Below are 72089 nucleotides of genomic sequence, written 5' to 3' on the forward strand. Positions count from 1 at the left end.
AGGCAATATAGGCATCTACTACTGTTATAGGCCAACTAAACCTTATAGTGTTCAGTATTTCCTGATTTTACCTCTTATTTCATTAGGATGGCTCTGGATGGATCCTAAAATGGAGCACCACCATTCACTGCAGCTTGAGCCTCCTTCTCTACCATGCTCTTAGCTCCTCCCTTTCCTCTCTCAGGGTGACAACACTTCTGATTGTGTTTCTTAAAGTTCTTAAAGACACACATTTTAAAGGTGTATTCTCAATTCACCACCTGGCTACACACATGAAACATTTTATTCTTCTTTTAAGCTAATACAAAACTATTAAGTTGTTTTCTTAAAAAAATCATTTAAAAGTTATTCATGTGTACAGTATACATTTAAGCATTTTCTTACAAGTATTGCGATTATAGCTCAAATAATAGAACAATTTATATAAAAAAAAATTATAATAAGTTTTATAAAGTTTTATAAATAATTTATAAAAAGCATAATGCTATAGAACAAATATTACCTCCAGAAATATATATTTTTTTAATTGCAAGAATTTTATAGAAATCTCAGAAACTGATGGACTTTTATGGGCAACTAGTATACCTTCTGTCAGGCTTATTGTTTGTTGCACTTGCTATTATTGTCCACATGCTGTCATGAATAATATAGCAGTTAAACCAATGCATATAGAAAATAAAGGCTTTTAAATTACTGTAGTGACCACTCTGCGTGAAAGGGTTAAAAAAAAGGTGTCCATCAAAATCAGTCTGTCCAAACATAATATGTACTTTTTAAGTTTTAGGGTTTAAAAAAGAGTTAAAGTATTTCTAAGCAGCAGCATGTACTGTAATGTTCTATAATTCATAACACACTAGGCCTGTTTATCCACAGCTTCCTAAACAGAGGGTGCATCCTCTCGTTTCAGAGGAAAACACACAAGAACAGTTGGGAAGAGTTGTGAGGAAGTCATGATTTTTGATGAGAGCGTCGACCTTAACGATTTACGCTCGACTGCAGAAGCCTTTAGTCAGTTCTGATCGATGGCTGCTCTTAAATTCGTCTTATTGCACCTTTAACATCGCTCTATTCCGACTGCAGAGCGGCTTTTATTCACTCACTCGGCCTCCTTCATGCGTACGCCGCTCTGCGCTGCCGCCTGGCACCCAGTCATATTTCATGCACAGACAACATAATTTCCCTGACAAACGATTAGGAATAACTGGCTGAACTGTGCAGTCAGGCTTTACCAAACTCTGAACGAAAAAAAGAAGACAATCGACTGCCGCTGCTTACACATCAACACCAATACTTCAATCCTCGCCTCGCAAAGCACTTCCAGAATACCACAATATAAAAAATAGTTTTTTTCTCTATCATTTTTTACAGTTTTTCTTTAATAAAATGAAAATAAGTAAGACACTAACTTTATGTGATTAAAATTTGCTTTATATTTTTAACAACAGTTGATTTATTAAATTAAGACAATTGTTGCCAAAAGTCTGGAGCTCACTTAACTATCCATTCAGCTTCATTAACATTTTATTTGGCTTTATTTTAGCGTTATATAGAGTTAAATACAGGTAGACACTCTTACTAATCCCTGACTTTTTGTTTGCCTTTATATTTGCTTTTATATAGAGTGAATACAGGTTCATTCTTTTCATTTCAATTTACTGTACTGTCATATAGAGTTAATTACAGGTAGATAATGTCGGCGATAACTGAATTTCAGTTTTTCTTGTGGGGTTTATTCTAATGTTATACAGAGTTGATTACAGGTAGACACTTTCACTGACCACAATTTTTATGGGTATTTGGGTTTATTTTAATGTTATATAGACTTTATTACAGAAGGACACTTAAGGACTTTATCTTTATTTGGGTTTATATGAATGCTATATGGAGATAATTACAGTTAGACACTCTCACTGACCCCTGACTTTATGTTTAATTGGGTTTATTCCAATGGTTTATAGCGTTAAATACAGGTAGACATTCTCACTGACCACTGACTTTATGTATAATTGGGTGTATTCTTACGTTATATAGAGTTATGTACAGGTAGACACTCTCACTGACCACTGACTTTGTTAATTTGCATAAATTGTAATGTTATATAGAGTTAATTACAGGTAAACAGTCACTGACCACTGACTTTATGTTTATTTGGGTTTATATTAATGCTATATTGAGTTAATTACAGAATGACACTCTTACTGACCACTAATTCAATATTTATTTATGTTTATTCTAATGTTATATAGAGTTAATTATAGGTAGACACTTTAACTGACCAATGATTTTTTGTTTATTTGGGTTTATTTTAATGATATATAGAGTCAATTACAGTTAGACACTCTCACTGACTCACCACTGACTTTATGTTTATTTGGGTTCATATTAATTTCATACAGAGTTAATTATAGGTAGACACTCTCTCTGAACACTGACTTTATGTTTATTAAGGTTTATTCTAATGTTATTTAGAGTTAATTATATGTAGACACTCTCACTGACTTTATGTTTATTTGGGTTCATATTAATGTCATACAGAGTTAATTATAGGTAGATACTCTCACTGACTTTATGATTATTTGGGCCTATAATGATGTTATATAGACTTAATTACAGGAAGACACTTTAACTGACCACTGGCTTTATGTTTATTTGGGTTTATTCCTACATTTTACAGGTAGATACCCTCACTGCTGAGTACAGTTTTCTAAGTCGTTTGTACAGTACTGCATAATACATTTATATATATATATATATATATATATATATATATATATAAATACATATTGTAAATTATTATTTCATTTAAACCAAATTAAAATGCATCTCTTTTTTAGAGCTGTTATATACTATGCGTTTATTTATGAGCTTGTAGTAAATTTCTGCACTGCAAGACAAAACCTTAAGCATCTCTTCAGGAACTGTGGCGCCAGGTAATTGCAGAGCACAGCTGAAGCAGCTCTGAGGATATACATTATCCCTCCTAATATACAACATTATGAGGCCAGTTATCAATGACAGATTTCATACAGTAACGCTTCAATCCTCCCCGAGGTTGTTTCCCATGGGATGTAAAATAATCTGCATGTGTTTTTATATCTAAACTCCAGTTAAACTGTCTACAAGCTGCTTTCTCAGGAGCCTTCAGTGTTCGGCCGTGCACAAAATTTCATTAGTCAAACAGTTTATATAGATGTTTACCATATTTGTATGATGTTTTTTATCCACTGGCAGTACCTAAATAGTTATTGTTTATTGGAAAAAGGTTATCACGCTTTTGTTTAAAGAAGTGTCACAGTTTAATCTATATTAGCTAAGATAAATTCCCTCCTAAAGCTAGCAGAAATTAGCATTATTATAAAGTCCTGATTCAGGGGTCTGGGTCTAATTGCCACAGTTTGAAACTAATTACAATTATATCAAAATATGTCAAATGTGGAGAAGTCAGATCATCAGTCACTCAGTCCATCAGTCAGTCTGTCAGTCAGTCAGTCAGTCAGTTAGTCAAACAGGTCAAGCAATCAATCAGTCAGTTAGTCAGTCAGTTAGTTGGTCAGTCAACCAATCAATCAGTCAATCAGTTAGTTGGTCAGACAACTAATCAATTAGTCAGTTAGTCAGTCATTCGGTCAGTCAGTCAAATGGCCAGTCTGTCAGTCAATCAGCCAGTCAGGCAATCAGTCAATCGTTCAGTCAGTCAGTCAGCCCCTTAGTCAGTCAGTCAGTCATTTAATTGGCCAGTCTGTCGGTCGTTTACTTAGTTAGTTGGCCAGTCATTTATTTACTCAGTCAGTTGGGTAGTCTGTCAGTTAGTCAGCTAGCCAGTCAGTCAGTCAGTCAATCAATCAGTCAGTCAGCCGGTCAGTCAGTCAGCCAGTCAGTCAGTCAGTCAGCCAGTCAATCAATCAGTCAGTCAGCCGGTCAGTCAGTCAGTCAGCCAGTCAGTCAGTCAGTCAGCCAGTCAGTCAGTCAGTCAGTCAGTCAGTCAATCAATCAATCAGTCAGCCGGTCAGTCAGCCAGTCAGTTAGTCAGTCAGTCAGTCAATTAATCAGTCAGTCAGCCGGTCAGTCAGCCAGTCAGTCAGTCAGCCAGTCAGTCAGTCAGTCAGTCAGTCAGTCAGTCAGTCAATCAATCAATCAGTCAGCCGGTCAGTCAGCCAGTCAGTTAGTCAGTCAGTCAGTCAATTAATCAATCAGTCAGCCGGTCAGTCAGCCAGTCAGTCAGTCAGCCAGTCAGTCAGTCAGCCAGTCATTCATTTGATCAGCTAGTTAGATGGCCAGTCAGGCAATCAGTCAATTGTTCAGTCAGTCATTCAGTCAGTCATTCCCTCAGTCAGTCACTCACTCAATTGGCCAGTCAGTTAGTTAGCCAGCCAGTCAATCACTCACTTACTTACTTACTCAGTCAGTCGGCTAGTCTGTCAGTTATTTGCTTAGTCAGTTGGCCAGTCATTTAGTTACGCAGTCAGTTGGCTAGTCAGTCAGTCAGTCAGTCAGGCAGTCAGCCAGCTAGTCAGTCAGTCAATCTCTCAGTCAGTCAGTCCATGAGTCTGGAATGTTCGTGTCTTAGTAATCTATGTAGATGCAGCCATCTGATATCTTAAATGTGAATCTACTATTATCATCATAGCAGATGACATCTTCCTGCTCGGCTAAAGTAAATGTAATTTCATCCGTTTACTCTTAACATCTGTCTGTTTCTCTGCAGCAGTAATCATATATCTCTCACTCCAACCGACAGCAGCCGACTCCATGTGTGTTACTGCAGATCTCCCGCACGGACCGGAGATGCCCTAAAAGCTTTCTTATCCCATTAGAGCGGCGCAATGCACTCATTTATGGCCTGTTGCTCTCCTCCTGTCACTCCACACATTCTCTCTGATGGGGAAGACGAGGCCTGCAGCCTGTAGAGTGAAGACAGAGACACTGTACAATGTAAAGAGAAAAGAAGAAAATATTATTTTAAACCAATAACTGTATAAAGCATGAGCACAGTGCTTCTATTTCCTATTGTTTTATGTGGCCCAATAAAACCCAAATTGTTCACCATGTTGTCTAATTTTGAAATCTAGAGCTCAGAGGCAGGGCCATACTCACCTATCCATTTGGTAGATCTGTCTCTTCTTCAAACACCAGCATCTCAGACTGCCTTCCTTGAGTTTAAAGTGCATATTACGCAGCATATTCAGTTTGTTTAGTAAGTAACACAATTTTGTAAGTGTAACCCTGCCTTCTTACAATGTAGAAGAATAAGAAAAAATCAAGTCAAGTTGGCATAAACTTAAAATTTAAGCATAGAAATGAGATGAAGTAAGTCTAAATTGTATACTCAATTAAGGCTCCCTTTTAATACTTGCTGTGTGTGCAGAATTCCTTTTATGATCTTTGCCTAGCCTCTCCTTTTCGTTTATCTTCTCATAATGTTGTTTGGAAAGCTCCACATTTTCTTCAAAGGCTTGGTAGACCCTCTTTAAATGATGCATTGTTTCTTTAAATGAATCACAAAGCAGGATCCATACTTAGTTCTCCAGCACACCCACTTAAACCATGAGTCTCAGCTCCGTCCATCTGCTCATAGTAAATTTGGGTCCCAGTGAAACGTAGCAGATGAAAAAGTTCTGTATATCCAGGGAAATAAGCTGTTTAAAGCTGTGATAGTGTGGGTGTTGTAGTCGTGTTGTCCTGATTTGTTTTGTTTATCACACCTGGCTGTGGTACAATTTTCTCTTTAGAGATAATAACCTTACTGAACTCAACCGAACAGCGTTTATTCTGAAACTGAAGAGAAGAATAGCCAGCATGCTGTAGAGCCGTGTGGTAGTCCCTATCCTTTTTGCTTTGATTATCGTTGAGATCCCTCACTGATGAAATTATAATATAACTGCTGCTATATCACCTGCTAATTATAGCATACCTACTGTGAATCTCATAGGAGGGTTTTAAGAGACTATATGGACGCTTTATTTACTGTTTCTTAGAAACAATTGTCTTAAAAAACAAGTTTTTAAGTTTTTGGAGTGACTGTCTTTTCCACTGTCTTTTCAAGACAGTATCCTTGAGGCATTGCTGTGAAGGTTTGATTGCATCCAGCATTAGCAAACAACAGCATTAGTGATGTTGGACGATCAACACCCCCAATTCATCCCCGTTCCTAAAATGTATTGAATCCCAGAGAACACAGTTCCACTGCTCCACAGCTCAATGCTGGGGGTTTAAAACCCCTCTGGCCCATACCTGCATTAGGTGCTTACAGGGTGCCAATAGATTGATGTTTATCTTATCCACAGTGTCCTATTCTATTGGCAGTAGTTGTCTACAATAGCACATCTGTGTCAATACCATAGACTGTATATTGTCGCTGTCCAATGAAAAACACAGCAACTTTACAGGAGAGAGAAACAAATCTTGTAAACTTTCAATGGAAGTCAGTGTAAAAATAGTTTATTTCAAGTCATTTTGAAGAGTTTCTGTGAAATTTTGTCACAGTGTAAGACACAGTTTGTCTGTTCAAATTATGCAGTAAATTAAAATCAATCAAAAATGGAGATAACTGTGTTTTTATTGGACAGCGGCGATATGGACAGGAAAGTATGGACAGGACGTCCCCATTCACTCTCATTATGGCGTTTAGAAGCCAAAAGATGGGCGAAATGGAAGCTGCCATCTTGAGTGCGCTTGCTCAGTAGAGGCAAAGTGGAGCCAGAACAGGGGCAGCAGAGGTGGGAGGGGAGGTCGTGTCACTGCCCAAACCCCGCCCACATGTCTGAGACCCCCTCCTACCGTATTGGGGACACGCACAGCCAGCGGACCTGCTGTTCACCAAACTGCAAAGAACTTTCCTATGAGGGTCTGTTACAACAGTTTACTGCTGAACAAGACATTGCTTTACTTCAGAAATGTAATTGGAAACAGTAAAACCGAAGGCTAAAAAAAAACATCCTCGCTTGTGAGCTCTCCTCTGACTGAGCCACCTAAAGTCTATGAGACACAGCAGCGAGCGTTCATGCTGTCATGCCACCTGTCAATCAACTTGCCCACAGCTGTCAATCACCACATCTGCACACCCCTTTAAATATCGCAAAATAACTAAAAACATTGGGGGTTAATAATGTAGGAGGGAGCTTGCAGAATGTACAGACTCAACTTCCAAAAAAAAAAAATAATGGAAGTGCAATTTTAGATTACAAATTCCATAATTTCCCATTCAAATGGATAGAAACAGGCTGGCTTAAAAGTTGTACTGGAGCCACCCACCAGAGGGCGTAAGATACGTATGTAGTAGCTACACTTTTTTTAATTGCTGTCATCCTGTCCATACTTATATACAGTCTATGGTCAGTATTTGCTGTACAATGGCACATATTGGGCCCTATTTTAGCGATCTATAGGCACAATGCAGCTTAATTTAGGACGTAACATTGTGTTACTATCGTAACAACGGGAAAAGTATGCCTCCCTCTTTAAGGGACTGACAACTGAAAAGTTATTTGAACGATGCAGGAGGAAGGGATGAAAATAACCTGTTGGCGGGGAAAGAAGAAAAGGGCCATAGACATAGCAGCAATCTCTAGTCTCTGGTCTGAACTGAAGGACCAACATTTGGTGTGAAATCAAGTTTTAGATGGGCTGCCCTGTTGGACCAATTACAAGAAGTTGACTTTCATCACTGACTTAACAACTGAAGAAGAAAAAGAACTGGTGTATGATCCGATTCCCTTTTGTGTGTTGGCGTATGCACGGTTCCTGTATCTATGGGAACTATAGATTAACCCTTAGATATAAACAGAAATTTAAAAATAAAAGTAATCTGTTATGCTCATTCTGCTGAAAGAATCATTAATTTTTTTTGTAAAGGTCAGAATTCAACACAACACTTAAAAACGCTTCACGTCGCTTACTCATCGCCACATACCCTAAACCGTAGCCTACGTCCTAGCTTGACGTGCACCTCCCTGGAAATGCAACAGTTGCAGCTGTGATTGGTCCGCCAAGCTTCGCATTCCCGCCCACACATTCATGCTAGAGGTTAGATCAGGCCCAAAAGATCTGACCTGACCCGGCCCGAGCCTGTACACTTTCTGTCCAAGCCAGACCCAACCCGCCCAATAAACTGTTATTATGAACCAGAACCCGTCCCGCCCCGCTCTATAAACTGTCTGTTTTCGGGCTGTTTGAATGAGGGAAATCTGTTCAGAATGATGTTAATTAACACTATAACTTAGAAGCATAGAACTTTTATTTAATAAAAATGATTTTTTTTTTAAGAACAGCTGCACACAGCGCTGCAAGACAAACGTGGAGGAGCTCACGTGCGCCCAGAGCTGCCTGATAATAACATTCTAACTGCTGCAACTTTTTTTAGACAGTTTAATTTGTAACTTACAAGGTTATAATAGTTTTAAATTGTTCATTATAGTTTAATTTAATTTTGTTTTCACTTTTTCTCCTCCAATTCAGTTAGTTTTAATTAGTTTTTAGGGTGGGTTTGCTAGATTTATTTGTTTTTACACATCACAGAGAGCTCAATCTGAGAAAAACGTAAACAAACTCAAAAACTCAATAAACTCTACAGGTTTCACTAATTTTCAGCAAAATGATCAACTATGAGTAAGAGAGAGAGAGAGATTTATCTGTTCATCCTTCCGCTTGAGGTGTTCAGATATATGAGCTGCTCACAGGTAAAGTTGCTCACAGCTGCTTCTCAAATGGATTTATATCTGTGTGGAGTTTATTCCACATACTGGTTCTCCTGTTTCACTACAAAACTCTGCCAAACACAAAAATGAAGCGTATTCTATCTGTAATTTCAGTTTATTTTTAGTTAGTTTTATAAACACACAATACAGTTCCAGTTGGTAATGTTTTATTTCCTCTTAATTACTGTTTTTATTAGTTTCAGTTAACAAAAATGTTTTTTTTTTTTACTTTTACTTTCAGTTTTTGTTATTTCGTTTGTTTTCGTTAACAATAATAATTGGTACTTAGCTACATTGTGATTTTCACGCCAGAGCTTTATATAAAAAATAAAAATATAATTAAAAATCAGATGCCTAAATCTCAGACTGTTTTCTGGAGCAGAGTTCGGGTTGGGCTTGGGGTCGGGTTCGGGGAGAAAATCTAAACTCTAATTCCTGCCTTTGTGCTTTAATCGCAAAAGTATAAACGTAACCTGCTGTGTAGCACACTCTTGCTGGATGTGCGCAGGCTACTGCATAGGTTTGTCACAGAAGTATAAATTGGCCTTAACCCTTGTGTGGTGTTCGGGTCTGTGGGACCCGTTTTCATTTTTCATCAAATGATACTAAAAATCTTTTTTTTTCGAACTCAAACTCATTGGCATTGGCTCATTTTTTGTGAAAAACATAAATCAAAACACATTTTCGATAAACACACTGTACACCCCCCCCCCCCAACCATTTATATTACATACAGTATGTTTGACCAAGGGCTAATAAACATTGCTTCATTTGTAAATTTGAAACTAAACAAATTTTCTACTCATATCTTGAGTTTAATTCATTTTCTTTTACATTTTATTAAAAAAACTAATAAAAAAAAGAGTAGCACTTTTTAAAAGAAATGTAACATAAGAAAGGTAAAGGGCAAATATTAACCATGTAAGCTGTTTATATTGCTTGCAATTTAGGTGAAGCGAGCATGTGTGCATTTTAATGTAAAATTGCTTAATTTTGCTGAATTAAATACAAGTAACAAAAGAAACGAGTAACAAAAATATGAACACCACACAAGGGTTAAAACCAAAACTAAATGGCCTATTAGTTAAAGTACACAATGCAACAAGAACATGATCCTGAGTTCTTTATGAAACCAAAAGAAGTGGTTCTTCTACGGCATAAAGAACCATTTGTTGAGCTGTTTGAAATGATTAAGAGAGAGAGCTCTAAAACAGCAGCAGAAGTTTACTTGCTAAACTTGCTTAGCAGTCGTGTTTCTGATTGATCTAAAACTAAACAGTGCTTAACCAGCAGTGCTGTCTATTGCAGAGCGTCGGCCTGTCACCGCAGCTGACAGATCTGCTTATACAGGCTGATATAAGTAACAGTTGGAGTGTCAGGCTTTTATTACTACTATGATTCATTCCAGATACTGTCATTAAAGGCGCTGAAATGACAGAGTGATGGACTGAAATCAAAGAGAACTGGTAGCAAAGTCAGGAATTATGATTGGATTTTATTGGAGAGGCCTCCGGCAATTTTTTGGAGCTCGGGGACGCGGAGACGAGCCGGTTCAATAAGATATAATAGATTTCAATTATTTTAATCTAATCTAAGGTTCAGATACACTTTTATCTCTCATTTGTCGCAATCACACTCTGACAGTAAGCCCAAAAGCATAATTGGTTTTAAAGTATTATTATTGATACAGGTACGGTGCGTCGGCTGCTTGTGCTAATGCTGCATAGAGCTGGCAGGTTCCACTCGGCTGTGATTTCACACACAGACAGGTGAATACAGTGCTGTGTATTGAACTGGGGAAAATAACACATTAAATTAAGTAAAAGCATTGTGTGTTAAGTATGTGTATGTGTGTGGATGTGTGTTAAGTGTGTAGTCTGGCTGCTGTGTCTGTCATTGTGCTCTCTGAGAATGTGGATCAATATGAACAGGTCTCAGAACTGTATATGGACTCCACAGCTCTATGAATCCTGGAGAGAAGAAGAGCAGCTGGAAGGTCGAGAAATCAGTTCGGAAAGAGCTTCACTTGAATTACTAAATTAACAACCAGCAAATCCCAGTCAATACGCAATCACTGTCCACTAACGACCCCCATAAATATTACAAATTACTGTTTACAAAGTAGACAGTTAAATGCGTTTTAATATAGTACCTCCATTAAAAGTGTAATTTCATTCAAGATTGGTCTTAAATTGTAGCTAAAAACCGGCCACTGGGGCTGGAGGATGGTTACATGTATAGAGATCGGCCATATTATTAAAACCAGTAAATAAGTATTTATCCCCTACAGATTTTTTTTTCTTGCTTTTTTATCATACTTACGTTTATCTCATTAACAGGCACATTTTAATATCAGAAAAATATGACTTGAGTTTAAATGATACATTTCATTTATTTAAGAAAAAAAACAAATCTATTCAAATCAATCTAGCCCTGTGGGCAAAAGTATTTGCCACCTAAACCCAATAACTTGGTTGTGCCACCCTTGGCAGCAACAACTGCAATCAAGCTTTACTGATAACTGGCAGTTAATCTTTTACATTTTTGAGGAAGAATTTTGGGTTCACTCTTCTTTACAGAATTGTTGTAATTTATTGGAACATTGGAAGGTTTTTGAGCGTAAATACTCTTTTTAAGATCATCCACGGCATCTCAATCAGACTTTGACTAGGTCACTTCAAAACTTTTATTATTATTATTATTTTTTTTTTTTTATCCATTCAGATATTGGATAAAAAGGACTTGCTGTTGTGCTTCAGGTCATTGTCCTGATGCAAAACCCAAGTACGCCTGAGCTTGAGGTCAAAAAGAGATGGGCAGGCAATCTCCTTCAGGATTTTCTGGTAGACAGCAGAATTCATGGTTCCATCAGTTACTGCAAGTTACAGCTTGGTGAAGGCCAGAGACTACAGATAAAAATGAGCCCTTAGGGCTAACTCTGGCTGGTTTACAGACGTCATTCTCTGTTGTATAATGAGCACTGTCCCTGCAAATATGAACAAATAAATTAAATTAAATGAAAAAAAAAAATAGTCAATGTTTTCTATGCAGATTATTCTGTACAGATGTCTTTATTCAGTGGTTCAAAATGGAGTGTCTGGATACTTTTGTACACAGTGTCTAAGTGTCTAAACACATTTATGAGTGGAGCCGAGTTGAATTGAATGTGTCGAGCTCAGTGCAGACACCCATCTGCGCCGTACCGTGGCCCTTCAGGTGTGGACGTTTAGGACCCGGTTGTAGAGACAGCTCGTTTTTTATTAGAAGAGATGCAGGTTTTGATATCTGAAGATGAATGCACAGAGATCTGTTGTTTCTTGGCACGGCAGGGAGTCTGGGACAAGCCCAGACTGGAAGAACAGAACCGTCTTCCCTTTTATTTCATTGTATTTCGTCAGGCAGACGGCCTTTGGAGAGGTCCTCTCTGTAAACGTACCCTCACCGGCTTCCGGGTCTTTGATCTCAGCCGGCTGGCACTGAGATCAGCCGAGGAAACGCATTTTAGATCCTTTAACCAGCAGAGCGGAGTGCTAGCTTAGCTACAAGCGGCTCTGCTTCCTCACTAAAGTGTTCCCAAAAGGAGTGGACAGACAGAACAGGACCCGGGCAAGAGAGGCAAAGTTCAGATAAATTCACATAAAAGAATGCATTAATATAATTCACGCTTTTTCTCTGCAAGTAATCGCAAATATTTCATAAACTACTTATATAATACATGTGCAATGGCTATGTAAATATTAAGAACAAATGTTCAGACAATATTAAATGGTTCAATCAATGGTTTCAAATATATCTCCCAAGAAGGGAGAGAATGCAGGGTCCAGGTACTTTCAGGGCCTCTCAAAAACCTAGCCTGTGTATTAGCACAGCTGTGATTATTTACAGTTCATTTAACTGTGTGGTTACAACCCAAAAAATATACACTCAACCATACACAGGGGTTGGACAATGAAACTGAAACAACTGGTTTTAGACCACAAAAAATTATTGTCCAGAAACAGGAGAGTTTTATGTTTTTTGGATACAATCCGGGTTAGCACCCGAACATCCCTTTTAGACAGGTTCCTCTTACAGCGTCCACAGTTAATCCTGTTGGATGTGGTTCGTCCTTCTTGGTGGTACACTGACATTACCCTGGATACTGTGGCTCTTAATACAGCACAAAGACTTGCAGTCTTGGTCACAGATGCGCCAGCAAGTCGTGCACCAACAATTTGTCCTCTTTTGAACTCTGGTATGTCACCCATAATGTTGTGTGCATTGCAATATTTTGAGCAGAACTGTGCTTTTACCCTGCTAATTGAACCTTCACACTCTGCTCTTACTGTTGCAATGTGCAATTAATGAAGATTGGCCACCAGGCTAGTCCAATTCAGCCATGAAATCTCCCACACTAAAATGACAGGTGTTTCAGTTTCATTGTCCAACCCCAGTAGTATATAAGGTACACAATAACATGTTCAAAGATTTTTTATATAGATGTATATTTCATATTTTAAAGAGACAGCACAAGTCGCACATTTCAAGTCGCAAATGAAACATTGCCCTAGTGAAAATAAAGTTGATTAAAGTATGCTAAGCATTATTATAGCTTAGTACACTAAAGTGTATTAATAGCCACATTATTAATCAGTATATTTAAAGAGTGCAAAAATATATATATATATATATATATATATATATATATATATATATATATTATACTATAATTCAATAAAAATAGTACAAAAGTCTCACTTAAATAGTGCTAAATGTACTTAGCTGTGCTAAAATGGAACTATTTTAAATATACTAAAGTAACATTTAAACACAATACTACTTAATGTATGTAACCCATATATTGTAAATAAGCTTACAGTAAAATTATAATACATTTAATGAGTATTACAAGTGTATCACTATTATACACCAGCTATAGTAGAAACTGTACTAAAAATTGATGCTAAATATATTTATATTAGAGTACAAATATGCTTCCTGTTTCTGTTGTAAGTAGCACACATTTAGTACTTCTAGTTGTTGGGTACTGTACTACAATTTGTATTATTTTTAAATGTAGTAATTTAATTTACTTTCCAAAAAGTTACATGATACATTGTACTTTAAGTGAACAAGTGTAACGATTGTTTTTAACACACTTTGCTAAAAATGAACAAAAGTATATTTTGAAATAAGCATTTTATAAGTATATTGAATTACATTAAACTAAAAGTGTACTTCCAACCCAGTATCACGCCCCTGTGTGAAATACACACGTTGGTCCACTAGGGGCAGCGTATCAGTGTCACGTTTTTGTGTGCCTGAAGCGTGAAATACACACGCTGCTCAAAGCCATATAAGCTGTACTTCATAGTATACATATATATTTTTTTTAAAACACTATATTGTACTTTTTAGAAATAAAAATTGATCAAATTTTACTTACACACATTAGATGCATAATATTATTGTACTTTTAATATATGTTTACTGTACATACATCTGTTAGTATATGTACAGCACACTTAGACATTTCTCAATATGTTTTAAGTACAATATATATTTTTTTATATTTATTAACCCAAATGTAAATACTGTATTCCATTATGTATTAGCAATGCTTAGTTTAATGCCCATTTAGACAAAATGTTTTTGGAATGTGTGATCTGAGACTTTCATTAGACCAAAACGCTTCCTTTTCTCCAGCTGTTTCTCACACACAGGAAGGTGATGTATGAAAAATCACCTCTGATGAGTGATCTTCTGGGAAGTGTTTCTCAATAATGGGAATGATGTCTAAACTCTGCATCAGTAATGTAAAAAAACAAGTATTGGCAATTCCCAAACCACTTCCAGCATGGTTACCAATCACCAAACCCAAAATTAAAAAAAAAAAAAAAACTGACTATATGATTTCTAGATGAATGACATTTTAAAAATTGACTAATTAAAGAACCAAGAAGAACCAAAAAGCAGGTCTAAACTTCTGGTATGTTGGTTCAGGGTCTCCCTGGGGTGGTAGCTGGTACTGTATCCATCATAGCTTTGGTATTGGTGCTGGTTTTGTGCTGAACTGATAACCTGGTCTAATTAAGCAGTGATCTGATGAAGGATGAGATAAGATGACCCTTATCTCCCTTAGTTTTTAGCCTGCAGCGAAGCCATGCGCAGGTGAGGCCTGCAACAATAAAAAACCTGACCATCAACAGCCTCAGCAAATTCCCTTCTGAAATGCTTATCTAACTGTGTGTGTGTGTATGTGTCTGTGTGTGTGTGTGTGTGTGTGTGTGTGTGTGTGTGTGTGTGTGTGTGTGTGTGTGTGTGTGTGTGTGTGCTGTTCGTGACTCAGAATAATAATGATTTTAGATACACCCACGCCCTCCAACTAAATAAAGTAGAGTTACTGTGCAGAAATACTGCTTTGTCACAGTGACAGTACACTATTGGTATGCTGGCTAACACTTAAGCACTTCCTGTTTGAAACAACAGTGTGTGTGTGTGTGCGTGCGTGTGTGTGTCTTGATAATATTAAAGCCTGCTGACAATTGTGTAAAAGTGCTATTTGTGTAAGGGTGTGAGTGTAGTAACTGTGTTGTTTTGTGTAGAGTGTAGAGTGTGCTGTTTGGTGTATAGTGTGGTGTTAATAAAGTGTGTTGTGTAGAGTGTGTGTTGTTTTGTGTAGAGTGTAGGTGTGGTGTTAATAAAGTGTGTTGTGTAGAGTGTGTGTTGTTTTGTGTAGAGTGTGAGCGTAGTAATAATATAGTGTGCTGTGTAGAGTGTGACTGTAGTGTTAATATATTTTTTGTGTAGAGTGTAGTGTTAATATAGTGTGCTGTGTAGAGTGTGACTGTAGTGTTAATATATGTTTTTTTGTGTAGAGTGTAGTGTTAATATAGTGTGCTGTGTAGAGTGTGTGTTGTTTTGTGTAGAGTGTGAGTGTAGTAATAATATACTATATTGTATAGAGTGTAAATGTAGTGTTAATATACTTATTTGTATAGAGTGTAAGTGTAGTGTTAATATAGTGTGTTGTGTAGCTGTGTGTTGTTTTGTGTAGAGTGTAAGTGTAGTGTTAATATAGTGTGTTGTATAGAGTGTGTGTTGTTTTGTGTAGAGTGTGAATGTAGTGATAATATACTTTTTTGTGTAGAGTGTAAGTGTAGTGTTAATATAGTGTGTTGTATAGAGTGTGTGTTGTTTTGTATAGAGTGTAGGTGTAGTGTTAATATAGTGTGTTGTATAGAGTGTGTGTTGTTTTGTGTAGAGTGTAAGTGTAGTGTTAATATAGTGTGTTGTATAGAGTGTGTGTTGTTTTGTGTAGAGTGTAAGTGTAGTGTTAATATAGTGTGTTGTATAGAGTGTGTGTTGTTTTGTGTAGAGTGTAAGTGTAGTGTTAATATAGTGTGCTGTGTAGCTGTGTGTTGTTTTGTGTAGAGTGTAAATGTAGTGTTAATATACTTATTTGTATAGAGTGTAAGTGTAGTGTTAATATAGTGTGTTGTGTAGCTGTGTGTTGTTTTGTATAGAGTGTAGGTGTAGTGTTAATATAGTGTGTTGTATAGAGTGTGTGTTGTTTTGTGTAGAGTGTGAATGTAGTGATAATATACTTTTTTGTGTAGAGTGTAAGTGTAGTGTTAATATAGTGTGTTGTATAGAGTGTGTGTTGTTTTGTATAGAGTGTAGGTGTAGTGTTAATATAGTGTGTTGTATAGAGTGTGTGTTGTTTTGTGTAGAGTGTAAGTGTAGTGTTAATATAGTGTGCTGTGTAGAGTGTGTGTTGTTTTGTGTAGAGTGTAAGTGTAGTGTTAATATAGTGTGCTGTGTAGAGTGTGTGTTGTTTTGTGTACAGTGTGAGTGTAGTAATAATATACTATATTGTATAGAGTGTAAATGTAGTGTTAATATACTTATTTGTATAGAGTGTAAGTGTAGTGTTAATATAGTGTGTTGTGTAACTGTGTGTTGTTTTGTGTATAGTATGAATGTAGTAATAATTCACTGTATTGTATAGAGTGTAAGTATAGTGGTAATATAGTGTGTTGTATAGAGTGTGTGTTGTTTTGTATAGAGTGTAGGTGTAGTGTTAATATAGTGTGTTGTGTAGCTGTGTGTTGTTTTGTGTATAGTATGAATGTAGTAATAATTTACTGTATTGTATAGAGTGTAAGTATAGTGGTAATATAGTGTGTTGTATAGAGTGTGTGTTGTTTTGTATAGAGTGTAGGTGTAGTGTTAATATAGTGTGTTGTATAGAGTGTGTGTTGTTTTGTGTAGAGTGTAAGTGTAGTGATAATATACTTTTTTGTGTAGAGTGTAATAGTGTTAATATAGTGTGCTGTGTAGAGTGTGACTGTAGTGTTAATATATGTTTTGTGTAGAGTGTAGTGTTAATATAGTGTGCTGTGTAGAGTGTGACTGTAGTGTTAATATATGTTTTGTGTAGAGTGTAGTGTTAATATAGTGTGCTGTGTAGAGTGTGACTGTAGTGTTAATATATTTTTTGTGTAGAGTGTAGTGTTAATATAGTGTGCTGTGTAGAGTGTGACTGTAGTGTTAATATATTTTTTGTGTAGAGTGTAGTGTTAATATAGTGTGCTGTGTAGAGTGTGACTGTAGTGTTAATATATTTTTTTGTGTAGAGTGTAGTGTTAATATAGTGTGCTGTGTAGAGTGTGACTGTAGTGTTAATATATTTTTTGTGTAGAGTGTAGTGTTAATATAGTGTGCTGTGTAGAGTGTGACTGTAGTGTTAATATATTTTTTGTGTAGAGTGTAGTGTTAATATAGTGTGCTGTGTAGAGTGTGACTGTAGTGTTAATATATTTTTTGTGTAGAGTGTAGTGTTAATATAGTGTGCTGTGTAGAGTGTGTGTTGTTTTGTGTAGAGTGTGAGTGTAGTAATAATATACTATATTGTATAGAGTGTAAATGTAGTGTTAATATACTTATTTGTATAGAGTGTAAGTGTAGTGTTAATATAGTGTGTTGTGTAGCTGTGTGTTGTTTTGTGTATAGTATGAATGTAGTAATAATTTACTGTATTGTATAGAGTGTAAGTATAGTGGTAATATAGTGTGTTGTATAGAGTGTGTGTTGTTTTGTATAGAGTGTAGGTGTAGTGTTAATATAGTGTGTTGCATAGAGTGTGTGTTGTTTTGTATAGAGTGTAGGTGTAGTGTTAATATAGTGTGTTGTATAGAGTCTGTGTTGTTTTGTGTAGAGTGTGAATGTAGTGATAATATACTTTTTTGTGTAGAGTGTAAGTGTAGTGTTAATATAGTGTGTTGTATAGAGTGTGTGTTGTTTTGTGTAGAGTGTAAGTGTAGTGTTAATATAGTGTGTTGTATAGAGTGTGTGTTGTTTTGTGTAGAGTGTAAGTGTAGTGTTAATATAGTGTGTTGTATAGAGTGTGTGTTGTTTTGTGTAGAGTGTAGGTGTAGTGTTAATATAGTGTGTTGTATAGAGTGTGTGTTGTTTTGTGTAGAGTGTAAATGTAGTGTTAATATAGTGTGTTGTATAGAGTGTGTGTTGTTTTGTGTAGAGTGTAAGTGTAGTGTTAATATAGTGTGTTGTATAGAGTGTGTGTTGTTTTGTGTAGAGTGTAAGTGTAGTGTTAATATAGTGTGTTGTATAGAGTGTGTGTTGTTTTGTGTAGAGTGTAAGTGTAGTGTTAATATAGTGTGTTGTATAGAGTGTGTGTTGTTTTGTGTAGAGTGTAGGTGTAGTGTTAATATAGTGTGTTGTATAGAGTGTAAGTGTAGTGTTAATATAGTGTGTTGTATAGAGTGTGTGTTGTTTTGTGTAGAGTGTGAGTGTAGTGTTAATATAGTGTGTTGTATAGAGTGTAAGTGTAGTGTTAATATAGTGTGTTGTATAGAGTGTGTGTTGTTTTGTGTAGAGTGTGAGTGTAGTAATAATATACTTTTTTGTATAGAGTGTAAATGTAGTGTTAATATACTGTATTTTATAGAGTGTAAGTTTTGTGTATGGTGTAAATGTAGTGTTAATAGACTGTTTTGTGTAGCTAAGTGTGTTGTGTATAGTGTAAGTGTAGTGTTAATATAGTGTGTTGTGTAGCTGTGTGTTGTTTTGTGTAGAGTGTGAGTGTAGTGATAATATAATGTATTGTATAGAGTGTAAGTGTGGTGTTAATAGACTGTGTTGTGTAGCTGTGTGTGTTGTGTATAGAGTGTAAATGTGGTGTTATTAGACTGTGTTGTGCAACTGTGTGTGTGTTGTGTAATTGTGTATGTAAAGGTGTTGTGTAAATTTGCTGTGTGGGTTTAGAGACGGTGAGACGGTGATGCAGTCTGCTCTTTGGGGGCGGGGCTAAGGCTGATGTAACTTTGCATCACTCACATCACCTATTTCCTCAATGCTGTTCCTCCGTCAGAGCTGTACCCACACACACACACACACACACACACACACACAGGCTGAAAGTCCTTCTGTGCACTTTTATCAGTTTGACCCAGAATTGCAGATTGTGAAGGACTGTTTGTAAGAGCAGTTGGATCAGGACCGTGTCTGGTTTAGAGTCGAGGTTCTCTGTAGTTCAGAGAGAAACAAAAGAATTCACCCTCGGGCTAAACCTCACCGACTTACTAATCACAGCACATGAATGAGAGAGAGAGAGAGAGAGAGAGAGAGAGAGAGAGAGAGAGAGAGAGAGAGAGAAAGACAGAGAGAGAGAGATAATGAATGAGAACAGAAAGTTAGAGGGAAAGAAAATTAAAGAGAGAGAAAGAGTGAGGCTGAGAAAAGTCAAAAAGAGAGGGGGGATAAAAACAAAACAAGTAGAACAGAGATAGAGAGATGAAAAGAAAAATGAGTAGTAATGAGAGTGAAGTAGATAAGAGAAGCACAATACAATACTCGCTACAGTTCAGTACAGTGTGTGTAGTGTAGTATTAGCAGAGCATGAGCAGAGTTTAGTAAAGTTTGTTGTATAGAATATTTCTAGAGTCTGAGTATTGTTTATAATATTAATAAGGTTTGTTTTGTAGCTCATTACCAGAGTAGAAAAAGAGTATTCATAGATTTTTAGTGGGATGTTATTGGAGTATTATTTATAATGTTAGTAAAATGTGTTGTGTAGAGTATTTGTGGAGTATGACTAGAGTATTGGTATAATTATTAGGATGTTAGTGGATTATTGTTTATAATATTAATAAAGTATTATTGCAGTATTAGTAGAGTGTTAGTAGGATGTTAGTGGAGTATTGTTTATGATATTAGTAAAGTATTATTGGAGTATTAGTAGAGTGTTAGTGGGACGTAAGTGGAGTATTGTTTAGGATATTAGTAAAGTAGTATTTAAGTATTAGTAGAGTGTTAGTGGGATGTAAGTGGAGTATTGTTTATAATATTAATAAAGTATTATTGGAGTATTAGTAGAGTATTATTGGAGTATTAGTAGACTGTTAGTGGGATGTAAGTGAAGTATTGTTTAGGATATTAGTAAAGTAGTATTGAAGTATTAGTAGAGTGTTTGTGGGATGTTAGTAGAGTATTGTTTATAACATTAGAAAAATATTATTGGAGTATTAGTAGAGTGTTTGTGGGATGTTAGTAGAGTATTGTTTATAACATTAGAAAAATATTATTGGAGTATTAGTAGAGTTTTAGTGGGATGTTAGTGGAGTATTGTTAATAATATTAGTAACGTGTGTGTAGAATATTAGTAGAGTATCAGTCGAGTAGTAGTAGAGTTTTAGTGGCATTTTATGACATAAGTAAAGTATTATTGGAGTATTAGTAGAGTTTTGAACAGGTGAACTCTGCTGTTGCATCATGACTCAGATCTGACCGTCTGCACTTCACACTTCTTCCCACACACACACACACACACACACACACATTCACATTCACACACAGAGCGCTGATGAAAGGGCAGAGCAGAGAAGGGGAGGAACAAAACAGTAAAAAGAGAAAAAGAGGTGTGTGTGTGTGTGAGTCTGAGTGTGTATGTGAGTGTGTGTTTGAGTGTGTGTGAAAGAAAGAGAGAGAGAGAGGTTGGCTTAGAGCTGTTCAATATTCAGGAGTGAATGAGTTTGGGCGGCCCTCAGCCAATCAGAAAGTTGTGCCGGGTCTGTGGGAACACCTAGTTCCTGTCAGGTTTTTTCCCTCCTTAGAGAGAGAGACGCTCAGTGACACGCGGCTTTACGGCCTTCACTCTCAGACTATAAAAGAGTGTGTGTCAGTGTGTCAGTGTGAGTGTGTGGTGTGAGTGTGTGTCAGCGTGAGAGTGTGAGTGTGTGTGTGAGTGTATAAGAGATAGTTTGGTAAAAATGAGCAGGAGAACAGCTCAGAATGGCCATACTAAAACAGATGGGGGTGTCCAGGCTGCATGTGGCCCCCCAGGTAAAGTGGCCCTGAAGAAAAAGGTCACCCTGCTAAGAGGAATCTCCATCATCATCGGCACCATCATTGGAGCGGGAATTTTCATCTCTCCGAAGGGCATCCTGAAAAATTCCGGAAGCGTGGGAATGTCCCTGGTGGTGTGGGTGGCCTGTGGGGTCCTGTCTTTATTCGGTGAGTGGGAAAAAAAACACACACTCACAGTCATATAATAGATATTCAATATACAGCATATTCTGTACCACTTTAAAATAAGACTACCTTTATAAAGGGTTTATAAATGGTTTACAACTAGTTTTTAATGGTTTCTAATCAGGTTGTAAATGCCTTTAAAAATCATTAATAATCAGTTATAACACATACATAGAAAGGGCAACAATGACCTGTTGTTTGCCAAATAGTGATCCCACTGCCAACTATATTGTTGCCCTTTCTACGTATGTGTTATAACTGATTATTAAGGTAGTCTTGTTTTAAAGTGGTACCGCATATTCATACTTGTCATAGTTAGCATCCTTTCATCATCCTTTTCTCTTTAATGGTCAGAACTCCTCAGAACCACCAAAGAGCAGCTACCATTTGGGTAATAGCTCATTCTCAACACAGGCAGTGGCACAGCAGTGCTGCTGGAGTATTTAAACACCTTAGCACCAGTGCTAGACTGAGAGTAATCAATCAATATTGTCTTGTGGGTAGCATCCTGTAAAAAGTGTCCTCTGTCTCTGATGTTATCTACTTTATCTACAAGGTGGAGCTGCTATAGATAAAAGTGTCTAATACAGTGGAAGACAGTGAGTGAACATAGTGTTTAAAAACTCCAGCAGCACTGCTGTGTATCTGAACCAGCACTTGAACCCTGTGACCCATCCTTCAAACACAGCAATAGCTGTTCTGTGGTGGTCCTGTCTGTGGGGTCCTGATCATTGTAAAACTGGTACTATAACACTATATTTTGTAGTTATAGAGCTATTTAGAAAGTGTAGAGTAATCAGTGTAGGAAGTGGTTTTATGGGTATGTCATGTGTTGATTGTGGGGATCTGATTTCTGCCAGTTTGCCAGAAGCTGTAAGCTGTAAGCATGGACAATTCTAGCCAGACACCACCAGTTATGATCATTTTACGTACATATATACAGTATGTTCAATGTATTTTCAATATATATCCTCGCTGTCCAATGAAAAACACCTAAAAGAGAAAAAATCTTGTAAACTTTTAATGGAATCGATGTAAAAAGAGTTTATTTCAGGTCATTTTAAAGAGTTTCTATTGGTCCATTCATCAAGAAATTTTGACTGTTCAAATTATGTAGTAAACTAAAAATATACCATATGACAGTAATGGAGATAAGTGTTTTTCATTGGACAGTGCTGATATTCTGTACTCCTTATGGAATAAACATAGGAATTCAATAGTAACAAACAGAAACCCACTTTTTGCTGAGTCATGACTAATACTAAGGTACCAAGGTGTTATAACCAAGGTCTCATGTCACTTATTACCAAACACTCAGTCAGCGCTTGGCTACTACCTGCCAAACACGCTACACTCAAACCCCAACCTCACACAAGCTCCTCAGCGTGTAATTCAATCTATCATCTGTAATGAATGACAAGCAGCTGGCAGGTACAGAGCAGGATGCCGGCAGCTCCTGAAAAGCCGGACACGTGGTTTCTGTATGTGTGTGTGTGTGTGTGTGTGTGTCTCTATGTGTGTCTATTTGTGTGTGTGTGTGAACAAAACTGTCACTGCCGCTTCCGTAATGCGAGCTCGTGAGCCGAGCACAGTACATCGCGCCGCAGCGTTAGAGCAGCAGGTGCTGTAACTCAGGGCAGGAACCGCTTCTCCTCATTCGCTCCTGTGACTCAGGCCTCATTGTTTCCTGTGTTTATTTAATGCACCTCTGACACGAACAGGCCCACAGGCTGGGAAACAGTGAACGGGGGCTTGGCCTCCGTCCACCTCACTCTGCATTTCAACTAGAGAGAGGCAGCAGATCTGAAAAGATGTTTGTTTTGCTCCCTGTGGGAGTTTAACCGGTATTTACACTGATGAAGCGCAATCATTTGCATAGCCCAATCCTAATTTGACCAATTTCCAGGGTGTGACACAGTTCTGTGATCTGTGTGTTTAGTCCAAACATGGATTAAAATATGTTCTATGTGACAAAAAAAAAAAAAAAAGGTAACACTTTACTTGGATGGTCCATTTTCTGGCCTCAGCTCATATTAAACTGAATGTATATTAAATGTAACATTACTAAACATTACTACACTCATATAATACTCAATACTGCATGATACAGCAGTGTTTAAATTTGTGATTAAACCTTTGAACCCTAGGCTGTTTTGGTGTGTTTGTTTTTTTCTTCGTTTTTGTCAGTTCCTCTTTTTCAGGTCTTATAACACAGTAATTATATCAGACAGACACATGCCCTGATTTCTTTTACTCCAGAAGCCATACGGCTGCTCAAAAATATCATAATTTAAAATGTAAAAGGAAGCAGAATTGTTATATATTCCTGGAACTGGTCATGTTTTGGTCAAAATTTTACCAAGCTCCTCCAAGTTTTTTATTTTACTCATTTTTGAATGTATATACTTTAAATATATTCACACCTAAGATATCCTTTCAAAAATGATTAGACTATAGTGTAAATGAGAAGTATGAAAGTATAAGAATATTGATGATAGTTCATTACATGGTTTACATGGACTTCTTTTTCTTGATAATCACACCTCTAGGATACATGTAGATTACTAAACACCTGACACTCAGAGCAGCCTATGCCTTTTAGTATTTTGATCAGGACACACAAAAAAATTAAAATAATATGATAAATAAAATAAATAAAAATGTTTAGTGCAAAATAACTACTTAGTAAAAATGTGCAAGTAAAATAAAAACTATATAAAGTCGTGCCATATCTAGCTTTAGTTTGAGTGCAGGTAGTTTCACACTTTTTCTGTGGACATTTTGAGTCATTTTGAGTCATTTACTGATATTATTTGGTTCGAAACATCATATAAATATGTTTGAAGCAGTAAAGGTAAATAATATTGGTTGGATTGCTATTTTTAGAAAGAGTTCCACCCTTTCTAACATTATATGGATTATGTTTCTGTGTGAAGGAATTCCTGAGTAATTAAGCTGAGAACACAAGGTGAGATCCGTCCGTAGGGTTCTTAGGGTTACATTTCGTGCTCCAAGTAGTCCAGAGGACTAAGGTGCTGCCACTATGATCGGGAGATCGCTGGTTTGTTTCCCATTCATGTAGCTTGCCATCAGCTGCCTGAGCCCTGAGAGAGCACAATTGGCCTTGTTCTCTCTGGGTGGGTAGATGGCTCTCTCTCACCACATCATTCCAAAGGGTGATGTCGATCAGCACAAGGCATCTGTGAGCTGATGTATCAGAACTGAGTCGCTGCGCTTTCCTCCGAGCCGTCCTGTTGTTGAGGCATTGCTAATGATCGGGGGAGTCCTAATGAGTAAGTTGGTAATTCGTCTTGTAAATTGGGGAGAAAATGGGATACAATTTTTGGGGGGAATTCGTTTCTATGCTTGCATTTTCCCCTTTTTCATGGGGTGATGATGCATCTCTTTATGTGGTAAAATTGCCCCTATAGGCCAAGCATACTCAACTTGCTATTTCAATTTTGTTTCAGTTGTGTTCAAAAAATATTGAAAAGGAAAAAAGAGAAATCTCTGCTTTTAGAAGTAGGTGGGTAGGAATATGAATCTACTCTCCATGTATTTGTGTATTTTAAGTCAGGCTATATTTTTCATGTTAAAGTTCATAGCTCTGCTCATAGTCACGCTGTGCTTCTGGTATAAATAAATAAATGAGGCGTGGGTTGACAACAACCGCAACTCATGCAGTCGTACTTTAACAGCAGGTGCCATTGTTTGCTTTAGTTAGCTTTAATCACAGGTGGTGTTCACCTTTATTTCCATATCCATTCTGTTTGCTGTCAGTTACTCATGTTCTGTCCTCCCCCAAACAATGCCTGTCAGAGCGATTGCATTTTTTCCCAGGCTGACCTTATTCACCTTATTGTTTTGTCTATAGTCGGTCCTGCTATGAGTGCTGATTATTTAATAAAATAGAAAGAATAAGCAGCTATAATCACACTCTTAAGACATTAGGAACATGGTTATTCACACACTATATGTCCAAAAGTATTGGGACACCTGCTTATTCATTGTTTTTCTGAAATCGAGACTATAAATAAGAATTCTTCCTGACTCTGTTGTCCAGAGAAGACTTCCTATTATGTTTTTGTGCATTGCTGTAAGGATTTGATGGAGGCCAGGATGATCAATACCCCACCTCATCCCCAACTCCCCAACTCATCCCATCCAAAAGTATTGGACAGAGGTCCATCATTCCACTGCTCTACAGTTCAAAGCATGGAGCCACTAGCATGTGGACTAGTACAACACTAAGCACACATTCCTGGAGCAGTGGGCAGCAGGAGAGCAGTTTACTAAACCTGGGTATTAAACCCATATCTCTGACATCTTCCACCCAGTGCTCCAACTATGGAGCCACCACGTCCCCAGGCTCAGCATCAGTTGGGTTCAGTTAATTGGAATAAATCCATATTACTTCCAGCAGGAAAGACTGATACCCTAACATTTCCAATCATTTTTCAACTGTTTTGGTAGCAGCATATGCACGAACATTGTCCTGTTGAAATAGTACACTGGGGTGTGCATTCAGAAAAGGTAGGGCCACTGGTTGCAGGACCTCATTAATGTAACAGTGGGCTATCTAAGTGTCTGTAACAAAGATCAAAGGTGATCTGGCAGCAAAATCGCACCCCATGCCATGAGACCATTGTCTCCAATAAGACAAAAGCAAGATTTGGGCAGATTCCCATATTATACTCAGCAACTGGGGTGTTGACACCAGTATTTTAGGCTGTTTCCCATATTATACTCAGAAACCGGGGTGTAAGCATCAAGACAAAAGCAAGATTTGTCACTGAAGATGATTAGCTGACATCCCGGATCACTTCCTGACAGTCTGTCACAACTACCCACCAGGTTTCATTCCTCTCAGTTGATTCTTCCTGATTCCAACAACCGTAACTACATGTTTTAGGCTCCTGGAATGTGTTTTACAAGCAAAAATGTGCACAGTGTCTTTGCAAGTGACATTTTTGTCTGGGTCAGTTGGGTACAGTGTGTGTACTGTGTTCCTACAGTGGGTTACAATGTGTTACTGTGTTTTTTTGCTGTTGAATGGAGTTCTATGGGCTAATGGTTTTAATTAAATTGCTCCAAGCAATTAATATAAAACGATTAAAGGTTCTTAGAAGGCGTCCAGTGTAAGATCTAGATATCTAGAATGGCTTGAAGGTAACATAAGCTAAATTCACCTTTAAAAGACTCTATAATCTGTGATTGGAGGGTCTGTGCCCCAAGGCCAAACATGGAAGTGTGTGTGTGTGCATGATAGAGCTTTTGTGCATGTATGTGTATAAGTGTGTGTGTGATAGACAGAGAGAAGCAGAGAGATTTGTATTGTCTTGGTAGTTATTTTCTTAACAGAAGCAAGGCTGTGGCGGTTGATGGCTCTGTGTACGGGGCATGAATTCATTTGTGTGTCAGGGCAGTATTGTTTAAGTGTGTGTGTATTCATGTGTGTGTCAGAAGTCATTTCACACTTGTCAGCACTCTTTTGTGGGCCGCCGCCTGCATGCTTTGAAGAACAGAAGAATTTCGAGCCATAGTTTTCACTCTCGGCCCGATCTGCTACCACCATCCTTCAGAAACAACAGGGGACAGAGAGCTAAAAGACCCTAAAGGTGTTTTTAAACCTAGGTTCTTTGGTCCAGACTTTTAGTTTGGTCTGAACCAGAAGAAACCAAAGAACCAAAATTTGTTTTGACCAGAAGAGGCTTAGAGACGAGAAGAAATCGGCCCAAGCTTTGCTCAGGTATGGCAGCATCAGTTGAGTTTTGGCGTTGGCCATGCAGAACAGGGCCCAATGTGGTTTATACACAGCAATTGGAGTTACTCGGCCTGATTTCCATATTATACTCAGTAACTGAGGTTTTGGCAAATGCAACTTGGGCCAATTCCCATATTTTACTCAGCAATTGAGGTGTTGGCAAATGCAGCTTGGGCCAATTCCATATATTTTACTCAGCAATTGAGTTGTTAGTATATTCAGCCCGGGCCGATTTCCATATTATACTCAGCAATTGAAGTGTTGGTACATGCGGCTAGGGACAAATCCCATATTATATTCAGCAACTAAGGTGTTGGCACATGCAGCTTGGACCGATTCCCATATTATACTCAGCAACCAGGATGTTGGCACAAGTCAAGTACAATATTATACATAGCTACTGGGGTGTACAGATGTGACCTTAGCATTCTGATTAAAATCTGATCTAGATTCAAACTAGATTCGAACCCAAGGCAATTCAACACAGGCTCAGCATTGGCCATTCAGAGATTTTTGACATTTTGGATGGTCTTAGTCTCAACTGTCTCAAATGAACTGTGGTTTGGTTAGTTTGAAATTAAACCATTTTTTTTAAACATATGGAATTTCAAGACCAATTACAGTAAGGTTAGTGCTTATATAAAAGAACTAGACAAGTTGTGCGCATTTGTGTGTATTTCTTGGCAATAGGTGCCAGATTTGGAAGCATAGAGTATCTTACTTTATAAACCTGCATTGTTTGGATGGAGACCTTGGAGATTGTTCCAAAACTTCAGAGTTTGAACTGGACCTTTGAAGTCTGATGCAATCCTTCGAAGTTTTGTCCAAAAAGAAAAGGAACTAAAATTCGGTCTGACCAAAAGAGCTGGTCTCAGTTTGGATCATCTAAGCCATGTTCTGGTTCATTTGCAGTGTGGAAACACTAAGCAATACCCCTGTGGACACACACTCCGCTTAGGATGAAACCACTGTTCCATGCTTTTTTTGGAATAGTTAGAATTGCTGATGCCATTCATCTATGTACTTTTAAATAACTCTGCAAATAAGCTGATGAAGGAATATTTTATAGAAATTACTCCATAGAAACTGTGGTGGTGATGTAGATAGAGCCCTCCATCAGAGACAGACCGCCTCCACACATCAAATCAGATCTCTAAATGTCTTGTCTCGTGCGAGCGTCACATGCCGGTTGTGTTTCTGAGATTAAAGATTGTTTGTTCGCTGTTACAGAACATCATTTAGAACAGACAGAGGATTGTTTGTGTAATAAAATGAGCTTTGTTCATTATGGAAGTCAGGGGAAATTCTTGGAGGTCCAGAAGCTGTGTTTTTTTTCTCTTTTTTTGCCAGTTCTTCCCTAATGAAGTGATCTGAAGATCTAATTATCTAGCTGTATCACCTCATTTAACAGTGCTGAATGTGTTGTTTGGACGTGAATGGCTGGAGACTCACCAGGCTGCCAGTATTAGCTGTAAAAAAGACAGGCTCAACCAGTCTGAAGGATAGCATCCACCTTAAAGGCTGTCAAAACCACTGGGACAGACTCACCCACACACTATTTATTAAAGTAAAGTTTGCTGCAGGATTGGTATGTGTGCAGTGTTAGGACTGTGAAGGCCTCACTGTGACCCATTACTATACTGCAATCTAGCACTTCTGATAAAACTTACCAGGAACCAAAATTGATTAAACATTTAGACTGCTATAGGTGATATTTATTGAGCTAGTGTGTAACACGTGTAATTCATGTGTAATGCATGTGTTAGGTGACATGTTGGTATTTGCGGCTTGAGCTAATTCTCATATTATACTCAGCAACCAGGGTGTTGGCATACATAATGTGGGCCGATTCCTATATTATACTGAGCAACTGAGGTCTTGGTACTTGCGGCTTGAGGTAACTCCCATAATATACTCAGCAACCAGAGTGTTGGCATAAAGGATGTGGGCCAATTCCCATATTATACTCAGCAACTGAGGTGCTGGTATTTGCGGCTTGAGCTAATTTTCATATTATACTCAGCAACCAGGGTGTTGGCACAAGTGATGTGGGCCAATTCCCATAATATACTCAGCAACTGAGGTTTTGATACTTGCGGATTGAGCCGATACCAATACTATTCTTAGCAACCAGGATGTTGGCACAAGTGACTTGGGTTGATTACCATATTATACACAGAAACTGGGGTGTTGGTCCATGTAGCACTTATAATGCATGTGTCAGGTGACATGCCAGACATTTCCTCATGAAATTGTAGAGGTTCTTAATATAATTTCTTAAAATATTCTGTGGGCCGATTCCCATATTATACTCAGCAACTGAGGTGTTGGCACAAGCAATGTGGGCCAATTCCCATATTATACTCAGCAACCAGGGTGTTGGCGCAAATGGTGTGAGCTGATTCCCATATTATACTCAGCAACTGAGATCTTGGTACTTGTGGCCTGAGCCAAATTCTATATTATAGTCAGCGACCAGGATGTTGGCACATGTGACTTGGGTTGATTACCATATTATACACAGAAACTGGGGTGTTGGTCCATGTAGCACTTATAATGCACGTGTCAGGTGACATGCCAGACATTTCCTTATGAAATTGTAGAGGTTCTTAATATAATTTCTTAAAATATTCTCACACTATTCCTGCATATTTTGCAGTAGGGTTGTTGAGAGAAAACCCCACCACATTTAATCACCAGCGGTGAAATACCCAGATCTATAAATGTATATGTTAGCCTTCATTTCTGATCACCAGATCCCATTTTGCGCTTCTATCTTGTTCAAAAAATGTATCCTTTTATACTGTAGTTCAAACAGCAAAGCTATGGTAAAAAACCCACTATAACCACTATCTTTAATGAAATGTTTTATTGTTGTTTGACCCAGATGGAGACAAAATGCGCTGGGCCTTGTCTCTTTCGCAATGCACGGAACTACAAATATAACCATATAAAACTCAGTTCAGTTAAATAAACTTAAGATGAGTCAGAACATGTAAAGTAAATCAAATATTATCAAATATAAAAGACAGGTGGAGGTTCTGGTTTGCTGTTTCCATGATTTGAATGTGAAACTAATGTCAGTTCATCAGTAGCTTTATCTGTCCTAGTGTTAAATACAAGCTGGTGTGAATGGATACTGCTGAACATGTTCCAGTCTGGTTATATTCTACTGTCAGCATCTAGTGAAAGGGGCCCCCCTTGAGGGGGATTTTGATAACAGTGTAATTGTCCTTTCTTGATTTGACTGTCACATAATTTAAATGGCCCAGGCCAGCCTGTGGCCCCAAGTAATTGCTGTGTTTGCCTGTCCTGTAACAACTAGCCTGATATTGTACAAAACTGCCACCTGCACCATGACACCAGGGCTCCTGAAAATCTTACATCGAGTTACAATAAACTGTTGATCTTAGCACTTACCACCGTGTCTTCACATATGGATTCATTGGTCATCTTTAGGTCATTTTTGTTCAATTATTGAGAATTATGCTTCAAAACACTGTTATTAATCGAACGTTATACATCAAACAACATGTAATTTTCTCTAAATTCTAATTTATTTATTTTTTTTTACTATATTTATGTTATAGGGATGTAAACAGTTTCTAAATACTGAGGCACAGGGATTATTATGTGTTATATGTTATTCAGTGCTTATAAATGTATTATGAAGGTTTTATAGGTGCACTGTAAGTCATTTTTATACATTGTACAGTGTACATTGTTACTGGTTTAATGAAATGTAATTAAATTGAACTCAATAGAATAAGATCATGAGATCAGATCACAATTTCTTACCCTCTTCTTATTTACCCCCGCCCATATTTACCCCCACCCCCAGGTGCCTTGTCCTATGCTGAGCTAGGGACCTGCATTAAGAAGTCAGGTGGGCACTACACCTACATTATGGAGGCCTTCGGTCCCCAGGTGGCATTCGTCCAGCTGTGGGCGGACATCATCGCTATACGGTCAGTAAAGCTTCACTCAACAGCTAGAAAAAACACACACACAACACACACACACACACACACACACACACACACACACACACACACACACACACACACACACACACACACACACACACACACACACACACACACAGGCTCTCAGGCAGGAAGTGCTAGCCGTGTGGATGAGCTGCTAAAATGAAGAGGCTTATGTTGGGAGCACTGAAGCAAATACAGCAAATTCGGCTCCGTCCCAAACGGCGAAGAGGATTTCCTGCAGATTTCACTGCATGAACCTCTCACGCATAGGATCAGGACCAGGCTCCAAAAGCGTCCAACAACAACAGCTTCCCGAGTTTACCTTTACTGCCATTTTTAATGAGTTAGAAATCAGATTTATATGAAAAAAACTCTACTGCATACTGCATTATTAAAACTATACACTGTGCTGTATTATAGAGTACAGTTTAGACGAATCACTGCAAAGATCTCTGCTACAATACTTTAATAAGACCAGACAGATGAGCTCAGAACTGAACGCCAACTTACTTGAATGGGAAAGGAAACAGAAAGGCCAAAACAATGAGAATTTGCAGTCTCAGTTTATAATAAGTGTCTGTAATAACTATGTAGTTACACATTAACAATCAGTATAATGACAGTGTAATTACAAGTGATATACATATTGTTATAGAATGATTGCAGTTGTACAGGTTATGTAATTACTTATGTGTTTAATGGTCGGTTAGACATATACACAGAATATTTTGTCCTTTTTCTTATCTGAATGTGGAAATCTAAATAATGTATGTAGAACTAATTAAAAACACTATTACATAGAAAATTCAGACACTATTCAGATATTATGTGCAATTACATGACTTGTGTAAATGTAATAAAAATGGGTAGCACATTACTTTGCTGATCGCTAATAAGTGGGTAATATCATGGTAATATTATGGTAACAAGTTATATTTGTCCATAAATTAAATATCAATTTCCTACTCGTTAGTAATGAATCAACTTGTAATTGTGGGATATAATAGCTCTGTAACAATTGGGTAATATTTATAATACTATTAAGGTAACAAGTTGTATTTACACATGAATTAATAATTTAAAAAGTATTTGTGGAGGTAACAAATCAGTAATAAGTAAGTAATGACATGGTAATATTATGGTAACAAGTTGTAGTTATTATTAACTATTCTCTAATTTTCTAGTTGTCACTAAATAGCAAATCAGAACAAGTATGGAAACATTGTACTAACATACTTCTTACTTATTACTTCTAATTATTCATGGATAATGAGTTGCCGATCACAATCATTAATATTCACTTAGCTCACTATCTTCTGTAATTGTGTACTATCATCATCATTCAGACGTACGTATTTTGCTGTTTCATCCATACAAAGTGACTTACCAGCCAACAAAAAAACAACCAGTTATTACTCCTAGGCTTTGGGAAACTACCAAAATTAGAATCACATCCTGGTATTTGGTGTTATTTGGTACTACATTCCTAGAGGGCGCCAAAAAACACACCAGCCTGAATGCTGGCACTTTTCCATGGGAGTCCACAAACCCATTCACACAAACGGGTATTTCCAAAAATCATGATCTTTAAATTTGCAGACACCCAACCAACCACACACACACACACTAACTGAAAACACACACACACACACACACATACTGAACACACAGACACAAAATTCTATCAAAACTAAGATAAAGGCAAATATCAAAGCCCACCCGAACCATCAGAACTGTTACAGAAGATCCTTATCTGTAGAAATATAATACAATCACAGTAAAACACTAATAAGTCAATTACATTCATAATTTAAAACAATATTACAAACAATATATTTAACTGTGTAACTGTGATTACATTTGAATTAAAATGAATTAAACCAAAGTGATTATTTTATCATCATTCAAATTCTAAGACAAATCACAGAAACATTTTTACATATATATTTAATGATTAATGTATAATTGTACCATATCTCGTCACATAATTAGTGATGTGAGTTGTTAAATATTCCATACAAAATATTAATTTAATTTGGTATCAAGCATATTCAACAGCATCCTTACCTGTAGGGATATAATATAATAATACACTATTATTATATTATAAACACTATTAAGCCAATAACATTCTTAATTAATAAAAAAGAATATATATATATATATATATATATATATATATATATATATATATATATATATATATATATATATATATATATATTACATTGTACTTAATTGTACTTTACATTTGAATTATAATTAATAAAATCATAGAGATTCATTTTTTTATTATTTAAATCAATCAAATCACTTGTGACCAATCACAATAATAATTATAGTATTAACATATAATTGTACTATATCTTGTAAAATCATTTGTGACATATTTTTAGCATATTTAACTTTTACATATTAACTGAATTAAAAATAAACAAATACTTACATAAAGTACAGTGACAATAATAGGTAGCACCCTACAATAAGATACAATTAAATAATTAACAGTTTTTACAACAAAATGTAACATTATTAACTAACCCTAGTTGAGACAATGTTAATTATTACAATTTATTACTATTACATTCTTATACATTAAAATTGAGTATTTTTTTTTAAATAATGCTTTAACTTAATAATGTTCTTAATAATTAATTATTGTTTGAGACATTACTTAAACATTTAATAATGTTTATTACCATTGTAGGTGGTCTTAATTAGTCTACCCTTAATGTACGTGAGTAAATGTTACTCAATAATGAAACATAGCATATTTTACATGTTATAATTTATTGATAGTAGTATTATTGGATGGATGCATTGATGGATTGATTGATGATTTTGGTGTTCAGACCTGCAGGAGTGGCTGTGATCTCTCTGGCGTTTGCCCGCTATATCCTGGAGCCGATCTTTATGCCATGCGGAGTTCCTGAGATCGCCATCAAGGTGACCACAGCCATCGGGATCAGTAAGACTGCACTTAATTATCATCATGTTTAAATTTATGGAATAAAAAAAACATTTTTAAGTCAGTTTCCAGTGAACAGCACCCTTATTCTTACTCTGTGTAACTGTTGTACTGTTGATCTGTGCAGCTACAGTGATGTACATTAACAGTATGAGTGTGAGCTGGACCGCCAGGCTGCAGATCTTCCTCACCTTCAGTAAACTGCTGGCCATCGCCATCATCATCGTCCCTGGACTGTACCAGCTCTTTAAAGGTACAGTAAGCTGTAAGCTTCACCCTTTCCCAGTGGTTCACATTTCTGGTACTGGTTCTGGTATATTCCTAATCTTTAAATCATCACTGTACAAGTATCTCCAAAACTTTACAGGAGAAAAAAAAAAACGTTTAAATTTTTAATGGAAGTCAATGTAAAAAGAGTTTATTTACCGTCATTTAGAAGTACTTCTATTGGTTTGTTCATCAAGAAATTTTGGCACAGTGTAAAGAACACTTTGTGTCTTCAAATTATGTAGTAAACTAAACGTGTTTTTCATTGGAGAGCGATGGTATTGTCTGTGTATTATAAGAACTTTTCACACTTAGTTTTCTAATCATTCTGGACCAGTCTTAGCTTTTCTTCAGTTAGAGCCATTTGAAGAAAAGTACAATATGATAGGACTCTGATTAAAGATTTTTTTTTTTTACATTGTAGATTAATATTAAAGACAGGAAAACAATTAAGGGACACATATAGAATTATGTAATAAACAAAACCACTATTTGTCCTCCACAATCCCCTGACCTAAACCTGATCAACTGAGATGGGTGAACTATTGTTCAGCACCTCCAGGAACTCCTTTAAGACGCTGAGAAAACTATGTCAGGTGACTCTTCCTCATGAAGACACTGAGATTAATATACCAAGAGTGTTCAGATCAGAAGGAAAAAATTAATGCAAAAAAAAAAAAAAAAACATTTTAGTGATTTGATCTTTGATTGAATTTGTACATACATTGGCCTATGCTTCTATCTGGACTGACTGTAGAAACTTTTGACAGGGGTTCCTGTGACCTTGTTTTTAATCAATTGATTGACATGTTGTCATGTGGCCACTAGATGGCACATGGTACAAGATGGCAGTGTCTCTGTATCTGTATGTGGTCAAAGGGTAAAATGTGTCATTCTGCAGAGAAGCAGAAATGAAATCTCCCCATATGAGGACGCAGATTCTCAAAAGGTTACTATTAAATTTACAATGTAAAATATCATGAAAAGAAATAAATCACATTGAATGAATAAGGTGTGCTTAAACATTTGACTTATACTATATACCACAGGTCAGTCCATTGTTCTTTTTTTCCCCATTTTTGCTATTCCAATCATCTCAAAGTTATCCCACCCAATCAGCTGCTAGTAATTCTATTGATGCCACAACACAAGTAGGGTGAAGACTAGCACATGCCTCCTCTGATACATGTAAATTCAGCCACAACCTCTTTTTGAACTGCTGCTGATGCATCATTGCCGAGTAGCATCACAGTGCACTCGGAGGAAAGTGCAGCGACATGGTTCCGATACATCAGCTCACAGACGCCTTGTGCTGATCGACATCACCCTAGAAATAATGAGGGGAAAAAGCAGCATCAACCCACCCAGAGAGACCAAGGCCAATTGTGCTCTCTCAGGCTCTGGCAGCTGATGGCAAGCTGTGTGACTGGGATTTTTTCTGTCAAATGCTTCAATGGTTAAATGGTCAGCTGGTCAGGTGTTTTTTCAGCAGGGAAACTAAGGAATTTAAAAATGTGCAGTGAACTTTAGGATAGGGAACATCCCAACAATATCCAAAGAGGAAGTTCTGCGGCTTTACCAAATGCTGATGTATTTTTTAAATCATTAAAAAAAGAGAAGCCTATAAGTTCACTTTTTCACCTTTCATAACTGACAGACATTTGTCCTTTAAATCAATCCCACATGCCTGTCACTTTCACTCTGTCGTCAGCCCGTCAGTGACAGCCAATCAAAAGAAGAATCCAAAACAGTGTCACTGAAATCTGACAACTCCTTCATCTTAACTCCTCCACCTTCCTCATGACTCGGTGATGAAATCTGATATTGACATTCACACTTGATTTCTTTTAACTTTAGGAGAAACCAAAAACTTCCAGAACGCTTTTCAAGTAGACTCAGTCCAGGTGACCGGACTGCCCCTCGCCTTCTACTCAGGGATGTACGCCTATGCTGGCTGGTGAGTTCCAATCTCTACTACTACTAGGTTTTTATATTGATGTGCCATGGGAACGTCCAAACCTGTAGAAATTGAGAGGTGTTATCTTGTGAGTGAGGTTTAGAAACACTGGCCAGGTGAATAAGAGTTGGAATGGAGGGGGTGTTGGAATGAGGTCTCATACAGTAGTGGGAGCAGATGGATGGAACATCCCATTTCTTTTTTTTTGGTAATTATAGTTTGTATTATTTATTTTGCTAAGTGCAGACCACGCTTGAGAGAAATATTGGAAAGAACAGAAAAAAAGGGGGGGGGGGGGGTTACTTGAGAACTTTTGGCTGGAGTTCTGAACTCCTTAGCTAAAGGAACCTGCAGTTATATCCTCCCCTTGAGAAAAGTTGTAGCAGATTGGAAGACGAAAGGTAGGTAGTTAAAGCTGGTTTATTTGGGGCGGTTAATTGATAAGGGGTGGAGTTAGAGAGTGGAGTTAGAGTGTGGTCCTTCTCCCAAACATTTGTTATTGCATAACTCCAAATATAGAATATAAATAGAGATGTATAGAGTTCTAGAGATCCAGACCTGAGTAAAAGTGATCTATTAAAAAAGTGAGTTAAGTAGAAGTTGAAGTGTTCTTTAAACACCACAATTACCATTTCAGGCCCTGTGTCCACTGCAATGGACATATTGTGTTTTCCTCTTTCTTGTCTATTCTATTGTCTGTCCATCAGAATGGACATTTACCAGTCAATCAAACAGCAGCTTAGCTCCACCCTCTGCATTGAAAAAAAAAAAAAGTGAAACACTGAAGTATAGCATGGCTGCATCCCAGCCAATGAGGCTGAGAAAACTTTTCCCTCATCATGTTTTTTTTTTTTTTTAACCACTTATAAATGATTTGCGAACGAAAACAGTTATATAACATTTAAATAGACTAAGAATAATAATATTGTACAAAAGATTCCACTGAAATGCACATGAAAATACAAATAATACTTGGATTTTTACTTCTTATTTTCTTATTTTCTATTTTCTTATTTTTTATTGTATTATTTAATTTATTTATTTACGAAATTTTGAATATTGAAAAAAGCATTCTGACATTTTTTTTTAATCACTGGAACATAATTCAGGTCTGAAAGGGTTAAGTGGACGCTCTTTAGTATTCAACATATTTTGTACTAAAGTATTGCAAGTATTTTATTCCAACTCACGTATTAAAGGTAAATAAGTACTGTATTATATAGTTATTAAACAAAAACAGTTAAAAAAAAGTTTGCAGAGCTAAAGGCAGAACTGGAGCAGTGTGGTATTCTTATATATATAAAAAAAGATTTAATCACTTGATTCAGTGATAGTGCAGAGCATCTACTACTCTGAGTATGTGTCCTAATACTTTTGTCCATATAGTATAAACCATGAAAACAATTGTTGCTCTTTGTTTTTGGTTTTATTCTAAATAACTTCACAGTACTTCTCTACTCAGCTCTCGCCATGGTTTCTTTAACTTACACAGTCTGTCTTTGTTTGCAGGTTTTACTTGAACTTTGTGACGGAGGAGGTGGAGAATCCTGAGAGGTCAGTTCAGTGCAGATTTCATAAAGAAAAAGTGAGCGGCTTGGCTAAAGCAATCCATCACCAGTCACTTGAGGAGGGAATAGAACTGTACAGTATTTATCATCTAGTCTTTAGAGCTGTTTCTCCCACACAGAGTTTTCTATATTACTATATATGAGTACATCTGTCCATCTGTTGCTTTAGTATAACGTTTATGAGCTACTCCCTACTCCCTTCATGATTGGTCAGTTTCATTGGTCACTATACACAGTAAGTGCCCAAAACACACCACATTAATAAAGAAGATTATCAAGCCACACAAGTCATACTTTTCTTGTCGATACGATAGCAAAGACACACTGACATGTCCTAAATCATGCAAGCAATCATGCCTACAATACATTATTATCAAGTAGTAATGAGATTCGGGGACCTATTGCACACCCTGCGCAAGGCATGTCGCGATGCTTGTTGCTATCTTACACCCTGTCAACTGTCTATTTTCAAGCCTTGCACCCACGCTGTTAAAAAAGTGGTAGAGTTTAGGAATTTATAATATATCTACACTGATGGGCGTGGTGGTCTAAAAGTGACATGTGTTAAGCTAAATATTTGGCGGCGGAAAACACAGGTGCACCACTGACTGATTAAAACCCTGACAACAGTCAATAGTCACCCATCCATAATCCACAGTATCCTCTGCTGAGATGTGCAAAGCTCTGTGATGTTAAGATACCAACATGCCAAAAGTCAGAGCTCTGGCTCCTAAGAGGAATGAGAAACAAAATGCTGATGGCTTTATGGTTTGTGTCATCTTTCGCCCAAAATACACCTTCTGATTAATTAGGAGAATTAATACATGCGTTCATACTTGTTTTAGTGCTTTTTGAGTCCTCACGATACCAAAGACGCACAGACACACTCTAAATCCGACCCTAAACTGACGCCTCGCCTGTAGATGACAAGCTAAAATAGAACCCGAGATGTTTTTAATGCATTTATTACAACTTAAAAGAGAACTACGTGTAAAATTGACTTTTTGTGTAGTAGAAAATGATAAAAAAATACTTACCTTTCATGAATAGCACACCTCCATACTCCCACTGTCAGGGCCAGACAGGAATGAGACTGGTGCAGATACAATAAAATAACTTTTATTAAAGTTATAGAGTAGACAGGGGTAGTCAACAGAAACAGGGTCAGTACCAAAAATGCACAGTGTAGAGAAACCATACCATAACCGGGGAACAGTCCAGAGTTCATACACGGGTAGGCAGTATCACAGGGTAGGCAAAAATCCAGAGTACAATAAACAGTCCAGGTCATACACGGTAATCCAACACAAGGGAGCAGGCAAAAATCAAAGTCGATAGAAAACAAAAACAAGATCATACACGGAGAATAGCAAGGGCAAGAGAAACGCTTTGTATTGTAGGATTTACCAAACAGATACTCGGCGAGGTGTGAGTGTGAGCATGGTCCTTAAATACTCTGAGTAATCAGTACTCGGGGCTTCCTGGTGGCGTCATGTGACGTGACATGTGATCGGGAGTGTGTGTTGTGTCATGGAGTGGTGCGTTCTGGGTATTGTAGTTGTTACTGTGAGAATCGCAGATAGAGCTGGATGTGGGAGACACAGACGTGCTTTCAGCACCAGACATGACAGTACCCTCCCCCTGAGGGACCGGAGCGGAGGCAGAACGGGGCCGACCCCGGCGACGACCACCCGGCGGACAGGGAGTACCGGCGGGAGGTGCAGGTGTCGGAGCGGAGGTGCCAGACAGACGGGGCTCACCAGAGCGAGAAACCCGACGAGTTGGAGCAGAGGAGGTCGGAGGACGCTTGGGACGTCCACGGGGCCTAGGAGCAGGCTTACCAGGAAAACGAGCATGAAACTCCACGAGCAAGGCAGGGTCCAGCACGTCTTTGGCAGCCACCCAACAACGCTCCTCCGGACCATACCCCTCCCAATCGATAAGGTATTGGAGTACACCCCCACGTCTGCGTGAATCCAGCACCTCCCGGACAGAATACGTGGACGACCCCTCCCCCTCCACAGCCGCGGGTGGAACATCAGCCGGTGCAGCGTCAGCGAGCGGACCCGGGACCATAGGCTTGAGGAGAGATACATGGAAAGAATTATTAACACGATACTGAGGGGGTAACTCCACCTTGTAAGTAACTTCATTAATACGTGACAAAATCTTAAGAGGACCAATAAACTTAGGCAGGAGCTTTCTACAACTACCCTCAAACCTAAAGTCCCGGGTAGAGAGCCACACCCGATCTCCTGGTTGGTAGTCTGGGTTGTCACCACGGTGCTTGTCAGCACGCTCCTTGTACACGCGCAGTACCTCAGAGACTTTACGATGCGTGTCTTCCCACACCTGCTCACTGCGCTTCATCCATTCATCCACAGCCGGCACATCAGTGGACACCGCTGTCCAAGGAGCTAGAGGAGGCTGAAAACCCAGAACACACTGAAAGGGGGTGAGGCCAGAGGTAGTGTTAACTAGGGAGTTTTGTGCTATTTCAGCCCAGACGAGGTATTGTGACCAATCAGTGGGATGTTTGAAGCAGTATGTGCGGAGGAATTTCCCGAGTTCCTGATTAACCCTCTCACATTGACCGTTACATGTAGGGTGGAACCCAGAAGTGAGACTGACATGTACACCGAGGTGTTCAAAAAATGCCTTCCACACACGAGAAGTAAATTGAGGACCACGGTCAGACAAAATATCTTCGGGGATACCAAAGTGTCTAAATACATGCATATAAATAGCTTGAGCAGTTTGGAAGGCAGTAGGCAGAGCTGGGAATGGAATAAATTTAACCCCTCTAGAGAAACGATCAACAATAGTGAGAACTGTAGTATAACCCTCAGATACAGGCAGATCAGTAACAAAATCAACCGCTATATGCGACCAAGGTCTCTCAGGTACAGGGAGAGGTAGTAGCTTACCGGCTGGAAGGGTTTTAGGCGTTTTACATTGCGCACAGACAGAGCAGGAGGTAACGAACGAGTGAACATCAGCACGCATAGAATCCCACCAGTAACGGGCAGAGAGTAATTGTAACGTGCGTGTGACACCAGGATGACCAGAGGTTAAAGCGGAATGAGCCCAGGTGATGAGCCTGTCTCGAAACTGAACGGGTACGAACGTTTTACCCTGAGGACAGTCCTCAGAATTGGGCCGATTAGCGTTACTTTGGCGAATCTGATCGTCTAACTCCCATTGAATGGTTGCGATCTGAACAGAGGGAGGAAGAATGCGTTCAGCCTCCTGGGGCTGGGATGCGCTGTCCACAGTGCTGTAAACCCTGGACAGCGCATCAGCTTTAGTATTACGGTTTCCCGGACGGAACGAGATCGAGAAGTTAAATCTAGAGAAAAAAAGAGACCAACGTGCTTGTCTCGGATTAAGTCGTTTAGCCGTGCGGAGGTATTCCAAATTCTTGTGATCAGTATACACAGTGAACGGATGAACGGACCCCTCCAGCCAGTGACGCCATTCTTCTAGAGCTAATTTCACAGCAAGAAGTTCCCTATCCCCTATCCCATAGTTACGCTCCGCAGGGGAAAGCTTGCGTGAGAAGAAGGCTACAGGAAACAATTTGGGTGGCGACCCACTACGCTGAGAGAGAACCGCGCCAACACCCGATTCGGAAGCGTCCACTTCCACTACGAAGGGAAACTCGGGATTAGGGTGCCTAAGTACAGGGGCTGAAGTGAACGCAGCTTTCAGCTCACTGAAAGCGCGATCTGCTTCGGTTGACCACTTCAGGATTTTAGCAGCCCCCTTAGTGAGAGCAGTCAGGGGCGCAGCAATGGAGCTAAAGTTACGGATGAACCGCCTATAAAAATTAGCGAAGCCAAGGAATCGCTGGAGTTCTTTAATGGTCTGGGGCACTGGCCAATTAGTAACGGCAGTTACTTTCTCATCGTCCATAAGGACACCGGAGGAACTGATAACGTAGCCGAGAAATGTGACCCTTTGAGTGTGGAACTCACATTTCTCGGCTTTGGCAAACAGACTATGTTCTCTCAGGCGTTGGAGAACTTGGCGGACATGCTGAATGTGTGTGGGGAGATCTGGTGAATAGATAAGGATATCGTCTATAAAAAGGACAACAGAGTGATTAATGAGATCGCGAAATATGTCATTCATAAACGACTGGAATATAGCTGGGGCGTTAGCGAGACCGTAGCTCATGACCAGGTATTCATAGTGGCCGTTGGTGGTGGAAAACGCCGTTTTCCATTCGTCACCTTCCCTGATGCGAATGAGATTATAAGCGCTACGGAGATCGAGTTTGGTGAAGTACACGGCATTACGTAACTGTTCGAGAGCTGCTGGGATTAACGGGAGCGGGTAAGCGAACTTTTTAGTAATGTCGTTTAAGCCTCTGTAATCTATGCAGGGTCTCAAACCCCCATCCTTCTTCTTCACGAAGAAGAAACCTGAACCAACTGGGGATTTGGATGGGCGAATGAAACCCTGCGCAAGAGCTTCACTAACATACTCTTCCATAGCCTTCTCCTCATCACGAGACAATGGGTACACACGAGCTTTGGGCAGTACAGAACCCTCTATTAAATCAATAGAGCAATCATAGGGGCGATGCGGAGGTAACTCAGTAGCTTTAGCTTTACTAAACACATCAGAAAAATCATAGTACTCGGAGGGAATATCAGGGGTATCTACAGAATTAGGGCTTTCGACAGAGGTAGATTGCAAAGAGAGTGAAATTAAAGATAAACAGTTCTCACGACAGAAAGGAGACCAGGCAGTGATGTCTCCCAGGCTCCATGAAATGACGGGGTCGTGTGTCTTTAACCATGGCGCTCCCAAAACCAGTGGATGTTCTGTGCGTGGGAGCACATAGAGAGAGAGCTGTTCCACATGTAGAGCGCTGGCTTGAAGGGTGAGAGGAAGAGTCTGCAGGGTCACAGGTTTGGAGCGTACAGTCTCTCCATCGATGGCATGGATGGAGATCGACTTGGAGAGAACTTTCGTGGGTATGGCGTGCTCCTCCACCAAATCCAGGCTGATAAAGTTCCCCTCCGACCCAGAATCTACAAGCGCTGAGACACAAAAAACATCCGTTGGAGTGGTAATAATAACAGGCAACACGAAACATTTTTCTTTAAGTTTAGAAACAGGGGTACATACCACGTTAGCGCGTGGAGTACTCTCCACGCGCTGTCCCAGAGCAGACGCTTGAGCAGAATTGGGCCGGAGTTCACAGTTAGCCCTTAGATGATCTGGACCACCACAATAGAGGCACAGGTGAAGGCGTATGCGACGCTGCCTCTCAGCGACGGATAGTCTGGATCGTGTGATGTCCATGGGCTCAGGGCTGGGTGCAGGCGCAAATTCCGGAACTGGATTCCCGGACTGGAGTAGTGCAGGGCGAACCGCAGGAGTGTGGCTAACAGCTTTGGGCTTACGGGAAAGGAGCTGATCCAGACGGATAGACAGAGCGATCAGCTGATCCAGGGTGAGTGAGTCGTCCTTGCATGCAAGTTCTCTTTGAATCTCAGGGTTAAGTCCGTGTCGAAACATGGAGGTGAGAGCAGGGTCGTTCCAACCGCTGCTAGCAGCTAACGTACGGAACTCCAGAGCAAAGGCTGCCACAGATAGTTTACCTTGCTTCAAGGTAATCAGAAGCTCTCCACTAGATTGCCCATAGCGTGTATGATCAAAAACGCTGCGAAAAATAGACAAAAAAGTGTCGTAGCTGGATTCAGAAATGTTCTCCCAAATAGCTGTAGCCCAGTCCAAAGCCTTGCCAGACAGTCGAGAAATTATAAACCCGATTTTAGCTTTATCAGAAGCAGGAGGTGAGTTGCTAAAAAACACGGAGCACTGGAGCAGAAATCCATTACACTTCTCAGTGTTACCGTCATAGACCTCTGGTTTACACACAGCGAAAACGGGAGTAGTGGGTTTGTTAGGACTGGCTACAGGGCTAACCACTGGGCTAGGGTTCTGGGTGGACAAACCCCGGAGGTGACTCATAATCTCGGCTAGCTGCTGCTGTTGGTTAACCTGGTGGCGTGCTAGCTCGTCAACAGCTTGGGTCACACCAGCGAGCGTTTGCTGGTGCTGACCTAAAAGCCGACCCTGGTTAGCCAAACCAGACTTAATAGACTCTGTATCCGCAGTCTCTGTCATTACGGCCGAGTATCTTGTCAGGGCCAGACAGGAATGAGACTGGTGCAGATACAATAAAATAACTTTTATTAAAGTTATAGAGTAGACAGGGGTAGTCAACAGAAACAGGGTCAGTACCAAAAATGCACAGTGTAGAGAAACCATACCATAACCGGGGAACAGTCCAGAGTTCATACACGGGTAGGCAGTATCACAGGGTAGGCAAAAATCCAGAGTACAATAAACAGTCCAGGTCATACACGGTAATCCAACACAAGGGAGCAGGCAAAAATCAAAGTCGATAGAAAACAAAAACAAGATCATACACGGAGAATAGCAAGGGCAAGAGAAACGCTTTGTATTGTAGGATTTACCAAACAGATACTCGGCGAGGTGTGAGTGTGAGCATGGTCCTTAAATACTCTGAGTAATCAGTACTCGGGGCTTCCTGGTGGCGTCATGTGACGTGACATGTGATCGGGAGTGTGTGTTGTGTCATGGAGTGGTGCGTTCTGGGTATTGTAGTTGTTACTGTGAGAATCGCAGATAGAGCTGGATGTGGGAGACACAGACGTGCTTTCAGCACCAGACATGACACCCACAGTGTTTTGAGTTTCAGAAATTTTAACAGTTTGTCCAAACACCCTTCAGACTGGGTGACACGGGACGAAATTTTGCCCCGATAAATCGCTTTTTCCATTATTTTTCTGTTATCCAGCTCAAAGTAGCTCCTTGCTAGAATCCAGAGAGCCCTGATATTTAAAACAAGGCTTTAATAACTTAAAAAGTGCACAAGAAGCTTATTAAAAACGGTGTTTACATCCTATAACACGAGCTTCAGCTCCGGGAGACGCCATTACATATATATATGTATATATATGTATATATATGTATACATATATATACATATATATACATATATATTCCAGGAGCGATTTAGTGGGGCAAATTATGCCCCGTGTCACCCAAACTAAAGGGTGTTTGGACAAACTGTTCAAATTTCTGGATCTCAGAACACTGTGGGAGAACAGAGGTGTGCTTTTCATTAAAAGTAAGTACTTTTTATCATGTTTTACTACACCAAAAGTCAATTTTACACTGGAGTTCTCCTTTAAGTCATAATAAATGCATTAATAACATCTCAAGCCCTGTTTTAGCTAGCTTATCTATAGGCGTGATTTAAATTTAGGCCTGGATTTAGGGCGTGTCGGTGTGTCTTTGGTATCGTGAGGACTCAAAAAGCACTAAATCAAGTATGAAAGCATGTATTAACGTTCTTATCATGTTTTACTACACCAAAAGTCTGCTTTACGAACAGGCTTCATAGGAAAGCTTTACCAAAATGAGCTTTAATGGAAGTGAAAATAGCAAGTGTGATGTCTTTTTTTTATTTATTTATTATTATTATTTTTTTTTAAAGGAACGTTCCATTGGCTATCTGCATCTCGATGGTGATTGTGACCGTGTGCTACACACTGACCAACGTGGCGTACTACACGGTGATGTCGGCTGCAGATCTGTTGGCCTCCGATGCTGTAGCTGTGGTGAGTGAAGTGATGTGTAAAGACTGGCAACACTGACCCAAAAAAAAAAGAAGAAAAATAAATAAATAAATAAATGAAAGGAATCAGTAACAGCCTGAGTGTGGGAATCTTACCATCATTTGATAATAGATCTCTGGAAGTGATGCTTATTTATTTATTTATTATTTAGCTGTTTCTGTTTACTCGCCGGCGTGGGCGCCCGGGCCCGTGCAGTAAACACGTTTTATAAACACGTTTCGCTTGAACAAAGTCTGATCACTGTAATCAAACAGCTGCCTGCGCATCTCACACACCATTATCCCTCCTCCCCAGGTGTGTGTGTGTGAGAGAGAGAAAAAGAGAGAGAGAGAGAGAGAGAGAGAGAGAGAGAGAGAGAGGCAGATGCCGTCTATAATAAAAGTCTCCAGCACTTTAAAACCATGCTCTACAGCCGCCATTAATGACTGTAATAGCCCACACCTTGTTTCTGGGGAAAAGTAAATGTAATTTCATCGAGGCGTTTACTCCTAATGCCTGTCTGTTTCTCTGCAGCAGTAATCATATATCTCTCACTCCGACTGACAGCAGCCCAGAGCTCGCATGATGTGTGTGTGTGTGTAGGAGTGTGTGTGCATGAGTGTGTGTTACTGCAGATCTCCAGCAAGGCTCGGAGATGCTCTAAAAGCTTTCCCATACCATTAGAGCGGCGTAATGCACTCCACCTGTCACTCCACACGTTCTCTCTGATGGGGAAGACGAGGCCTTTTTACCGCACCTATTATTCATAAACACAAACAGAATCAGAGCTCTCAGAATAGAAGAAAATGGAAGATCAATGTTGTGTGTGTATTTGTTTAAACAAATGTTTTCACCTCTCCCTCTCTTTCTCTCTCTCTCTCTCTTTTTCTCTTTCCCTCTCTCTCTCTCTTCATTCCTCCAGACTTTTGCAGAGAAGCTGATGGGGAATTTCTCAATGGCAGTTCCCCTATTTGTAGCTATGTCCTGCTTTGGCTCTATGAATGGATGTCTATTTGCCATCTCCAGGTGAGGAGGTCATGTCTGCTGGCCTCTATTTTCTGCCATTTCAGTCAGAGTTGTGATAATCTAAGCTTACTGTAAATAGACGTAAAAGCTTTACTCACCCAAATAAATGGTTTTCAGGAGAGAAATCTGTGTAGGTTAAAGTCCAGTGCTCATTTGACTTTGAGTTAAAGTTTTGTTTACTTTGGCGCCCCCAGTGGCAAGACCTGTGGAATTACAAGAGTCCACCCTACATTCAGCTTTAAATATGCTATATTAACTAGAAATTATATACACTTAAGCTTTTATTCTAATGATAACATCTCTTAACCTGATATTGGCGGCTGATAATGTGTTTAATAATGCATATTTTCTGATCGCTGGGCTGATTTATTTCGTTGCTGTCCAATGAAAAATAAGTATCTTCATTTTTGTCAATTTTTTGTTTACTAAATAATTTGTGCACACAAAGTGCCCCTTACACTGTGCTAAAATTTCTTGATGAATGGACCAATAGAAATTCTCCAAAATGACCGAAAATTAACTCTTTTTACATTGACTGCACTGAAAGTTTAGAAGCTTTTTTCTCTCTCCGTTTTGGAGATGCTTGTTTTTCATTGGACAGTGGCGATTTGTGCGACCGCGTCTTTGTCAGCGCCGTCTATTGGAGACATGGCGTTTCTGCCAGTGGTGTATAATGACACCACATTTATCCTGCGTGGCGACACACTTGTTCACTTAGAATTAGGCTCCCTAAGTAGTGTACAACATAAAAAATCAAGAAAAATAGCTGTCATGCTATTTTTTACGCACAGATTTACAAGATTTTTTTAGCGATACCAAAATAATGTTTTATAACGAGATTTTTTGTAAGAATAAAGTTTAAGTGTTCGTCTAAGGCGGTAGGTGACGGGTTTTGAATTTCCTCAACGCGATTGGCAGAGAGAGAAAGGAAACTGTGCAAAACCTTAACTTATAGTCATTAGTGTGAAGTCGGTCCCCCTTTGCAGCTCAAACAGCAGGTGTGTAATATGTGGGTGGGGCATCTGGCATTAATTGGCGAGTCGCTGGTCTCTTTACACATACAATTATAGCCAGATCTTTAAATGACAATCCTTACCAACTTCACCACTGCACTGTCCACTGTGAGTGGTAATATTAGCCTTCTTCGGCTAATATTACTCCTCCAGACAACCCACTCAACAATTTACTTGGTTTTGCCTTGAGCATGTTTGGCCAGTGTTCAGGCTCACTTACAACATAACACCTCACAACTTACATATATGGCTGACTCCCTGCTTTTCCTTGAGGTAACACTTTAATAACAGTAACAGTTGAATGTGCTTATAAAGTACTTTTAGAGTATATTATCAGTTCAACAGTTCTTTTCATCACATTTCCCAGCTTAGAATGTCACAGAGAGTCACAGTGTAGGTTCTGCTATGCTACTGTATAGCGCCCCCTAGAGCTCAATGTGTTAAAAACAGGATTTCATTGTCATATTATACAAGTAACTAAAAAGAGAGAATATTGTGTATATATATTTACATTGTCCCAAACTGTCCACTTCACAGCTCAGCTCAGTGTTTTTCCAGTTGGATTTGCTCAGTGTAAAACCTGCTGTATTTTTGTGTTGGTAAATTGCTGCTGATACACAGCTCTTTCAGACTGATGGTGACCAGCAGTGGCTTACAGAAAAATACACACTGCATGTAAATGTCAGCCACTGTAAGCTCTGCTTCAGACACAGCTATTAGAGCCCGGCCAGACAGACTGGTGTTTCCATTATTGCGGCCGCCGCTGAAGTGCTGCTCATTTCTCTGACTCACACTGAGAGCCTCGGCGTCAGCTCTTACATAAACCTCTTCCCCCTGCTGCAGGATGTTCTTCGTAGCGTCTCGAGAAGGACAGCTTCCTGAGGTTCTGTCAATGATCCACGTCCGCCGGCACACACCCATCGCCGCTGTGATTGTTCTGGTAAGTCAGAAAGATGCTAATAAGCCATGACATCAACATGTACAGCTGGTACCACTTTAAAATAAGACTACGTTTATAAAGGGTTTATAAATGGTTACTAATTAGGTTGTAAATGCCTTAAAAATCATTAATAATCAGTTATAACACATATTGTTATTGTAGAAAGGGCAACCATATAGATGGCTGTGGGTTCACTATTTGGGAAACAACAGGTCATTTTTGCCCTTTCTACATATGTGTTATAACTGATTACACACCTGACATTCACATGTTCCAATACTTTTGCTCATAAGAAAAATGTTTGGGTTCAGAAAGAAGGTGCTTTCTTCTAATCTGTGTATCAGATCCAGATGTAAACACCTTGAAATAAGTGAGTACTCTCAGAAGAAACATATTGCTGTGGCACCAAGATAACAGTGATGGTAGTGATGGAAGAGCCTTTCTCAAGGGCCAACAGTTGCAGCCTACTGTTACCTGGTTATTAGACCCACAACCTTGTTGTTGATGGTATGGTGCTCTAGTCACTGGGCTACCACTGCCCTTTATTACCAGAAACACCACACAAGGCCTGCCTGGGCCTGATAGACTACTCATGTGGCTCCATAGTCTAGTCAGCTTGCCCAGTATCTTAATAAAAGGCCATCTGATACAAATCTTTTGGATGCTACTGACCAATGCAAATATACCAATGGACCAAGATCCTTTTTGAAATTTAAAGGGGGCTCTGAGTGGTCCAGCGGGCTAAACACTGCCCTTATGATCAGGAGAGCGTCGGTTCGAATCCTGGTTATGTAGCTTGCCATTGGCTGCAGGACCACCGAGAGAGCAAAAATGGCTGTCTCTGGGTGGGTAGATGGTGCTTTCTCCCCGCATCACTCCAAAGGGTGATGTCGATCAGCACAAGGCACCTGTGAGCTGATGAATCAGAACCGAGTTGCTGCGCTTCCCTCCGAGTGCGCTGTGATGTTACTCGGCAATGCTGCATTAACAACAGTTTGAAAAGAGGAGATGCCTGACTTTACATGTATCAGAGGAGGCATGTGCTAGTTTTCACCCTCCTGGTGTTGGGGCATCACTAGTGATAGGGGGAGTTCTAATGAGTGGTTTGGGTAATTGGCTGTGTAAACTGGGGAGAAAATGGAAGAAATTTAAAGAAAGTTTTACAACGAAACATTCAACATTTGAAGATTTGAATCGGGTTTGCAATTAAGTTATTGAGGGGCATATAGAGTAACATCAATGTCCAAAGGCTTTATGCTACATTAAATTGAATTCGAATTACAGTGTTGCTGTGCTGTGAACATTTGATTGTATTTAGCCATGAGAGCATCAGTTAAAGTCAGTTTTCATTGGGTTTCTCTCTTGGTATGGATGATTCATTTTGGCACTCCATCTAATCACAAAGGCACTGCACAGAGTTCCATGCTAAGGTCCACCAAGTGCAGCCACACCAAAATGTACACCATTCTCTTGATCTGTGCTTTTCAGTTTATTATACAGTACAAGTACATGTTATGGTTATGGTAAATACTCTTTTCCTGCAGTATCCCATCACTCTGCTCAACCTGTTTCTGGGGGATATCTACAGCCTGCTGAACTTCATGAGCTTTCTCCGCTGGCTCTTCATCGGTGTGGCCGTGCTGGGACTCATCTACCTGCGCTACACTCGCCCTGACATGCCCCGCCCCTTCAAGGTAACATGTTCATACTGTATAAGAAGTTTACGGTTTGTAGGTTAGGAATCCTGGCATGGATTACAAAAATGTGAGTAGCTACTCAATTTACACACTAGCATCACCTTCAAACTAACAGGTAATTGGCTTCCTTTGACCACTGATAAAGTATTAGAGGATTATAACATAAAGCTGTGGAGTGGAGTGACCCAAGAAACACCTCCTTGAGTGCCTCCATACTTGAGAAAACCCACAAAAAGCTCATTAGCCACACAATTTTACAGCATATTCACACACATGTCCATTTCCACGGGGTGAATATGACCTAAGGTTATTTTCAAGGCTTGTTTTATAGAATTTAAGAGGCACTGCAGTCTTTACTGATGGAAGATTCTAGGCATGCCAAATTGCAGTCCCGCGAAACTCTGGAAATAATGACTTTATCCCACTTCCCTCTGTAAAACTAACCCCATCCAAATAGAGTTTAGGAAATAGATTTATAAGTCTGTGTGGAGAGAAATTGATGGACCTGCATTAGTCACAGTAAATCAACACAACACTTCAGCATAGTGTTACTCCCCCACACTCCAGTACAACTCACGATCTGTACAACTTAACCCCTGACCACAACATCTGAATACTGATAATGATATTCAAATGAACAGCAGACACATTGATATCTTGACTAATAGTAAAGCTGCTGAGATGATGTTTAAATGAAGACAGATGGATAAAACTAAGAATAACTAGGTACCCTAAAACTTATATACATACTAATGCGTTTAAAAAAAAACATACTTTATTTTACTAAATCAGTTAAAAATGTGAAAATCATATATAATATAGATGTATTACACACAGAGTGATCTATTTTAAGAGTTATTTTCTTTTATTGCTGATGATTATGATTTACAGCCAATGAAAACCCAAAAATCAGTGTCTCAGAAAATAAGAACATTATATAAGACCAGTTTTGGCAGTGTGCCAAGTCCTGCTGGAAAATGAAATCTGCATCTTCCTAAAAGTTGTCAGCAGAGAGAAGTAAGAAGTGCTGTAAGATTTTCTGGGAAAACAAAACTGCACTGACTTAGATCTGATAAAACACAGTGGACCAACACCAGCAGATATAAGAGAAAAAAAGGTATTTAACTAATATGTAAATGAATTAGTTAGCATTGTAAAAAATAGAAAAAAAAACACAAACCAACCATAGCAACATCTAAATAACTGCCAGATTCAAATTATGTCAAACATTAAAAAAATGCTAACATGTTGAAATGCTAATTGCTGAAGCCTGAAATTGCTTGTATTGCCTCCCTAACTGTAACGTTACCTCCTCTCCCAGGTGCCGATCTTCATCCCAGCAGTTTTCTCTTTCACAAGCTTCTTCATGGTCTTCCTCTCACTGTACTCTGACCCGGTGAACACCGGCATCGGATTCGCCATCTTGCTCACGGGGATCCCCGCCTACTACATTCTAATTGTCTTCAACAAAAGACCCAAGTGGTTCCAGAAATTCTCAGGTGAGAGCTAATCCCTAAAATTTACTAAGAGATGATATTGTCACTGTCCAATGAAAAACAAGTATCTTCATTTTTGTGAATAATTTAGTTTACTACATAATTTGAACAGACAGTCAAAATTTCTTCTTGAAGAATGGACCATTAGAAATTCCTCAAAATTACCTGAAATAAACTCTTTTTACATTGACTTTCATTGAAAGTTAGGAGGGTTTTATCTCTCTCCTGTAAAGTTACCATTTTGGAGATCCTTGTTTTTTTTATTTTTTTTTTATTGATGATATATATACAGTGCCAATGGAATTAACACATAAAATTGCCTTACATTAAGATTTTAGATATAAATCTTGAAATGCACAAAGAAATCCATAGACAAGACTAGACTTATAGCAAATCCAAAATACATCTTTAGAGTAGACAAAATTACCAACAATTGAGAGCAGTAATTGGTAGACTCTCTTTTTCTTGATTTTGGAACACCATAGACCTAGTTCTTGAGTTCTTTGAAAGATCCATTACTTATCTCAGAGCCCAGACTTATTTCTGAAAATTAATGTCAATTTAAAAATGTATTCAGCTGAATTTAGTGAGCAGCTCATTCATATTTTTTTTTTCTTATTGTGGGCACATGACTGCACATATTTTAAGGGCAAAATACTGATGTCAACAACAAAAAAATGTCAACGATGTAATTATTTGTATTTTAACATTTTATTCTAGCCATATGGAACATAAAACATTTAATTAGAGCATTTGAATTGTTAAAAGATTAGAACAGACCTGTAAAAGAAAACACTTCACCTATAAAGGGAGCTAGTTTTATTTCCAGCACTAACTCAGCATTCTGAAATGAGGTCAGATTAAAGAAAATATATTTATACACTTTTCTATGATGCTTTCAGGATGTTCAGTATATGTCATTTAGGTTGTTCATGAGTAGAAATGACAGACAAAATGCTGTAAGGAACATTCAACATCTTTTAAATGGTCTTTGACACTTTAACACGTCACCATGGGCTCTTTGGGGTTAAATACTTATTAACTTACTGTTACGGGTGTATTTCATTCATTTTCAATTGGTGTGCACCAAAGCAATAAGTGCACTTCTGCCCCATTTGTTTTAAAAGTGTATAAATATATTTAGTTAGATTTTAGTAACCAATGTAATTTTAAGCTTTTGATAGCAGTATAATTATAGTTGATTATGACAGATGTTTTTAACAGAATTGTGAAATAATAAAACTGAATTTTAGAAAAACAAACAAAGCACATTTCATAGGGCCCTATGTACATGTGTTGTCCAAGAGATAACTCCTGAATTTATTAGAGTGTAACATTCTGACAGCATGTTGAAGAGAATACAGTCGGTAGAGAGGAAATATCTAATATATTTGTGTTTGTTTGGACATTATTTTGCAGACTCAGTGAACAGATCACTGCAGATCATCCTGGAGGTTGTTCCTGCTGAGAACTGACCCTACCTGACCCTCCTCATCCCTCGCTCCCTCTTTCATTCCTGCCTCTTTTATACAACATGCTCCCTTCATCCCTCTCTCATTTTCATTCCTCTTTTATGTTTTATAGAACACACTCCCCTGAGCGACCTCCTCTCTCGCTCCCTCGCTCCGACAGAGAGAGAGAGAGACCTTTCAATACTCATCCAGGAAACACTCATAAACACACACACACACACACACACACACACACACATACATAGACACTCATCTGCGGGATCTGTTTTACATTTACAGTCTCCTTATTATTACATTTGCTGCTCAAATTATTTTGTTTATTCATTATTATATATTTCTGATGAAAATACAGTTCAAGACCAGACATTGCTGGTAACCAGTTTCAAATGGTCTAAGCTGGTCTTTAATGGCCAAACTGGTTGAATAGCTGGTCATCCAGGTGAAAACACCCTATACTGTTTTTTTTTTGGGCATGTGATTTTAGTTATACTGTTTGCCCATGTGATCATTGTGGTTGTGTTGATTGATCGGTCATTCTCATCAACCAACCTGCTCTTATTGGCCATGATGGTCAACCATTCTGGGTTTGTAGGTCATGCTGGTCTTTCTGGTTGAACAGGTTGACAATGTTGGTCTTGATGGTCCATCTGCTTGTTCTTATTGGTCTAACTGGTTGACCAATTTTGACATATTTGATAATGGTGGTCATGCTGGTCATGATTGCTAGCCAGAATAGTCCAGCATATCATGAAGCACAACAACAGCTTGGTCTTGCTGGTCAACCAACCTGATCTTGTTGGTCATGCTGGTCTACTAACTTAGTCTTATTGGTCATACTAGTCTATTTTCTTATTGGTCATAATGCCCAACCAACTTGGCCTTATTGATCTTGTTGGTCAACCAACTTAGTTTTATTGATCATGCTGGTCAACTAGCTTAGCCTTATTGGTTGTGTTGGTCAACCAATGTGGTCTTATTGGTCATGCTAGTCATGATGGCCAGCCAAAATGGTCCAGCTGATCATACAGGTCAGCCTGCTTGATCTTGTTGGTCAACCAATCTAATCTTATTGGTCATGCTGGTCTTTTTTAATGATCTTTTTGGTCATGCTGGTCAACCAACTTGGTCTTAACGGTCATGTCGGTAGACCACCTTGATATTGGTCTACTAGCACAGTCAAGCATGGTCATATTGATGGCCTAATGTGGTCAGGTTGATCATGCTTATAGATCAGCATGCAACAAACTAAAAAAAAAAAAAAAAAAAAAAAACCCTATGCTGTTCAAGAACCAAACTGGTCAACGGCTTGACCTGTTTAATGTGTGTACTTTGTGGAGGTGGTCCACAGTGGAGCTCCTGCTATAATGCAGAGTTTGGTTCCAAAACAAAATTGAACATATTTGATTCAGTTACATATTCACACAAATACACTTGAAAACTATTTCCTTATTATACAAACTACTGGTCAAAGGTTTTAGAACACCCCTATCTTTTAGTTAGGGGAGCAAGATGTTTTCCTTTACCAGTTTTCTCCAGTTTCCAAAATATTTTTGAAGGTTTAGGAAACAGTATTCACTGCATTCTGGCTATATTTGTAATTTCTCTAAGTTAAAGACTTGTGTAAGTGTGTAAATGCTGCAGTAGAGAGTGCAGTAACACCATCTGTCCCAATACTGCTTTAATATGACCAAAGGCTATGAAAATTGTGCATTTTGTTGCATCTATTTCTCAAAGCTCAGTTTATTTCCATTGCTCAGTTAAAGCTGATTTAATTTGTTTAGTTTTTCATTGTTTTTTGCTTAAAGGCTCAGGCAGTATAGTTCTAACTTTTGTACCATTTAAGTTCCCTGCCTTTTAAACCGTTTCAGGTTAATCACTGGACCTGAAGAGCTCCAATGGCAAAAATTAAAAAAATATATATACAACTGGGGGTGTTCTCAAACTTTTGACCAGTATTTTATTTCTACATTAATGAAAACCCATCTGCCGTTTTTATTTATTTAAAAAAGATTGGATGTGGTGGTGATTTATGAGGATATGATGTTGAACTAAAGCAAACAGTATCTGTATTTTAGTAAACTTATAGAAGTGAAGCAGTGCAGTCGCCACGGGGCTGCCGAAACTGAATTACTGAACTCGAGCCATGCAGAGGTTAAACAGCGGGGGTCCGAGAGCTTGTGGTCTCGTTCTTATCTCCAGAACAGCAGGGGGCGCAGTGCTACAGAAGTTTATCTTCTTTAACTTTCATAGACAGACTTTAGGGGAATATTTTTACCAGACTTTTTACAAGATTTTTTTTTTCTTTTTTTTTTTGATCAAACATATGGATGTTTATGGTCGACAGAAACTTTATGCCAGAGAGTTGAAATTTGAGTTGGGACTGAACTCTACAGAGAGGCAGAGCTTCACTCATCACTGCTGGACAATTTGTATTTTCATATCATATTTATTTTTCTATTTTTTTTTATTTTTGACCTAAGCCAACATGACCAGAACCAACATTTAAATGATACACAATCAAATGCCAAACTTACTTATATCTCAGAACTTCCTATGGATCCTGTGTTAATAATGCATCATACATCATGCATAATGCATTGCAATGATTTTATAAACTTGTAAAAGAAACATACTGAACATAGCACTTTGCACAACGTTGTAAAGTTAACGTTTTAACACCTCATTTATGAAGAAAAGACAATCAAACTGTCTCTGATATGTTACAGAACAACACATTTGCATGTGAAATTTGCATATCACTCATTGGATGGACAAAGGGTAGAGCCTATCTTCTTCTGCTAGCTTTTAGGTGGAGTGAAAACAGGTAATGAGATTTTCATAAGGGTTCTTTGGATTGAAATATAATACATTTTCGGTTCCTTAAAGAACCTTCTAAACTATATTCTTCAATGGATTAGATTATCAGCCTAATCTGTAGCGTACAATTACTTCTAGTTCTATATTTAGGAACATGTTCCACCTCTGACCTTCTAGCAGATGTTCTGCGTCGTGTACTGTAGCCTTTTTATGGCATTGTTGTGTTTATTTTTTTCATACCTCTTAAATCAGTTCCATACGAGGGCTTTTCACACTAAGATCAACCGTAGATCGGGTTGAAATTTGCACATAATGCATCTCTTTTGATAAATGTTATATAAAAAGTCTTCTCGCAGGTCTAATCGCAGTGAATAACGCTGCATAAAAACGACAGCGAGGCGTTACGTACTTCACAGCTATGTCTGTATCACATCAACTACTCAAAAAAGAGTCTGAATAGAGTTGCAACTGTAGCGATTATTCTTCTGGAATGTGTGATATCATTCTGAATTCTGAAAGTGCAGAACACGTTAAAAAAAAAAAAAAACGAGTGAAGGAAGGTTCTATACAAATGTTTTTAATGTCTACTATACTACTTACTGTTTTGTATGCAGTAAAATACATGTTGTGACAATTCCCAAATGTAAGCCGGAGCTTTTTTGTACAGTGTATTTGTTTTTATATAGGTGTATCTGTTGCTGAGTTAGATGTACTGTATGAAGTATTTTTTTTTTCTTTTTTGTTCTGTATAGTGACGAAGCAGTACTGACATTATTAACACTTTATGCTGCTTTTTCTAGAGTTTTATTGAGTTTTATAGGGTTTTAAAGAGTTTGTAGAATAGATCTCAGTACAACACTGTGCGTTCCTAGAATAATATTTTTTATTTGTGTCTTTATGTTTGAGTCTTTATGTTTATGTAAGATTTTGTAATCTTAATCCATTTTCTCATATCTTATAGAAGTAATATGATTATATACAGTGTTTCCTGGTATTGGTATGGCATTGTTGGTAGAGTAGTGAGCACAGTGGTTCGATTCCAGACCAATGCAGTAGTGACTCACTGATTAGAGCACTGGTTTATGTAGGTTCAATAGCCAGGATCAGCAAAATTGCAATTTTTATGGATCCTTGAGTAATGCTGCGTTCCATTAACCTCAGATGTCAGGGCTTTAAATGATGTCACACCCTTGTTGACTGCATTTTAGATATCAGCTACCATTGATAGCATTGTCCCAGGTTAGCTTTACCAGCAATACCAATTGATAAGATGCAGTATTTGAGATATTTTGCAGATCTAAACATAATAGAAACATGTCCACATAGATAGGTTGCATAGAGTACTGTGTGGAGGACTGATTTAATGAGACATTAATAGATAAAAGAGATAACAAGCAAATTGTGGGACAGATCCAGTTAAAATTTTAGGTAACACTTGTAGATGCTCAAGTTGCATTCAACTACCGTATTTTTCAGACTATAAGAAGCATCTAAAATCCTTTAATTTTCCCAAAAATCCTTATAATCTGGTGCACCTTATGTATGAATTCTACCAGTCAGGTATTTAGGAGCAGTAAATCCACTCCGCTGAGGTACAGCATTATAAGGGTGAGTTTTCAATCAAGTTTCTCCAGCACTAAAGCTGGATGCACTAGCATTAGCACTAGTCACTAACCACACTATATTGGACTGTAGTTTGAGGGTTTGCAGCATTTAAAACAAGCTACTTGGGACGAATGGCTACCTGATCACGCCCTGGGTTGCCAGAACACTCAGGGTTCCTCAGTCTAGCACTATCGAGTGGCATTTTTGCCCTGATAGCACTGAGGTTAGCGGCTAATGCTAATGATAATGCTGCTGCACCCAGCCTTAATGCTGGAGAAACTTTCTGAAACACTAGTCCTTAGAAAAAATATTGGAAATCTAAGCTTCCTGTAAATAAATGGAAGCGCTTTACTCAACCAAATAAACATTTTCCAGGAGAGAAATATATATATATATATATATATATATATATATATATATATATATATATATATATATATATATATATATATATATATATAGACTTACATCCAGCACTTGTTTGACTGTGAAAGAAAAAATATATATTTTTAAGAATTACATAATATTTTTTTTAAGAAGAATGTCCAATTAAATGCAATTTAACAGTTATCTCTTAGTTGAATGTAAATCATTCTCTATTGAATGTAACCCTGCACCTAACCCTACACTTAAATGTTAAGAATTAGGTTTAAGATTTAGGTTAATGTTAGGGTTAGGGTTGGGTTTTAGAGTTGATTTAAGGTTAGGATTAAGGTTACAATTAGTCTCCATTATCTGAGAGTTCAGTTGCAGTTGCAATGTTAATTCAATGTTAGTTAAGCATCTATAAGGCATATATAATGGACCATCCCAAATACCACATAAAGGGACACCAAAATTCCTTCTAGAAACTAAAGAATTCTGACATCTGAGCTCAAAATGGAACACAGCAATATACAATCCTTAGTCTTGTTTCCAGATTAAGCCATTTTTTTGTAGATCTTTGCCAATAAAAGAGGAGCTAAGTCTATTCAGACACTTCTTTTCAGACATTGAATAATTTTTTCTTGACTGCTCAATATCTCAATATGTAACTTAATCTGACAAAAAAGTGGTTTGTTACAATCAATACAATAAAAAACACAGAAGAACCACCGAAGATTCCACCAAACTATTGCATACACTACATGTACAGTAAACATATTCTTTTATATTGTATGCAATACTTTGAGCTCATACTTTCTGCTGTAATATCTGACACCACGTTCCAATTTTTCTACATGTTTTTTCACAATCACACACCTGTTTTTATAAGTATTGGTCCAGAGATGTTAAGCTCCAGCTTCTAAATATAGAGCCCAGCACTCCAACTCGTTTAGCACACCTGTTTCTGCTCACCAGCTAATTAGCAACACCTTCACAGGAGCTGAAAGTGGTGAATGCGGTGTGTTAGAGATGTAGAAATACACTAATCTCTGCAGAGCTGAGCTTAACGCCTCAACTGTGTTAGTTGATCACTGTTGACTGATTTCTACACTGTCAGTATTTGTTATTTTTATGTATTGAATTGACTGTTCTATTTAAACTCACTGTATCTTATCTTATGGACTTTATGAACTAAATAAAGCTATTTAAGTTTGTTGTACTAACAGACTGTGTCATATTTTTGTGTTTTTTTATGTCTTGTACTCTTTTATGTACTGTACTTTGTTAACAGTTCGTAGCCATACTGTACCTGGAGAAACTCTATATAAAGCCTACACTGTAAACCCATATATTATTTCAGAGACTGTAAAAAAAGATGGATGCCGTGTCTCCGTTCCCATTCATTCAATGAAAATGAAGCCAAAATCTTCCGCCATGTTGGCGATCCTGACACAGCGCAGTAGAGATTAGAGGAGGGAGAAAGACTGTGGAGAGACCGCCTACTCTTTAAATAACCCCGCCCCTGAGGGCTGCCTCGCGGTCACAGACTGCAGAGCGGGGAGGAGCGGAGCTGACGGTCTGTTATTGGTCCCGCCCATAAGCAGCCCTTTTACCATAACCACACCTTTTTTTAATAGAGCTGAATAACGTTTTAAAAAACGAATTCTGTGGGGATATAAAAATTTTACAATATAAGCAGAGGTTACACTAGCTGCTGCATTTAAATAATGGAGGTAGAATTACAGTATATTAGAAAAAAAACGTAATTGAAAGTTGTCTGTTTTGTCATTGAAACCTATGGGGATGGATGGGTTTACACAGCTTTCTGGAACCGAACAGCAGGGGGCGCCCGACCTGTGGTGGCTTCACTTTTGAGAGACGATGCTCTGTCCAGCTATATACAGTCTATGCATTATTTGAACTCAAATGATTTAAGTCTGTTTTACATAATATTGGATATTTCTAAACAATACTCAACTATTTTGAGTAAGTTGAACATTTGTGGGCACATAAAAATTCAAACTGAGATCTTTGATTTGAACCAACTTATAATAACTGAGTTTAGTCTGTTGACATTAACAGATTCTTTTCCATTGGCTTCTGTCACAATCTATTTGCATAATGGGTGTGTCCAACAGTTTCTGACACTCACCATCAGTGTGTAGTGATTCTCCCTGGGCTACCTTAGAAATAAATCAAATTCCCATTTAGTTGTAATAAATAGATGTTTTTCTTCCCCACTACTTTGAGCAAAATTGAGCAAACCAGCTGCTTTTAAGTTTGGTCTAACAGAATAACAAAAATAAAAAAGGTAAATTAACTTCTCTTTAGTTGTAATAACTTGATGTTCTAAGTTATGCTAACTTAAGTTTTCATTACCCATCACTTAACTTTTTTAAGGCAACCGGTTTCCTCCAATTTTTAAAGCAAATTAAACTTATCCGGGCTTACAGTGTACAGGTAAAGTTAATTGATTATAGATGTAGGGGGATTTGTAACAGTTACCAACAAAGGTGTCAAGTAATTAAGTACAAATACTTTGTTAGCTTACATAACCAGATACATATCCATATTTCGTCTATCTGTACTTTACTGGAGTAATTATGTTTCAGCTGAATTCTAAATTCTACTTCTTACATTTTTCTGTACTTTCTACTCCTTACATTTTAAAAATAGCCTTGTTTCTCCTTTTTTTAATTTCAGCTTGTTTTCAGTCTGGCTTCTCATTGTTAAAAAGAAGAAAAGAAAAACACTATCCAGATAAACCATTAATGAAAAACAAGTACCTCCAAAACAGCCACTTTACAGGAGAGAGAAAAAAAAAAATCAATGGAAGTTAATGTAAAAAGAGTTTATTTCAGGTCATTTTTAAGTATTTCTATTGTTCTGTTCATCAAGACATTTTTGGACAGTTTAAGGGACAGTTATTATATTATTATATTATTATTATTATATTAAATTATATATATTATATTATTATATTATTATATTAATCTAAACATCAACAAAAATGCAGATACTTCTTTTTTCATTGAACAGCAATGATATGCATTTGAAACAGGCAGCCTAGTGCATCCCAAATTTATATTTATATTTTAATATAACATTATAGTCATTATGACTTTTATAAAAATGTGTTTTATGAAGAGAGTTAGTGCACTATAGGCTCCTGTGGAATAATTTTTATACTTTAAGTAGTTTTGAAACCAGAACTTTTACACTTTTACTTAGTATTTTTTAAACCATAGTGTCTATATTTCTACTTGAGTAATAAATGTGAATATACATTGAAAAAATAACAGTATTTTATAAACACTAAAAGTACTAGAAATCACTAAATCCTTAAATTAAGGCTTGAATCAGGTAGAAATCCTTGGTTTAATATCTTATATTTGGAAACAATAATCTGATTTTTTTTTATTTAGTTTAGTTCAAATTACTTGCAATAAGGTCTAACTTCTAGGTGAAATTAGATTTGCTAAAATAATCAAAATAATCTCACACTTTTAATGTTTGAAATAATGTTAAAAATAAGATTCATTGCCTTGAAATAATTTCACTTGATTTGTTTTAAGTATGGGGATTCTAACTGAGGATTCCAACTGTACATAAAGGGCTGCAGGGTACTACTTTAATACAAGGCTCCTTTATAAAGGGTTTCTAAATAGTTTATCAATGGTTATAAATTAAGTTGTAAATACTTTAAAGAAAACATTAATAAACACTTAAAAAACACATACACAGAGAGAACAACACTGATGACCTTTTTTAACATATCTAATAAAATAACATAGAAAAGACAAAGTAAGATAAATGTCTAGTAAGATTTGAGGTTTAACAGTATACATGGATGTGGAATCACTATTTGGCACATGGCAGACCACTGTTGCCTTTCCTATTTATGTTATGTAACTGCCTATTAATGCTTTATAACCTTATTAATAACATAATTATTAACTCATTTATACACTCTTTATAAAGGAGCCTTATTTTAAAGTGGTACCAGCTGCAGATACACCTTTCAGTTCTAGACTCACGACTCATCTCCTCCAAAATAAATAAACATACCCTGGCTGTGAGTGGGAGCTTATTGAAGATGACTGATGGCTGTGTACTGTAAGTAGAAGACGCTGATGTTTCAACATTTCAAAAGAAGAAAATGAGGAACCTCGATCCATCCAGATTACTGATTTCCTGGAGGTGACGTTTATCTCAAAAATCTAGCAAAGCAGAGCTGTAAGAATGTTGAGTCAATATATTATATATATATATATATTATATTATATATATGGTATATACTTATTATATATATTATAATTTTTTGTTTTGAAATAATGGTGAATGGTTGTACTGAAAGGGATTTTTTAGATCCAATGGCTGTAAAAATCTATGAATGCCATGGTTATATTCTCTTTCAATTATCGGAAAAAAAATGCCAAAAATGTCTGCCATTTTGTCAAATTTGCATCCAGAGCCAAACTTGCCTAATCATTCCCCCAGATCAAGCATCTCAGACTGCTTTTATTGAGTTTCCAGTGCAGCTTAGAGACCAGATCAGAAGCCAAGTAAAAGTGCAGTTTGTGTATTTTATTACCAAACCATTTATGTTTGGTTAGATTACAGAACCGAAGTTCAATCCAGCAATCCAGTACGTTTTATACATTTAACTAAGATTAGCTGGCTGGCTAACAACTAATTCGATTAGGACTCCCCCTCCACTAGTAATGCCCCAACACCAGGAGGGTGAAGACTAGCACATGCCTCCTCTGATATATGTGAGGTCAGCCACCACCTCTTTTCAAACTGCTGCTGATGTAGCATTGCCGAGTAGCATCACAGCGCACTTGGAGGAAGGCGGTTCTGATACATCAGCTCACAGACGCCTTGTGCTGATCAACATCACCCTTTGGAGTGACATGGGGAAAGAGCGCCATCTACCCACCCAGAGAGAGAGCAAGGCCATTTATGCTCTCGCAGGGTTCCGGCAGCTGATGGCAAAGCTGCATGACTGGGATTCAAACCAGCAATCTCCTGGTCATAGTGGCAGCACTAAGCCTGCTGGACCACTTGGAGCCTTGTGTTATAACATGTTTATTAGTTTATTATAACCATGATTATAACCATGGATTTTTTAACAAGTTCTAATGAGATATAAATGAGTTATAAATGCATTTTTAATGACATGAATATAGGCTTTATCGAAAGTGATACCGTATTTTTTCTAAATTTTTATTAATAATTCTACTTTTCCCAGCTTTTAACCTTGATTGTACTACAGAAGATCAGGGAGGTGTATATTATAAATGTGTGTCAGTTGGGGGGGGGGAGGGGGGGTCTCTGTACATCCCATGGGGTTTATATTGATGAACAGGTCTCAGGTCTTTATTTACAGAGCTTGCGGCTTTACGCAACAGCGTGCGTCAATAACATAGTAGTGGAAACTGAAGCTGTAATTGTGTGTGTGTGTGTGTGTGTGTGTGTGTGAGTGTGTGTTTGTTTTTGTGTGTGTTTGGAGGGGTGGTGTTGGCACTGGGAAGGGAATTGGGGGCAGAATGATTGATCCGCTGCAGTAGTATGATTGTATTACCCTTTTAATGCCCCAGACGGGAGCGAGGAGGGCGAGGTGGGGTGGTGGGCGTGATTTGGGGAGGGGACGAGGGTTGGGGGGGTGAGGGTTGTGTGTGTGTGTGTGTGTGTGGGGGGGGGGGGGTATATTAAAGATGGTAGAGAGAGTATACCAAACGGAGGGAAGTGTTTCTTCACCCACACTCTCATACCATCCATCTTCATGTCTATGAGCAATGCTTATATGTTGCAATCAGTATTGTTGATGCACACACACACAGACACACACACACACACACACACACACACACACACACACAAACACACACACACACACACACAAACACATACATACACACTGGGTATGCTGTATCACTCTGGGCTCAGTTGACTCAGTGGTGAATAAGGGGTTGCTGTGGTGTTGTTGCAGTCACACTGTGTGCCAAGTTGGCTTAAGTTGTAAAACACACACACACACACACACACACACACACACACACACAAACACGCACACACACACTTGATTTTGTATGCAGCATTGCCCTCTCACTGCTGGACAAAGGCCAAATGCACTGGACACCTGAACTGAGCACCATAATAAATTGGCAGTGTGTGTGTGTGTGTGTGTGTTTATGGTATAGATTTAAATACATACATGTATATGCACACTACTTTTGTAGATTTTTAAACAGCCCTTTCTTACATTATTGATATAAGTTATACATTGTCTATTACAGTAGTGATATTAGTTATATAATAGTTACTACAGTATTAATATTATATATACTTTGTCTATTACAGCAACAATATTAATTATGTATTAGTTACTACAGTACTAATATTAGCTATATGTTGTCTATTACATTAATGATATTAGTTATATATTAGTTACTACAGTACTAATATTAGCTATATGTTGTCTATTAGTTACTACACTCCTGATATTATCTATACTTTGTCTATTACAGCAATTATATTAGTTATACATTAGTTACTACAGTACTAATATTAGCTATATATTGTCTGTTACATTATTGATATTAGTTATATATTAGTTACTACAGTTCAAATATTAGCAATACATTGTCTATTTCATTATTGATATTAGTTATATATTAGTTACTACAGTTCAAATATTAGCAATACATTGTCTATTTCATTAATATTAGTTATATATTAGTTACTACAGTACTAATATTAGCTATACTTTGTCTATTACAGCAATTATATTAGTTATACATTAGTTACTACAGTACTAATATTAGCTATATGTTTTCTATTACATTATTGATATTAGTTATATATTAGTTACTACAGTTTAAATATTAGCTATATGTTGTCTATTACATTAATAATATTAGTTATACATTAGTTACTACTTTACTATTATTAGCTATATGTTTTCTATTACATTATTGATATTAGTTTTATATTAGTTACTACAGTACTGATATTAGCTATACTTTGTCTATTACAGCAATGATATTAGTTATACATTAGTTACTACAGTTCTGACATATTAGTTATTTATTACTTATTAAATTGCCAACATGTATTAGTTACATGTTAATACAACAATGGCATACTAGTAATAAATAAGTTATCACAGTGTTGATATATTCATTATTTATTGGTAATTATTATGGTATGGACATAGCACTATTACAGCACTAATATAAGATATTACAGTACTGATGTTAGTTATACATTAGTTATAACATCAGTGATAGTTATAAATTAGTTTTTTTTTCTATGCTGATATATATATATATATGTTATCTATTAGTTTTTTTATAGTATGGTTATTAGTTAAATTAGGTAATATAACACACTATACTAAAACATGAGCTATATAGGAGTTGTTGCAGTTTTTCTGGGTAAAGGAATTTTGCCAATAGAATAAAAGTTTCTAAAATAGATAAGCATTAGACTCTTGACATGATACCTATTGGCTAGGTGGGTATAAAGTACAGCATTGAGAGCACAGGGGTCTCTTTTATTATTGTTGTTACCTGATCTAGACCAGGCCATAACAGATTCTTCCATTGTTTCTTCCATTATGATCATCAAGAAAATGAAGATTATTATCATTATCAGATCTGATGCTTTCTCCTCTCCTCATTTCACTCCCTCACTGCTGCAGTTCCCTCTCTGCTCACTTGAGGGCGATAGAGTGAAGCTGAAAAAGTCCTCCTCATAAAAAAAAAAACAGCAGAACAATCCACTAGAGCCACAGCATCTAATCCACATCCACATTAACATCTACATCTACATCAGCGCCCACCTTCATATCTACACCTACATCCACTTCCATATATATATATATATATATATATATATATATATATATATATATATATATATATCTTTATCTCTGTCCCCATTTAAACCCACATCCACACATAACATGCATATCTACATCCAAACCCACTTTCACATCTGAATCCAAATCTACATCCACATTAATACCTACAGCTCTGGAAAAAAATGAGAGTACTTAAAAATTATGAGTTTCTTTGATTTTACCAAATTGAAAACCTCTGGAATACAATCAAGAGGAAGATGGATAATCACAAACCATCAAACCAAGCTGAACTGCTGGAATGTTTGGACCAGGAGCGACATAAAGTTATCCAAAAGCAGCATGTAAGACTGGTGGAGGAGAATCTTTTTTTGTTATTTCAGCCATTTCTCATTATCTGCCAATAAATGCTCTAAATGACAATACCTTTATTTGGAATTTAGGTAAAATATTGCCCGTAGTTTATAGAATAAAAAAAACAATGTTGATTTTACTCAAACATAAACCTATAAATTGCAAAATCAGAAACTGATTCAGAAACAGAAGTGGTCTCTTGATTTTTTCCAGGGCTGTATAACTACATCCAAATCCACACAGAAATACACACATCTCCATCAACATCCACTCCAAAACAGCAATTTTAGAGGAGAGAGACCTTGGAAACTTTCAATGGAAGTCTATGAAAAAAGAGTTTATTTCAGGTCATTTTGAAGAGTTTCTATTGGTCCGTTCATCAAGAAATTTTGGCACAGTGTAAGGGGCAGTTTGTTCAAATTATGTAGTAGACTAAAAATCGGCAAAAAAGTATTTTTCGTTGGACAGCAACGATATACATCTACATCCACATCCATATCCAATTTCATATCCAGATCCAGATCTACATCCACCTTCATATTCACGTCAACACCCACTTCCACATATATATCTATATCTCAATCCCCATCCCCCGTAAACAGTCTGTTCCAGCACTGCTACAGGCTAAGGCTTTAAAACTAATTCAACTTTTTTGCATCCATCATTTTTCCAAAACTCACTTTATTTTCATTGCTACCAGACCAGCTGTAAGTTGTTGACCAATGACTTGTTTCCTAAAAAGCACCAGTATTAGATTGCAGCTGTTGCTGTGTTCTCCTTACGCAACACTAAAATGTAAATGAGTGTGTGCTTTATATTGTGCTGAAGTAGTCTGTTGAGGTTGGTTGTTTGTTGATATGGTTCGAAAGAACTGAGCTCAGTCTAAAGAGGGTTTTCTATAATTTCTTAAAATACCTTGTTACGGTATTGGTTCATTTTCTATGTGGGTATTAATATTTGGAAGTTGAGGCAATGGAGCATAAACATAGTATCATGCTGTGCTCTTGGATTCTTGTCCAGCCAGTTACAGGTTGTTTGTTGTTGTTTTTTTTTATATTATTTTTTACTGCTAACTTTTTACTGTGTAGCAGTCCACTGGATTTTGTACTATTTCAGGGTTTTTATTGGACCTGAAGAGTTTCACCCCTGACGGTGCTGAAGGTGTTTCCTTTCCTCCTGCGCCTGTGTCTACCAGTGATCTCCCAGCTCTGGACTCCATTGCCCATACGCTGACATCACTCATTCACTCCATCACATTACTGATCACATGACACCTCCCAGACCACAATCACCTGAGCACTGATTTCATCTGTTCACCTATCTCTGCACTTCATATACTCCCAGCCGAGTATTAGATTTGGTTCTGTCAGTTTATTCTGTTTGAACGTTTTTTGTATTTTTGACTTTTTGATTTTGCCTTGTCCTTCTATACAGCCTTACCTTGTCATTGAACTGGATGTTCTCAACATTCTTGATATGTTCTCTGCCCTTCGTGTTTGTTTAATGGTTTTGACCTTGCTGTTTATTTTATTTGATTATGATTTTGAACTACTCCTATTTAATAAAGATCTTTTATTCTTTAATTTTAAAAATGAAACAGAAAAAATAGAGGTGTTCTAAAACATTGAACTGATAATGTACATATCCACATCTACATTCAAATATAATTTTATAACTACATCTATATCTGCATTCATTTTTGTATCTATATCAACATCCATATCTACATCCACTTTTTCTCCATCTCTTAATCCTCTGTTTTTGATGTCTATACTTATATTCTTTCTATTCTCTATTGTTCAGACCCTCTCTTTTGTTCTCTCAATCTCAATTTTCCGCTCTCTTTTTTTCCCCCTATCTTTTTCCATCTTCATGTACTCCCCTCTCTTTTTCTCTTGGTGCAGATGCTCAGCAGACTAAACAAAACACTGAGGTTAGAGTGGAGGGCAAATCTAACAAGCAATATAAACTATTGACCGGGTCATTTACAGAATAGACCTAAACACAGATATGCACTGGCAGGAGGTTGATTTAGCCTCCCTGAGTCCACAGTGTGACTCACACAGCATTAGAATCACCCTCTTCCGTTCTGTGGAACCTTGTTTGTTTAGGCACCGCCCACCTGACTAGGGATATTTTGGGAGTTTGGTTCATCTGTGTTTTTTTTTTTTTTTCTTGTTCCTCTATCCACAATAAAACAGTCTGCCGATTACGAAAAATAGGGCTTTTGTAAAATGTACTGTGCTGGTCATGATTTAGGATAGAGATGGACTGATTGCTGTTATTGGACACAATAGAGATTGCTATTGTCCTATTGTCTCTTGATTTTGTAATAAACCACATTTAAAACTACAAATACAAACTACAAGCCTTAACTATAGGAGTCCATGAATTTAAAAGCAGAACTGCACTGTTGAGCCCAGAGTGTTGTTAGTTCCCTTTGGTAGCTCTGCTGTGTTCTGATACTTACTATACTTGGCTGAGTGATACAGTATACTCTTGAGAGGGGTATCCAGTTAATGTTCTAATACTCAATATACATGCCTGAGCAATGGAATCTTGAGAAGTGTATCTAGTTAGTGTGATTTCCAATGACATTTGGAAGTCAGTGTATGTAGTCTATACCTGACTAGTTCTCAACACTGTATAAAAAAATATCGGTAACACTTTATAATAAATTTCATTAATATATTTTTAACTAATGATTAGTAGATGTGAACACAGCAGTAGTTCATCAGAATTTGAACACTAATAAATCGCTAGTCAATATGAATTTTAAACCAGGCAAATGTTTATCAATTTCAGTTCATTTTGCCAATGCGTTCATTAGTATTTACAAATTTAATAACAATTTTTAGTTTCTTAAAATGTGAAAAACAACAGTTATTAATCATTTATTATAAAGTGTTACCAAATTATCTTCTGATCTCTGAGCACATATTTATACTATTTAGGTTGAAAATCCATTACTAATACATAGCCGACTGATTCTTTCCTTCTCTACTTGAAGATCAGCAGGCATTGGGCTAATGAACAGAGACGTTACTGTAAATTATGGTCTGTCTGATCAGTGATGTCAGATTTGTCTGCAATCTTTCAGCTCTAATTCAGCTCTAATTCCACCAGCAGTCCAGATTCAGCCACTGTGTTTCTGCATCCGAAGATTTGGAGCCCTGAGCCACGAAGCTTTCCATAACCTCCTCACAGGCTGCACAGGCTACCCAATCCTGACACCGCATTAGCATTGGGTCTCTGTGTGGGCGTTTATGAAGCTGAGAGCATGGCCAGACCCTCTGGCATCCAGTGAGGGCACAGGCACGAGGTCCTGCTAATGAATTCATTACAGAACCCAATCAGAAGTGACTGGGTTCGGCTGGACCACGAGCCCACGCACTTTCCCTTATTAAAACCTCCATGTTTCATATTTAGCTCTATTCAAACATACATACAATGTATAATCTGAGATATTATACCGTATTTACTGGTTTCTCACAGACACACTGTACTGTATATTCATATTGTCGCTGTCCAATGAAAAACACTAATCTCCAAAATAGAAACTTTACAGGAGAGAGAAAAAACCTTGTAAACTTTCAATGGGAGTCAATGTAAAAAGAGTTTATTTCAGGTCATTTTAAAGAACTTCTATTGGTCCGTTCATCAAGAAATTTTGGCACAGTGTAAGGTACAGTTTGTCTGTTCAAATTATGTAGTAAACTAAAAATCGACAAAAATGGAGATAAGTGTTTTTCATTGGACATCGACGATACGTTTGTGGATATCTGTCAGCTACTGTACTGTATTATGCTACAATTTACAATAGCGCCCATTGCTGACACAGATGTGCAGATGTACGCACAGAGCTTGCCTAGTTCCTGTAAAGATGTATTGCAGATAGAGCAAAATCTATTCACCATACATAATAATACCAAGTACATGCTAAATAAGTATAACTTACTTTACCTCCCGAGGCTTTAACCCCTTTCAGTCCTAAATTATCTATAGTGATAGAAAAATGTAAGAATGCGGTTTTCTCTCTGTAATGCACAGAAAAGAAGAATCTAATATTCTATTATAAAATCTGTATAGCAAATAAATATGATTAACTAAAATATTTAACAGTTTTTTGTATTTTTATTTCCATTGCATCGGAAGCTTTTTTGTAATACATTTGTATGTTTGTAATACATTATATTTCATATTGACCTGTTTATTTCATAAACCATCCCTAAACAGTAAACAACAAAAAAAAAAGCAAAAACATGATTAAATATGTGTCAGGGCCAGACAGGAATGAGACTGGTGCAGATACAATAAAATAACTTTTATTAAAGTTATAGAGTAGACAGGGGTAGTCAACAGAAACAGGGTCAGTACCAAAAATGCACAGTGTAGAGAAACCATACCATAACCGGAGGACAGTCCAGAGTTCATACACGGGTAGGCAGTATCACAGGGTAGGCAAAAATCCAGAGTACAATAAACAGTCCAGGTCATACACGGTAATCCAACACAAGGGAGCAGGCAAAAATCAAAGTCGGTAGAAAACAAAAACAAGATCATACACGGAAGATAGCAAGGGCAAGAGAAACGCTTTGTATTGTAGGATTTACCAAACAGATACTCGGCGAGGTGTGAGTGTGAGCATGGCCCTTAAATACACTGAGTAATCAGTACTCGGGACTTCCTGGTGGCGTCATGTGACGTGTCATGTGATCGGGAGTGTGTGTTGTGTCATGGAGTGGTGCGTTCTGGGTATTGTAGTTGTTACTGTGAGAATCGCAGATAGAGCTGGATGTGGGAGACACAGACGTGCTTTCAGCACCAGACATGACAGTACCCTCCCCCTGAGGGACCGGAGCGGAGGCAGAACGGGGCCGACCCCGGCGACGACCACCCGGCGGACAGGGAGTACCGGCGGGAGGTGCAGGTGTCGGAGCGGAGGTGCCAGACAGACGGGGCTCACCAGAGCGAGAAACCCGACGAGTTGGAGCAGAGGAGGTCGGAGGACGCTTGGGACGTCCACGGGGCCTAGGAGCAGGCTTACCAGGAAAACGAGCATGAAACTCCACGAGCAAGGCAGGGTCCAGCACGTCTTTGGCAGCCACCCAACAACGCTCCTCCGGACCATACCCCTCCCAATCGATAAGGTATTGGAGTACACCCCCACGTCTGCGTGAATCCAGCACCTCCCGGACAGCATACGTGGACGACCCCTCCCCCTCCACAGCCGCGGGTGGAACATCAGCCGGTGCAGCGTCAGCGAGCGGACCCGGGACCATAGGCTTGAGGAGAGATACATGAAAAGAATTATTAATACGATACTGAGGGGGTAACTCCACCTTGTAAGTAACTTCATTAATACGTGACAAAATCTTAAGAGGACCAATAAACTTAGGCAGGAGTTTTCTACAACTACCCTCAAACCTAAAGTCCCGGGTAGAAAGCCACACCCGATCTCCTGGTTGGTAGTCTGGGCTGTCACCACGGTGCTTGTCCGCACGCTCCTTGTACACGCGCAGTACCTCAGAGACTTTACGATGCGTGTCTTCCCACACCTGCTCACTGCGCTTCATCCATTCATCCACAGCCGGCACATCAGTGGACACCGCTGTCCAAGGAGCTAGAGGAGGCTGAAAACCCAGAACACACTGAAAGGGGGTGAGGCCAGAGGTAGTGTTAACTAGGGAGTTTTGGGCAATTTCAGCCCAGACGAGGTATTGTGACCAATCAGTGGGATGTTTGAAGCAGTATGTGCGGAGGAATTTCCCGAGTTCCTGATTAACCCTCTCACATTGACCATTACATGTAGGGTGGAACCCAGAAGTGAGACTGACATGTACACCGAGATGTTCAAAAAAGGCCTTCCACACACGAGAGGTAAATTGAGGACCACGGTCAGACAAAATATCTTCGGGAATACCAAAGTGTCTAAATACATGCATATAAATAGCTTGAGCAGTTTGGAAGGCAGTAGGCAGAGCTGGGAATGGAATAAATTTAACCCCTCTAGAGAAACGATCAACAACAGTGAG

The 72089-nt window shown here is 38.1% G+C and overlaps 1 protein-coding gene across 1 annotated transcript; it reads left to right on the forward strand.

The window, feature by feature from the left end:
- Positions 1–20821: 20821 nt before the first annotated feature.
- On the forward strand, positions 20822–57875 carry slc7a11 (solute carrier family 7 member 11). The gene is made up of 12 exons (XM_022684374.2): positions 20822–21206; positions 30830–30956; positions 33830–33945; positions 34073–34198; positions 36070–36169; positions 37679–37723; positions 45281–45404; positions 46324–46427; positions 48284–48380; positions 49925–50074; positions 51399–51576; positions 52993–57875. The coding sequence occupies exons 1-12, from the start codon at positions 20963–20965 to the stop codon at positions 53046–53048; spliced, it is 1467 nt and encodes a 488-aa protein (XP_022540095.1). The 5' UTR covers positions 20822–20962; the 3' UTR covers positions 53049–57875.
- Positions 57876–72089: the final 14214 nt, after the last annotated feature.

The sequence above is a fragment of the Astyanax mexicanus genome, chromosome 10 (assembly GCF_023375975.1).
Source record: "Astyanax mexicanus isolate ESR-SI-001 chromosome 10, AstMex3_surface, whole genome shotgun sequence".
In the NCBI taxonomy this organism is placed as follows: Eukaryota; Metazoa; Chordata; class Actinopteri; order Characiformes; family Acestrorhamphidae; genus Astyanax; species Astyanax mexicanus.

Coding starts and splice junctions, on each gene's coding strand:
- slc7a11 (XM_022684374.2), top strand. CDS start 20,963: ATGAGCAGGAGAACAGCTCAGAATGGCCATACTAAAACAGATGGGGGT. Junction 33,946..34,072: donor GACCACAGCCATCGGGATCA/GTAAGACTGCAC, acceptor TGATCTGTGCAG/CTACAGTGATGTACATTAAC. Junction 34,199..36,069: donor ACTGTACCAGCTCTTTAAAG/GTACAGTAAGCT, acceptor TTTTAACTTTAG/GAGAAACCAAAAACTTCCAG.